We start from the raw sequence: 65,425 nt of genomic DNA on the forward strand, positions 1-65,425 counted from the left end.
TTTGCTTTTGTGCGGGTTTTAGAGTCCTGTGATAGTCCATGCTTCCCTACCACTCTCTCAACCCCATTTTTATAGGTTGAAATTTTTAACATATTCTGCACTTGCTATAGTTTGAGCCTGTCTTAATTTATACAAAAAAATTTGAAGTCTAATGAAAAGCCTCATATGATTAGTGAGCCAACAATTCACAAGGAAAAGGTGAAAATTCACCTTACTCCTGTGAAATGATACTTGCTAACGTTCCTGTATCTTACTGCAAGATGAATTTAAATCGAACCATTTCTCATCAACAAGGCTGGAAAAACTCCAAACCCTGACCACATACTTATTGGTGTTGCTATGATAAAGCAAGAGCCTTGTCCCAGCCTGATAGCAGAAATAAAGAACACATAATTTAGAGAAGTTTTTGCAAAACTTAGAGAAATTGTATAAGCAGTTACCATCTGACCCAGAAATCACAGCAGATATTTGTTGTTAAGGGACCTCGATTCAAAGACATACCTGCAAACATAGGGACAAGACACTGCACAGTGTACTACTATGACGTCATGTGTGACAGCAAAGAACTAACAATGTCTGAGTCAACAGAACCTGACTTTCAAAAGCAGTAGCCCCAAAGAGTCAATTCCACTACCCAAATGACGAATTATTTTAGCAATGCACTGATCTCGAGAGTACACTGGTAGAATTCAGAAAACTGCCTCCTGGTTACAGTTTACACAATGGACGCCAAGTCAGCAGTGGAGAATGACAAGACAGAGACCAGGATCCAGGGGCAAGATCCAGGCATCCTCTCCAGCCACAGGCGCTGAACTTCCCAGACAATGATGGGTGGTGACCCGCATGAAGAATGGCTAACCACGTAAGATTGGATCAGTTTCTGTTTTTGTTTATTTTATTTCTTTTATTGGTCACACATACATGACCTTCTATAGGTCAGCTGACACTGTGGGGCCTAGACTCCTGCCATAGACCATAAACCCAGCATGGTCCAAGATCCCAGATAAAAGACTTTCTTACTGGCAAGGACATCCTAAAGACTTAGCAGTCTCTTCTTAGAATCAGCCAAGGGTCCGAATTTTCTCTGAAATGTGCAGGGTTTGAAACCTAGGTCATCTGAAGTATTCCTTTACTAGGAACTGACCCAGAAGCAATGTGGTTTGCAAGTATATTTAAAAGCATATTTATGATCATATAAAAATAACTATAGCAATTCATTGGTCTCTTTTGAAAAGATGCTACAGCAGCCCACATGATTAACTTAAAAATAAGTAAATTAAAGACTTGTATTTTTCCTAAATGACTAGAGAAATGAGACGATGATATAGTGTGGAGGCAGAGGGATTCCCCTTTGTAAAAATTCCTTAGCTTTGAAAAAGAAAGAAAAATGAAAGAAGGATCCCCATTCTTTAGCAAGAGAAGCAACAGAACATTCCTCTCTTTACAAATGCCACATGAAAAAACAGGAATATGATCCAGCATCTGGGTATAACTATCAGTTTATGGGCATTACAGGGAATAATTATGTTAAATGATCCAGGAAGGCAGTCAGCAAAATCAGTATTATGCTGAATTACAGAGTGTGATTTCCAACTAAAACCTTAGTTTAGATGGCAAATTGGCAACCTATAAGATTAAAAGAGTCATCAAGAAATTAGTCTCTGACACTTAGTTATATCCAAATTTGGAGTACCAAATTATAAAACAAAAAGCAAGACCCAAACATTTCCAAGACGACTAAGTATAAAGTACCTTATATTGGTGGTGTGTCATGTGCTGCTTAAGCTTATGAAAGGTAAGCTCTGGATTGAAGTCCTCCCTTGTCTCTTCCGAAACCCTCTGACCTAGGGTGGCCTGTTGTCAATTACAATAAAGTAGTCCCCCACTAGCTCAGAATGGCATATATTAAAGGTCTCTTTATTTAGGGGTAGACGCACAGATCAGCATGAGTGGGGAACAGGAACCGGATCCAGCAGCCAAGGGCTGTGCACGTTTTTTTACATCTGTACATGTGGCCACACCTAGAGCAGGCCAGTATCTTAAAGGCTATTGGCTGAAGGAGTTCCCACAGCACCTCCCTCTTTTGTCTAAATAAAGGGGTTTTAAGCCTAATACAAAACTATATACAGCCCTTTGTTTGCAAGCTAACCAAGCAGCACGGAGTTTCGATCTGGGCACCAAGTGAAACAGCATTGTGGTGAGTGAGTGCTGCGGCACCCGGAACAGCCCGCCTACACTTCCTGGTCATCCTACAGGGGCTATACTGCCCAATACCCCCTCTCTCTTCCTATCCCATCCAGCTTACATCCAGATCCCCCCAACCCCCGTCTCCCTCCCTCCCTCCCTTCTTTTTTTTTAAGTTTTTTTTAATTTATTTATTTATTAAGGATTTCTGCCTCCTCCCCGCAACCGCTTCCCATTTCCCTCCCCCTCCCCCGATCAAGTCCACCTCCCTCATCTGCTCGAAGAGCAATCAGGGTTCCCTGACCTGTGGGAAGCCCAAGGACTGTCCACCTCTATCCAGGTCTCCTAAGGTGAGCATCCAAACTGCCTAGGCTCCCACAAAGCCAGTACGTGCAGTAGGATCAAAAACCCACTGCAATTGTTCTTGAGATCTCAGTATTCCTCATTGTCCGCTATGTTCAGCTAGTCCGGGCGCGGCAGAGCGCCTCCCAGCTCAGCCTGCTTGGGCTCTGGGACCGAACCCGAAGCATAGGGAAAAGGGGAGGGCGGTAGCTCCTTTGTCCCCATAGCCTGCCTGCAGCAAGCAGGGTGGGCCCTTTGTTTGCGAGCTAACCAAGCAGCACAGAGTTTCGATCTGGGCACCAAGTGAAACAGCATTGTGGTGAGTGAGTGCTGCGGCACCGGGGAACAGCCCGCCTACCCTTCCTGGTCATCCTACAGGGGCTATACTGCCCGATACCTCCTCTCTCTTCCTATCCCATCCAGCTTACATCCAGATCCCCCTAACCCCCGTCTCCCTCCCTCCCTCCCTTCTTTGGCGGCATAGCACCTCCCAGCTCAGCCTGCTTGGGCGCTGGGACCGAACACGAAGCGTAGGGAAAAGGGGAAGGCGGTAGCTACTTTGTCTCCATACCCTGCCTGCAGCAAGCAGGGTGGGCCCTTTGTTTGCAAGCTAACCAAGCAGCAAGGAGATCCGATCTGGACACCAGGAGAAACATCACTGGGGAGTGACATCACTGGGAAGGTACATCAGTGAGCAAGAAGACCTGATCCTGTAAAAGAAGATCCATAGGAGAGTATTGGGAGGAAGAGATGGGGAGATGCCAATGCAAGAATTCACCCAACAATCTGAAAAACAACACGAAACCACCAGAAGCCAGCGACCTCACAACAGGAGGACATGATCACCTTAATCAAGAAGAAGTAGAAAAAACTGACTTCATGAAAGTGATTGACACCCTTAAACAGCATATAAAAAACGCCCTTATAGAAATGGATGAGAAGTATAACAGAAAGTTCGAGGAATTGAGTAAATCAGTGAATGATACCCTAGGAAAGCAAGGAAAAACAATCAAGCAGATAATGGAAACAGTTCATGACTTGAAAACTGAAATGGAGGCAAAGAAGAAAACACAAACAGAGGGCCGGCTGGACATGGAAAATCTAGGTAAACGAATAGAGACTACAGAAACAAGCATAACCAGCAGAATACAAGAGATAGAAGAAAGAATCTCAGATTCTGAGGATAACATAGAGAAAATAAACGCACTGGTCAAAGAAAACAGCAAGTCCAACAAACTCTCATCACAAAACATTCAGGAAATATGGGACACAATAAAAAGACCAAACCTAAGAATAATTGGAGTAGAAGAAGGAGAAGAAGTGCAGCTCAACGGTCCAGAAAATATACTTAATAAAATTATAGAAGAAAACTTTCCCAACCTGAAGAAGGATGTACCTATGAAGGTTCAAGAAGCATACAGAACACCAAATAGGCTGGATAAAAAAAAAAAAACATCCCCTCCGCCATATAATAATCAAAACACAAAATATACAGAATAAAGAAAGAATATTAAGAGCCGCAAAGGAAAAAGGCCAAGTTACTTATAAAGAACCTTCATCTGGTGATGGATGGAGATAGAGACAGAGACCCACACTGGAGCAATGGAATGAGATCCCAAGGTCCCAATGAGGAGCAGAAGGAGGGAGAACATGAGCAAAGAAGTCGGGACCACGAGGGGTGCACCCACCCACTGAGACAGTGGAGCTGATCTACTGGGAGCTTGCCAAGGCCAGCTGGACTGTTGCCGAGATAGCATGGGATGGGGCTGGACTCTCTGGGCGTGGTAAATGGTGAGGGCTGGTGAGGCGCCGGGGACTATGGCACGAGGTTTTGATCCTGCTTGGTGTGCTGGCTTGGTGGGAGCCTAGCCAGTTTGGATGTTCACCTTCCTTGATGTGGACGGAGGGGGGAGAGCCTGGGACTTGCCGCTGGGCGGGGAGCCCTGACTGCTCTTTGGACTGGAGAGGGAGGGGGAGGGGAGTGGAGGGAGGGGGAGAGGGGTGGGAGGATGGGGAGAGGAGTGAGAAGGGGGAGGTGGGAGGCTCGGAGGAGGTGGAAATTTTTTTTTGTTCTCCTTTTATCAATAAAAAAAGAAAAAAGATTATTAAAAAAACTATATACAATAAGAACAAATATCAAGTATGAAAATTAGAATTACAACAAGCATAAACAATATCAAGCAAGAAACATACACTAAATGTTTTAATAGTCATTTTATCCTAAGGAGTTTAAGTCTTGTATTAGAAATGACTTGGCTAAGTCATGAGAGGAAAGTAAGGACTGTCCAGTCTTTAATCCCACTAAAGACCTCAGAAGGGAAACAATATCACTTGAGTAAACAGGAAGCACACCCAAGCAACTTTCAAAGGGTACAATAAATGACAACTGGCTACCTGGGCAGTCACCCAAAGTCTCATTTGTAACGTTGAAACAACCAACTTTGGCTAAGGCCTAGAGTAATTGACAGACCATTTTTAGAGATACAAAATTTTTAAAACTGCCTTATCCTGTCTTGGCAGCAGCCTGTTCCTAAACTCTATTTTTTGTTTCAAAAGAATTCCATCATCTTTCCTAGTGCTCCTTGAGAGAGAAGAGTAAGTTCACTGTTATAATTCTTGTGTCGCCAACAGTGCTTGGACATCGTATACACACAGAAATTATTACATGAATGAAATATGAATGAAATGAACCTGAAAACCTAGGATATATAACCTCTGTTGTTACTGTCTTGAGATAGGGTCTCACTGTGTACCCCAAGCTGGCCTTGAACTTTTGAGAACAATGATGTTATCTGAGTTATGTGAGTTCAAGGCTAGCCTCATCCACAAAGCTAGTTCCAGAATAGCCAGGGCTCTGTTAAACAGAGAAACACACTGTGGGCTTGAAAAAAACTAGAAGGGAATATATTTACAACTGAAGTTATTGTTTATCAAATAAGAAAAAAGTGTTTGCAGAGAAACTGAGAAGCCACACTTACCCATGGCAACGGCAGAGACGATACTCTGCCTGGGACTGTCAGCAGAGACCACTCATTCATTTCCTGACTTTCCAGACCTGAATAATCACAAAAGACTATATTAATTACAAAACTGTTTGGCCAATGACTCAGGTATATTCCTAGCTAGCTCTTACATCTTAAATTAATCCATTTCTATCTATCTGTGGATCACCACGAGGTTGTGGCCTACTGGTAAGGTTCCTGTGTCCTTCTCCTTCAGCAGCTACATGGCGGCTCCCTGACTCTGCCTACTCTCTCTCTATATATATCTCTGTTTGGATTTCCCACTTGACTGTACTCTGCTAAGCCATTGGCCAAAACAGTTTATTCATCAACAAATAAACAACACATATACAGAATGACACCCACATCACGGGACTCTCATTTGGGAACTCCAGCTGAATGTCTCAGCTTCCCCAGCATTAAGTTTAGCAAAACTTTGTGTTGTGCCAAGCAATTAAAGAAATAAAAGGATGGGTAAGTGGAAGGAATGTATGCAAGGGAGTGATTGTATGGCTCCAACTTGAACTTTGAACACAATAAGAAACGCAGTGGGTACACAGAAATAAGTGATGAAATCAGCAGCTTGGATCCCACGTGCAATAAGAGTTTTTGAACTTGGGATGTTAAAAGAAGTCAGCTCAAAAATAATGGTTGAGGCCTCACATGGTAATGCATGCCATCTTATCATTCAGGAGTCAGAGGCAGGAGGATCTCTTTGAGTTTAAGGCCAGCCTGGTCTATCTAGTGGGCTATAGGCCAGCCAAGGCCATATAGTGAGACCCTGTCTCAAAAATACAAAACAAACAAACAACAACAACAAAAAACCAGAGTTTCTTAGCAGAGTGTATCCTGCTTGCAATGGCGTGCACGGAAAGATGTGCTGTGGGCAATGAGGACAAGTGTGTAGATAAGATGTGGACAGTGGAAGTGGGGTCAATCTCAAGTTCACCAAGGAGAGGAGTCATCAAGTTTTGAAAAGATCATCTCCATGGAAACCGAGACGACCATAATAGAAGAAGCATTAGAGAGAGTGAGCAGAGCCACAATCAGTGAACCAGTGGGAAAGATGTGCAGTTGTTTTAAGGGCAAAATTTAATGTAGGGGAGGATTATTCATGAGTTCAGGAGAGGAGCCCTTGGAATGAATTGAGATTTTCTTTGGGAAGAGCATCTTTTTTATTTCTATGCGAGGTTTTCAAATGTGACAATATACCAGATGCCTGAGAGGAGCAGGCAATTTCCCAAGGCCAGTAGTGTGGAGATGACATTTTAATGAGGCAAAAGACACTTAGTAGTAGCCTGGGTTGGCCATGTTGGTCCCAGCCAGCTTCAGGTAGCCTTATTGTGATACAGCCTGGGATGGCATCCGTCTCTAGCTATTAAACAACATCCCCACACCTATCCAGTCCCCTTCACAGATTCATTAAAAAACAAGAGTAGGGGCTGGAGAGATGGCTCAGTGGTTAAGAGCATTGCCTGCTCTTCCAAAGGTCCTGAGTTCAATTCCCGGCAACCACAAGGTGGCTCACAACCATCTGTAAAGAGGTCTGGCGCCCTCTTCTGGCCTTCAGGCATACTGACAGAATATTGTATACATAATAAATAAATAAATATTAAAAAAAAACAAGAGTATGCCTGATATGGAATGGGGTCCCAGGTACGTCAGGCAAAGCAGCCAGGTTAGGCTCAGAGTACTGCATCCATGGTGTGGGCAGAGAGGGGGCTGAGGACACACTTTTGCACACTGGCTAGGCTAAGCCGAGGCTGAGGACACACTTCCACACACTGGCTAGGCTAAGCCGAGGCTGAGGACACACTTCCGCACACTGGCTAGGCTAAGCCGAGGCTGAGGACACACTTCCGCACACTGGCTAGGCTAAGCTGAGGGAGAGGACACACTTCCGCACACTGGCTAGGCTTAGCCGAGGGAGAGGACACACTTCCGCACACTGGCTAGGCTAAGCCGAGGCTGAGGACACACTTCCGCACACTGGCTAGGCTAAGTCGAGGGCTGAGGACACACTTCCACACACTGGCTAGGCTTAGCCGAGGGAGAGGACACACTTCCGCACACTGGCTAGGCTAAGCCGAGGCTGAGGACACACTTCCGCACACTGGCTAGGCTTAGCCGAGGGAGAGGACACACTTCCGCACACTGGCTAGGCTAAGCCGAGGCTGAGGACACACTTCCGCACACTGGCTAGGCTAAGCCGAGGGAGAGGACACACTTCCGCACACTGGCTAGGCTAAGCCGAGGCTGAGGACACACTTCCGCACACTGGCTAGGCTAAGCCGAGGCTGAGGACACACTTCCGCACACTGGCTAGGCTAAGCCGAGGGAGAGGACACACTTCCGCACACTGGCTAGGCTAAGCCGAGGGAGAGGACACACTTCCGCACACTGGCTAGGCTAAGCCGAGGGAGAGGACACACTTCCGCACACTGGCTAGGCTAAGCCGAGGCTGAGGACACACTTCCGCACACTGGCTAGGCTAAGCCGAGGGAGAGGACACACTTCCGCACACTGGCTAGGCTAAGCCGAGGGAGAGGACACACTTCCGCACACTGGCTAGGCTAAGCCGAGGGAGAGGACACACTTCCGCACACTGGCTAGGCTAAGCTGAGGGAGAGGACACACTTCCGCACACTGGCTAGGCTAAGCCGAGGGAGAGGACACACTTCCGCACACTGGCTAGGCTAAGCCGAGGGAGAGGACACACTTCCGCACACTGGCTAGGCTAAGCCGAGGGAGATGCAGAGAGCAGCAGGAATAGGAAGGCTTCTCTGATCTCCCGTGAAGGAGGTCATATTTTCTGACCGACTTTGAAGCAGGCCATGAGACGATCCAGAGAGAACTGAATTCTTGCTTCCCAGAGGAAAGAAACATCCTTGTCTCCAAAGCCCGAAAGACTGGGAGGCATCTGAATAGAAGTTCTTGCTAAGTTTTCCCTGGGCTGTCACCACTTGGTCACACCCTGTTTGACCCGTCATAGTCCCCTGACTGTCCATTCCTCAAGAGGCTAAAATAACATATCATTGTTGCCAAATTATGGAGGATTTACCATTTTCAGGCTCTTCACTTGTTAATCTGTTTACTGTCACAGGACTTTGGCTCTGAACTCAAGAGCCCTAGGAAATTCTTTTTTGGTTTTTGAAAGGGACAGCAAAATGTATGACTATGCATAACAGATATACACAAGAAGCTGACCACACCGATTGCCCGGGGTGGAAGGACAACAGTGTCACACCTAGGGACTGTGCATCTTTTGAATCTGAACTACGCTACACATAGTATATATTCCGAACAGTGGGGACAGGGAACCAAGAGTCCTTTGGAGCCTTCTGCTTCGCAGTCTGGCAACACGTGAGACCCGTGAGTATGTCAGTTTCTTCTGAGACAAGTGGCCGGTGCCATCAGTGGTCAGAACCACCCTGCAAATTCACTCGGTAAGCTGAGGTAAGATCACAAGCTCATAGAAGCCACAAAGTGAGATCTATTAAAAATCTGAACTAAATCTAACCAGGCTTGTTGGGGACTAACCATTTAAAAAAAAGGTATATTTCAAATGTATAACAAAAGCTATAAGCTGCTTGTGGCTCATTTTTCAAGTGCTGGCCTTCCACGGGTCAATAAACAATAAGCCAGCGCTGGTCTTTCAGTGGTGAAGCCCCAGAAAGTGCTTGTCACTAGCAGCAAGGCTCAAGATGAACCAGTGCCAGGGGCTTTACATTGATCCCGACGCTAAAGGGTAAACCGATGACAGCAAGCACACCTAGCTATTCCTTCATGGCCCAAAGCTAACAGACTAAAAGGTAAACCCATGGCAATAAATACAGCTGTTATTCCTATCTTAAGCACTTCCTGAAGTTTAGGTCACACAAAGTAACTCTTAGCTGCCCACAAGCTTAAACCAAGTAATATCAAGATAAAATACTTCCGTTCTGTTTGGGTCTGAAAGGGTGGAGCACTGCTTTCAGGGTTGAGGCAGGTGCATATCACCCAGGGGCATGTGACGTCATCAATAGGCGACAAGGACAAAGGCCTAGGTCCCGGGCTGGTGCTTTCCTTCCCATCATGCCCCACTTGTCCTCCTAGGTGTCACCATTTACCTCAACTCTCTTCAGACTGTGGTTTTCTATTTTTTCTTCTTCTGGGTTCTCTCCCTGACACCCAAGGCACTATCCCTCTCTCCCTAATGCTAATGGATGGTGTTGACAGAGGTTTCTGTCCCACCAGGTCCCACAGCCGTTTAATCCCAAATAAACACACAGAGGTCTACATTAATCATAAACTGATGGGCCTAGTATATCAGGCTTTTCTTATTAATTAATTCTTACATATTAAACTAACCCACTATTCTTGTCTATGCTAACCACGTGGCTTGGTACCTTTTTCAGTGAGGCAGTCACATCTTGCTTTCTCTGCCAATGGGTCATGACTGGGGACTGCGTCCTCTTCCCAGAATTCTCCTGTTCTCATTGTCCCACCTATACTTCCTGCCTGGCTACTGGCCAATCAGCATTTTATTAAAAAATACTACAAGTGACAGGGTACAGACCATTGTCCCACAGCAGGATGGTCCTCCAGTTCCCTTCTGAGTCTGCATTTAAACTCTATCGACGAGACCAGGGATCTGCAAAGGGGACTCGACCTCGGGTGACAGTAGTTGTGATACTAAATTTAAAAAGTGTTTGTCGCTGGGCAGTGGTGGCGCACGCCTTTAATCCCAGCACTTGGGAGGCAGAGGCAGGCGGATCTCTGTGAGTTCGAGGCCAGCCTGGTCTACAAGAGCTAGTTCAGGACAAGCTCCAAAGCTACAGAGAAACCCTGTCTCGAAAAACCAAAAAAAAAAAAAAAGTGTTTGTCCTCAAATTGGGAGACAAAATAAACTAGTTTACTACAGGGTGAGAAGTGTCCCAGGACACTGGCAAGGCAGAGACGACTGTGTTCTGGATGCGACAAGCCAGGGCTGCCTAGAAGCTAGGCTGGAGGGTGGGCGCGGAGATGCTATTTCAGGGGACCAGGAGCAGCCCTCTCAGGCAGGCATGCACAGCAGCACTTCGGTTTCCGACAAGGTATTTGGTTAAAAGCAGTACTCAGAAAATTTGAAGACTTCAGAAAGGGAATTGATTGCACCTGGTAAAAGTCAAGGGTCTAACGTTACTAGTTAAGGCTTTTAAGTGCTCATTGCTCTCCTTTATGACCTGCTCCATCATTAAAGCAGCTGTGGCTAACACGTGTGCTGGCAGGAGACAGAAAATGCGTATTATTTTTAGCAAGTTCTAGAACAAGCGGTAGATTCTCCCTGGACTCCGCTGGCAGATTTGCTTTCCGGCTCCCAGGAAGCCCAATTTATTTAAATTGTCATCCCTGTCAATTTCAATGGGGAAATGGACATTTTGGCATCCTCTAACGGTGATGTGGTGGGTGAACAAAATCCCAAGGTGGCACACAACTTGGGCCAAACTCAAAGTTCCAGGACTTTTTTTTTCTTTCAAAAATTATCAGGCGAGGACAAAATTCCAGCTCAGCAACTGAGGACACCTCACTTCCCGGGAAGGCACTTCTGCTTTTCGAGCCCCTAGTAGCTCATTACCTGTGGCCCTTAGCGTGTCCAGTGGGAGAGAATGTATTTAGGATAGCATAGTTCCCACTGCTTGTGGTGAACACGCATGTAATTATAATTTTCACATTCTCTCCAGTTCGAGAGATTTTTAACTGAATGTAATTTTTAAATCTCACGTCGCTGCAGATAGCAATAGTTTCTTTGGAAGGGAACTCTTACAGCATTATGTATTTTAAAATCCTTATGGCCTGAGGATTAGCAGGTGCCATTTTCTTTTAAATACACATACAAAGCCCTAAAGCAAAATGGGACTGTCCTTAAACAGAGTGGAGAAGGGTAAACCAGGCTTTCCCTTCCCGCCCTCATTCATGGCTCCTGGACAAGCACCTGAATGGCATTGTTCTGGAGGGCACTTCTGTCACACACTGCTGTTCCACAAGCGGGTGGGACTTTAGATTCTGTTCCTGTGGTTAATTTGTCTATCTTTACTTCAGGAATTCGGAATCTTAATGCCATCATAATTTTATAACACATTAATGAAGACATGGTGAACCACGTCCCGCCCATCACCATACGACTTCTCTATGGGGTTCTTCTAGCTTTTCTTCACCTTTTTTCTTCATGGAATTGACGGGTCTCATGAAAATAAAACTGGCATTTTGACTGGAATTGCACTAAATTAATCAGCTAAGGAAAACTAAAATCTTTATAATAGTGTGTCCATCTATAAATATGAGAATCTTTATAAAATCTTTACAATAGTGTGTCTATAAATATGAGAATTTCCAATTATGTTCTTACAGTTTTCCACTAAAATTTTATTATTTTCAGCATGTAGTCCTTATATTTTGACAAGATTTAGTCTTTGACAGATTTTCTATTACAAATGCTGTGTATTTTTTGGTGAGTTTTAAAAAAGATGTTTATAAGAACGTACAGAAATATGAATTTTGGTGCTGATCTTACAGCCGAGTGCATTTTATTTTACAGATGCATAAATTCTTTTGACTGTTTATGTAGACAACTATACATGCACAATTGAACTTTACTTAATACTTCCTAAATATGGTGGGATTGTTTTTATTCATTTTATGTGTCTGTGTGTGTGCTTGAGTGTCTATATGTGCACCACAAGCATGCAGTGCTCAGGGAGGTCAGAAGAGGGTGTTGGATGCCCTAGAGCTAGAGTTACAGGTTGTTGTGAACTATTGATGTCTCGAAGAGATGCATGTTCTTTTAACTGCAGAATCATCTCTCCAACCTAAATACTATTTTTATTTTTTTGTCATATTTTACTCAGTCCAAACTTCAGTACAATGTTGAGAGGCAATAATAAAAGGTTTTGTAATCTTATTCTTGATTTTAAAGGAAATACTTTGTCTTCCTATTAAAAATAACATTTGTCAGGGCTGATCAAATAATTCAGAGGATAAAGCATATACTATGTAAGCATGAAGATCCATTGCTGTAGGAGCTCCTTCCACTCCTTCAGCCAATAGCCTTTAATACACCAGCCCACTTGGGCATGGTCTCTTTTTTTCTTTAAAAAGCAGCGTAGCCATGCTCTTGCTCTCTTGCTTCCAGCTCTGCTTCTGGCTACTAGACTCCTTTCCTGGTTGTGCAGAGGGCTGTTGTCTAGGATGGTGATCTCTAAGTTTTTCCCTTTAAATAAATAACCCTTTTTTAATCATAATTCCAAACTGGTGTGGGATTGTTTTGTGCCTTATGCCTTCAGTTCATGTTTGGAACCCTAGTGATCACCTAGAAGTTGGGTGTAACCACACAGCTGGGAGTAGGGGATGTTGTACCAGGCTTCTTACTTTTCTTACTTCTGCTTCTCTACGGCTGGCTAGCAGCTGCCTGACTTCTGGCCCCAGGCATGTCCCTTGGTCTCTCCTCTCTTCTTCTTCTGTTCTCTTTTTGAGCCTAGCTTTCTCCTACTTACTCTCTGCCAGTCTAACCTATCCTTTCTCTGCCTAGCTATTGGCTGTTTAGCTCTTTATTAGACCAATCAGGTGCCTTAGGCAGGCAAGAGGAAACAAAAGCAACACACCTTTACACAGTTAAAGTAATATTATGGAGCATAAACAAATGTAACACACATTTTACATAGTAAAATTAATATTTGACAACAGGATGAGGTCGGAGGATCCCAGGTTCTTGCTGCCAGGCGACCAGCCAGCCTAGCTGAACTGGTGAGTGACATGTCTGTGATGTGTGCCGTGACACCCTTTACAGCTCCCATTTTACTAATCCGTGGTTCGCTCTCCTTTTCTCCTTTGTTGGTTTGGATAGGAGTTTGTCAGTATCTTTTAAAATACCCTTTTGTTGGATTCCATTTATGACTTACTCTCTATTTCTTAAGTTTCTGCTCTGATCTTTCACCAGCTTCTGTTTTGGGGCTTGGATTGCTCTTATTTTTCTAAGACCTTCAGGTGCATTATTAGGTTATCAGAGATCTGAAATTTTTAAAGTCAACAGTTACAGCAATAAACTTTCCACTTAGAACTGCCTAGCTACATCCCAAAGGTTCTGATAAATTATACTATCATTTTCATTTGATTATATGACCCTTTAAATTTTCTGTGTTGCCACCAATGACTGCCAATTCAAGGTACCCCTGTCTCCCAAATATTTGTAGACTCTATGATCTGTATTGGCAATTTCTCATTTATTTTTAGTTTATCCCATCAAGGTATGGTAAGATAAAAATCATTATTTTGTTTCTTTTGTGCTAATTATAGCCTTGTTGAAAACAAATCTCAGCATAATAAAGGTCAGATATGACAAACCACAGCTAACATTATCTTTTTTTCTTTTATTACTTTATAAATAATACCAATCAAAATCCTCACTTCCTCCCCTCCTCCCTCTTCCCTCCCACTCCCCCACATATCCTCTCCCCACCCCCTCCAGTTCTAAGAGAGGGCAGGGTACCCTGCCCTGTGGAAAGTCCAAGGCCCTTCCCCCTACATCCAGGCTTAGGAAGGTGTGCATCCAAATAGACTAGGATCCCAAAAAGCCAGTACATGCAGTAGAAACAAATCCCAGTGCCATTATCATTGGCCCCTCAGTCTTCCCCAATTGTCAATCACATTCAGAGGGTTCAGTTTGATTCCATGCTCATTCAGTCCCAGTCCAACTGAATTTGGTGAGCTCCCATTAGCTCAGGCACACTGTCTCATGGTCCTGACTTCCTTGTTCATATTCTCCCTCCTTCTGCTCTTCATGTGGACCTTGGGAGCTCAGTCCAGTGCTCCAGTATGGGTCCTGCTAACATTATACTAAATGGAAAGAAAAACTCAAAGCAATCCCATCAATATCAGAAATGAGACAGGGGTATCCACTAACCCCACTCCTTTTCAATATCGTGCTTAAAACACTAGCTAGAACAATAAAGGCAAGAAAAAAATAAAGAGCTACAAGTAAGAAAAAAAGAAGGGAGCCCTCTTTCAGATGTATGGTATTACACATAAGAGACTTTAAACATTCCACCAGAGGACTTCGGGAAACAACTACTTCAGCAAAGTGGCAGGACACAAAATCAACTTACAAAAGCCAGCCGACTCTCTGTATACTGACAACCAACACTGCCATCTACAACAGCTTCTAGGAAAATAAAACGTCTAGAAACAAACCTAACTCAGGAGGTGGAAAACCTCTATAATCTGAAGAAAGAGAAGCACACTAGTAAATCTAAAGACCTGGATTAGTAGAATTAATATGAAAATGATTTTACAGAAAGCAAATACAGATTCACTGCAATACAAATCAAAATCCCTGCAACAAAAATAAGCTGGAAACTCACATAAAACCACAAAAGACCTGATGGCCAAAGCAATCCTGAGCAAAAATAACAGTGGGATTACCATTCCAGACCTCAAGATGTAGTACCATGCCGGAATAATACAAACAGTATTGTGTCCATACAAAATTACATGTAGACCAATGGAACAAAATAGAAGACCCACACATGTGAGTATGAGTAACTACAGCCATTGAATATTAGAAAAGATTCCAAAAATATAGAGAGACAGCATCTTCACCATATGGTACTGGGAAAACTGGAGTTAGATCAGCATCTATAACCCTGCATAAAAAGTAACTTCAAGTGTATTAAAGACCTAAATATGAAAACGTATCCTGCTGGAAGAAAACAGACAGTGCCCTACAGTGTAAGAAGGGATTTTCTGAATAGGACTCCATTTGCTCAGGAATCAAAACCATAATTTGAAATTGGCTGTGGATTTGAATAGAGGGTTTTCAAAAGAAATAAATATGGCTAAGAAACATCTTTAAAAATGTTCATCATCCTTAGCATTAGAGAAATGCAACTTAAAATAACTTTGAAACCTCATCTCACCCCAGTCAGAATGACTTAGATCAAGAAAGCCAACAACAAATGGGGATGGGGATGAGAGTGGCCCTGCAAACAGCTGTGGTCACCCTGGAATCACTGTGGAGGCTTCTCGGAAAACAAAACTCAATGACCGTGTGACACAGCTGTTGTCCTCCTCGGCAGATGCCCAACGGACTCAGTAGCCCCACTCACAAATACCTGCTCAGCCACGCCCATGACCAGCATCACGGTGAGGTATCTGTAAAGGTGCAGAAGCAACACACACATCTTTGCAGGAACCAAGAGCTATGTCATTGGACAGAAGACTTCCTTAGCAGGAGGGAAGTCATGTCTGTGCTGTAAAAAAATCCTATCTATCTGCCCTTGTCTAGAGTCTTAGAGGAGACTCAATTACTGCCACTTTACTGGACCAGTATACTAAGTACATTCTAAATACTTCCTTATACTCACAGAAAAATATAGGTGTCATTTCTCATCAAAGCAGCTACTTTTTGAAGCAGGAGACCATTGTGAAGGTCACAGCAAGTCAAAATAGAGGACAACTGACCAAGAGATGCCCAGCCCACTGAGTATATCTGCAATACAGTCCCTGTGCCCAAGGTTCTGGAACATCACGGAAGGGGGTTCAGAAAGATTTAAAGAGTCAGAGGATCAGGAAGTCTCCCAGAGGATTATTCCTTCTATGACTGGGAATCTATACCCATGAAATCTCACCAACATGTCTACCTAAACAAGGCCTGAACAATTCCACAACCAGGTGACAGTCTAACATAGTGGGGTAAATCTCACAGGGCTCCACCCCTGGATGGGGAGCTACACGCAATTAGCGCCTGCTGAGAGAGGGAGAATGTGTCTTGGTGCTGAGTGCCAATTGGTTATCTGATAGAAACATAGATATGCAGGCATCACAGAAAGCCTGCAGCAGGCTGTCTTTATGTTTATTCATTTGTATGCATATGTGATAACAATGGTAAAGAGGCCTTGAATGTAGGGCAGGCTGTGGACATGAGAGGAATGGGGGGCATGTTTTATTTTGATTAAGTGAAAAAGACAAAACAATGCTGGTTTCAATCACACACAAAAAATAACTGCTTTCACTACAGCAGTTCATCTCAAACACCTATGCTTGAACAGATACCGTTCACATTTCTTTCTCGACTTTGTTTCAATTTTTTTTTATACTTTTTATGGCTCGGATCTCTCTTTAAAGTAATTTCAGACTTCCCTTTAGGTTGTTTTTTCCACAAGAGATGAATCATCCTCTTTGCCTACAGCACCTTTTTCTGGAAAAAAGTCCACACACTATAAAATGTGCCTTTTAGTAGTGTGTACACCAAGTGCACCATTTAGTGGTTACTTAAAAATCATCACTACTAACTGAAGAATGTTTCTATAATTATCAAAAAAAAAAAGGCTTACATCTAGTGACCCATTACACCTATGGTCCCAGGTAACAACTAATCTACTCTTTATGGATTTTTTTTCTGGAAATTCTCTGTGTAAGTTGAACCATACAACATATGGCTTCTATGTTGCAGTGTGCACCAGCATTATATAATATTAATATATATTATAAATATAAAACATTGCATTGTATGATTATGCATTTTATTTATGAGTTGATGAACATCTGCTATTTTGGTGGGTACTATAAGCACATATTCAAATATCTATGGGGAATTATGGTTGATCCTATTAGCCAAAAGAATGGACTTGTTAACTATATGGTAGCTGTTTAAGTTGTTTTTGTTTTGTTTTTTTGGTTTTTTGAGACAGGCTTTGGAGCCTGTCTTGGAACTTGCTCTGTAGACCAGGCTGGCTTTGAACTCACAGAGATCCACCTGCCTCTGCCTCCCAAGTGCTGGGATTAAAGTGTGCCACCACCGCCTGGGTTGTATACATTTTTAAGAAACCATCAAATAGGTTTCCATGGCAACTGCACCACTTCAAATTCTACCAACAATATACGAGTCCTGATTTCTCTCATACTCTCGGTTTCTCCCCTTTTGGGTAACAAGCACCTTCTAAGTATTTTGTACATTTTTGCAGTTTTCACTTGCATTTGCTAATAGTTAATGGTGTTGTCTTTTCATGCACTTTGACCATCTGTAATTCTTTTCTGAAGAAATATCCATCCTTGGCTTCCTTTAAATTTGTTTATTGCTGAGTTTTGAGAGTTCTGCACATACTCTGAATGCTACTCTTATCAGATAAATGATTTGTGACTATTTCCTCACATTCTATGGGTTTTCAGTCTTTTAATATACAATGATGATTTTCTTTGCATTTAACTGGGAATTTACCAAGTTTTTCCTTTGTTGTGTTTTTGGTGTCAATTAAGATTGTTGCCTTATCGCAAGGCATGGATATTTACTTTTTTCTTTTTGGTTTCCACTTTTATTTTTTAAAAATAATCTTTTCTCATTTTATATACCAATCCCAGTTCCCTCTCTCTCCTCTCCTTGTTCAAATTGTTTTGAGCAAGGTGCTGGTCATCCCTCACTACGGAAGGCAGAGCCCTGTTGACTGGAACGGCCTTCCCTAACCCAGTAACTCAATGTAACTACTAAAATTAAGTTTCAGCATGAATTTGAAGGAGACACCAAGAGTTTTCTTTATGTCCATGTCTGGCTGTCCTAGGACTGCTTGTGGAAGATTCTTTTGCCTACTCAGGGATTTGGACATTCTTGTGGAAAGCCACTCTAAGGATGCATTTCTGGATTCCCTCTGGTGCGTGTCCATCTCCCCTCATGCTGAAGAGAATTTTTACTAATTCATGAAGCGGTTTATCACCTCCACAGTGAACTACTCAACATCAGGAGCTGTCTTCATTTTAGTATATTCGAAACCCAACATCAGGCAGATGCTTAAGACCATGCTCACTGCACATATGAGATTATCCAGGATAAGGATGGTGATTGGTCCTTTCATCTACACTTCTGAGGAGGCTCTGAGACTCTGTCTCTCTACTGGCAACAGTAACTATTGATGCTGACACCTACTAAGCATAGGAAGTGGAACCTTACAGTAGAGTGGGTAAGTCATGAACCCAAACAGTTACAACCAAAAGCAGTAAGTATATGTGGGCACATGTACCTTTACGGGTACATGCTTCAAAATCCCAGTGCTCGGGAGAGTAAGGAGAGTAATTCTAAAATGGAGAGGCTTGTGTTAAGGCCTTAGACATGAACTGTAGATGACCCCTCTTCTCTGTTTTGAGAACCTTGCCAGTTCTCAGGATCTAGAACGGGGAGTATTTTTGTTTTAATTAAGATAGAGACCTGTTGATGAGCTTCGCATCCTTGACATCTGGCCAATGTCTGGGAGTGGACGCGCATACTGGACCAGGTGTTTGGATGATTGCCGATGACTGGGCAATGAGCCCCCCTTGTTCATGAGGCTTAAAAATCTTGCCTCAGAACGCCTCTTGCTGCTGCTGTTTCAACCCGGGAGAGACAGGCAGTCAGACGTGATGTTTATTGGGATGCATATGTCCGTGTTTTCCGGGCTGTATACAGAAAGCCTAGTGGTAAATTCCCAGGTAAAGCCCCCTGTCTTGGGGTCTTCCCACTCTATTCCTTTGTTTCAATTAAGCCTCCTTGTAGAATAAATCTCTCTATTAACTAATTTCATGGCTCATGAAAGTTCCTTCTCATAGATCGAATCAAAAATAAAAGTCTGTGCAAAGCAAAGTGGCTAAAATCATTTGCCCTTACAAGGAGGCAAAGAAAGGATGAGAGTTTCAGGCTGACATGGGCCACCTGTCTTACAACAGCAGTAACTGATGTGTGACTTTAAAGCGGTCACTGGCCTTGGTTACGGCCACTGCAGGAGTCAGAGGAGATCCCTGTTAAGCAGATGCCCAATGACAGTGTCAGTTAATGTTTAGTTTTTAAAAGGATATTAACAATTTTTAGTTCAGTACCCAAAAATTCTTTTTGAAGGGGAAAAATGGCTTGAATTACATTAATAATATGGTTTGATTTTTTATTTGCTCTGGGACTCGGAGCAAATGGCAGTTCTCTCATCTTTCGTTCTATACTTTCATCCTGTAACTGGTTTCTTTTGCCAAAGACAAATTACGTCAAAGACTATTTAAAATAACAAATTATTATTTGTGCTAAAGGCTAATTTTCTTAGTTATGTGCAATGCAAATAGCCTTTGGTCTCTAAGGTTAAAATTTTATAATGGGAAGAATTAAATTATCTTAGAGTGTTTTGTAACGGATAACTTAATACCTTTACTTCATGGGAAAGAAGTGTATAACATTTTCAAATACTCTGAAATTGCCAGTTTTGTTCTGGAATTCAGAACCTTAGGGACACACCCATCATACCACAAGTATTAAGTCTTAGAAGAAAATAAAGGAAACACAGACACACAGACAAGCAAGAATGCCAAAATTCTTCTCCAACCACAATTGTTTTTAATCTATGAAATAGTTTCCTTACAAATTAAGTCGTTTTTATAGGAGTGACATTTACTATTGATGTGATCTGTTTGTTTAATATGACTGTAGTCAGAAAGGAAGTTAGGCTTGTTATTTTTTCAGAAATTGCAAAAAGTACCATCATTAAGAAAAGGAAGAGAAAGATTTGTACCCATCTTTTTGGGGCATGTAAGTAGAGAGTGAAGTTTCACAGTTGGAGAATCTGTGGATGTTGGAGGAGCTGGAGATGCTCCCTAGCAGGCGGGTGATCCCTCTTCCTCGAACACTGCTGTTGGGGCCAGAAATTTTCACCCCAGATGGGTAACAACCTAGAGTGTTGCAAAGATAATTAAACAGGCACAGAAACTTTACGTTTAATTTAAAGAGGCATTTCAGGTCACTTCATCCCACAGTAGGACTCTCAGTAAGTTATAATTTAAAAAATCATGAGTAGAAGTCAAGTAGGTCAAGAAAAAGGTTTCCTTTTGTTTTAGGGCAAGAGACCCCAACTGAAGTTCTTTAGGTATCAAATGAAATTCCATGTAACTAGCTTTTGGAATTTCTCATCTCCTAAAACACATCATGTATCTATGACATCAAAACTATGAAACTGTAGTTGCTATAAGAAAAACAGGGTTTCACAGAAATGTCCTGCACAAAAGTCTGAGGAATATTACATTCCACTAGGGACAAAAAACAAATTCATATCATTTTAACAACTAATTCCAAACAAAATGCTCCTCGTGCCCACCCAGGGACACCCAGGGATCTTTGTATGGTGTAACCCCAATCTTATAAAGCTGAAAGTACTCACCAGTGGATGTGTTTGACCTTTGTTCCTGTTTGTAAGAGTTGAAATGACAGATTCCTGGACTCTCAACTCTTAGCTTCTGTAAAGGAACAGGAAAATGACAGGAAATATGTTTATTATTAATTATTAAATGGCCTACTTTAACTCCACATTAAAAAAGGCAAACTACCATATGTATTTTCCCAGTGTTTAGTTTGGTGTTCAGTAAAGGAGGAGACAGGTGACTGCAGAGACCTTAGGGCCACAGGCTTAAGAATTTGCTTGTTTGTTGTTTTACAACACATTAGATTGTGGTATGTTTATTTTGGTAAGAGTGATAACAGGGCTGGCAAAACGGGAAAAGGTGCTTGTTCCAATCTTGATGACCCGAGTTTGATCCCTGGAACCCAAAGGTAGGAGATAAACAACTCCTGTAAGTTCTCTGACAACCACGTGTCCACTATGTCACAGTAGACAGACATGTCTACACACAGACACACAGAAATGCAAAAGATGACTCAGAATAGAGGGAGCCCTAAAGAGTCAAAAAACTAGAATCACTGCAGCTGTGTCTTTAGTTAGTGAAAGAACAGATCTATACATAAGTTTTAGATAGGAACAGAGAATACTTACTAATATCAGAGAAAAGGCAGAGACTAGCGTATAAGCAGATAGCTGAAGTGGTAGGAGTGTGTAAAAATCTGTGATTGATTCTGCTTTCCTGGAGAAGCAGCAGCATCAGTATTGGCTACGGCAAAGGTGGGAGAAAAGGAGAAAGAAATTGAAAAGATAATACATGAGAAATTAATTAGATGAGAGAAATGATGACTGCAGACAAGACAATGAATTGATGAAGCTGATCATAAAAGGTATTTAGTTAAGATTAGTCATTATGGTGCTATAGAAGTTTCCTGCATGTAGGCGTGTGTGTGCGTGTGTTTGTGTTGACTAAACTCGGGGACTTGTATATATCAGGCAAGGACAGCCCTCCATTATTTAAGTTTAAGACCAAATAGTCTCACCTGCCTAAGCTGTCCTCAAACTTGCTATGCAGCCCAAGCTGACCCTGAATTTGTGAAATTCTTTCTCTAGCCTCTAGAAAGGCTGGGATTAGAGCTATTTGCTTCCATACCTGGCAGCATTGTAGTTTCATTCTAGATTCATTTCAATTCACGAATAGAAGGAGTGGAAGTGAAGAGTTACATTTAATTAGGATTAGTCTGTCAACCAAGTATGATGCAGACAAGAGAATTAATGGAGTTTAGATAAAGTAGTAGAAAAGACAGACTAAAATCCGTAGGTTGGAATGGAAGGCAGTAAAGGTGGGGATGGAAGTGGTAAAAAGAAAATATGAACAAGAGGCCACAACTTTATACACACTTCAGTGCAGTAGCTCCTATAAAGGAGCACGAGGCAGCAGAGCTGTAAGTGAATTTCAGGTCACAGCAGAGGTCAAAGAATTGCTGGTGCTGAGTTGCTAGAGGAAGATGGTTGGGAGTCAGCAGAGGCTACCTGGAGTGTAGACTGGAAGCAACAGCATGGATGGGATACAATCACAGGAGTGGGGACTTAGTGGTATGGGGCAGGGGAGGAGAATATGTAAAGAAACAGAGACCTGGGTGCTAGAAGGATTACGTAGTGGGAAAAGTGAAAATAAAAGTATTAGAAAACTAGTCTCTTGGTTAAGTACCACTCTAATGAGGAGCCCCAACTAAAGTGCCCACTGGTTCCCCAGTCAGGTTGCCAGGTACTGTAGCACAGACAGCATGAGCTTCGAAACTTAGGAATTTTAGGAAGAAGGTCTGAAGAAGTCTAAAAGCTAAAAACAATCAAAGACACTATCTTCAAATGACAGAGGAAAATAGATCTTTACTTGAAAATGCCAACAGAGAAACTGTGCTTAGAATCAAACTAGAAACAAGAAAAACAAACAGATTTTTCCCTCAAAGAGGTTACGTATATCCAAGAGTCTGCTAACAACAGAGGTTTCCTTACCTGGTAACGCCCCGCATCCAGTACGACCATTTTGGGCGTCACACTGTTGCTGGCCTCATAGTCTTGGAGTGGCACATGAGCTCCAGTGAGCTGGATTCCAAACAGAGTGGCGAGAGAATTACTGATGCAGTACCTTTAAAAAAGAAGACGGATCTCACTAGAGCAACTCCATCCACTTCACACTAAAAGTATTCAGTTAAGTTTCTGAACAAAGGAAACATCTCAGAGGTATTATTATAACTTTGAGGAAAATCTAAAGATTCAGAGATGGGAACAGACAGCATTCAAACCATGAACGTTACTACTGGGACACAATCTCATGATCAGCAGATAAATTTTCAGGTTTGCTACAAGGGACGGAAGTGAGGGTAAGGATCAGTAGGATTTTCCAATGTTTAAGGAAAGAAGGCAGAAGCAGAAATTAAGCCACAGCCATGAACAGTGACTCCTCAAAACTAAGTAGCATTTGCACGGAAAAGTGCTAGCAGAGCGCTCAGAGACTTGGCGTTTGACTTAGTTGGCTTCAGCTGCCAACTTGACACAGCCTGGAGTCAACCTGAGAAGAAAACCTAGGTTGAGGAATTGTCTAGTTCAGACAGGTCTGTGGGCATTATCTTTGTTGTTAACCAACCCAGAGGGCCAGGCTACCACTGTCAACCAATCCTAGGCTGCATAAGAAACCCAGTTAAACATGAGCCTAGGGTGAGCCAGCAAGTAGCATTCCTCCATGGTTCCTGTTTCCTGCTTGAGTTCTTGCCCTGACATCCCTCAATGATGGGTGCTGTGACCTAGAAGGGTAAGTCAAATAAATCCTTTCCCCCCTTAAGTTGTTTCTGGTCATGGTGCTTGTCACACCACCAGAAAGCAAACTAGAACAGGGCTGTAGGTGCTTCCATTACAAAACAAGAAGAACTGGTTTACAGTTTTAGGGCACCATTCAAGTAAGTGACATTCTTAATGCTAGCAGAAAATTGTCTCACTTTAAGAGGCCCAAGAAGGAAAAACTTCAGCAAATGCTTCTGAAGATTCCCACAAATTGTTTGGTAAGTAGTGAAACAGTACAGTAAAAAGTAACAAAGAAAAATCTCCACATTTATTTTCATTGGGCTTCAGTAAGAAAGGTGAGCCGACACACACACACACACACACACACACACACACACACACACACACACGCCCGCCCCCAGCTGAGGAGCGAGAGCAAGCACAACTGGCAAAGGACTCCCTGCAGAGCACAGCAAAGCATCGAGGGGGACTCCTCCTCAAACTTACGCGATTTTCTTGCAAACAGCTAAAGCACAGAAGAGAATATCATTTTCTTCATGCCACTTGCACCTGTACAAGAAAAAGGAGTTTAATGTACTAACAAATGGTTGAGGTGGAGCTTATGATAAGTGTCTGGTGCCACCCCCAGTATGAGGAAAAACACAGCACTAACTGAAGTAGCTAAACTAAATTAACTGCATTAGGGGTTTTTGAATGCCAGATTTCCAATTCAACTAGCTGAGATTATTTAATAAAAACTGATACCATTATTCAAAATTTCTTACACTTTTTACTCTTATTTATTGTATATTTGTGTGTGTGCTTAAGTGGCAGTAAGAGGAAAACTTGCAGGGTTGGCTCTTTCCTTTGCCATGTGGGTTTCCAGGATCAAACGCTGACGGGCAAGCATCTTTACACACTCAGTGATCTTGCTGGCCCCCAAAGATTAATTTAATATAGATTTTAAAATAGAGTTGTAGGTAAAAATTTCTCCAGTGAAAATTCTTAATATGCAAACCACACATAACCATACAATTAAATTTTAAAGTGAGATAACTGCACTTAAAGTGCAGTAGTAACTAATGTTAACATATACTGAGTCACTAAGCATGAACATTAGTAGTAACTAATGTTAACACATACTCAGTCACTAAGCATGAACATTAGTAGTAACTAATGTTAACACATACTCAGTCACTAAGCATGAACATTAGTAGTAACTAATGTTAACACATACTCAGTCACTAAACATGAACATTAGTAGTACCTAATGTTAACATATACTGAGTCACTAAGCATGAACATTATAGTACCTAATGTTAACACATACTCAGTCACTAAGCATGAACATCAGTAGTAACTAATGTTAACACATACTCAGTCACTAAGCATGAACATTAGTAGTGACTAATGTTAACACATACTCAGTCACTAAACATGAACATTAGTAGTAACTAATGTTAACACATATTCAGTCACTAAGCATGAACATTAGTAGTAACTAATGTTAACACATACTCAGTCACTAAACATGAACATTAGTAGTACCTAATGTTAACATATACTGAGTCACTAAGCATGAACATTATAGTACCTAATGTTAACACATACTCAGTCACTAAGCATGAACATTAGTAGTAACTAATGTTAACACATACTCAGTCACTAAACATGAACATTAGTAGTACCTAATGTTAACATATACTGAGTCACTAAGCATGAACATTATAGTACCTAATGTTAACACATACTCAGTCACTAAGCATGAACATCAGTAGTAACTAATGTTAACACATACTCAGTCACTAAGCATGAACATTAGTAGTGACTAATGTTAACACATACTCAGTCACTAAGCATGAACATTAGTAGTGACTAATGTTAACACATACTCAGTCACTAAACATGAACATTAGTAGTGACTAATGTTAACACATACTCAGTCACTAAGCATGAACATCAGTAGTAACTAATGTTAACACATACTCAGTCACTAAGCATGAACATCAGTAGTGACTAATGTTAACACATACTCAGTCACTAAACATGAACATTAGTAGTAACTAATGTTAACACATACTCAGTCACTAAGCATGAACATTAGTAGTAACTAATGTTAACACATACTCAGTCACTAAGCATGAACATTAGTAGTAACTAATGTTAACACATACTCAGTCACTAAGCATGAACATTAGTAGTAACTAATGTTAACACATACTCAGTCACTAAGCATGAACATTAGTAGTACCTAATGTTAACATATACTCAGTCACTAAACATGAACATTAGTAGTAACTAATGTTAACATATACTCAGTCACTAAGCATGAACATTAGTAGTAACTAATGTTAACACATACTCAGTCACTAAGCATGAACATTAGTAGTAACTAATGTTAACACATACTCAGTCACTAAGCATGAACATTAGTAGTAACTAATGTTAACACATACTCAGTCACTAAGCATGAACATTAGTAGTAACTAATGTTAACACATACTCAGTCACTAAGCATGAACATTAGTAGTACCTAATGTTAACATATACTCAGTCACTAAACATGAACATTAGTAGTAACTAATGTTAACATATACTCAGTCACTAAGCATGAACATTAGTAGTAACTAATGTTAACACATACTCAGTCACTAAGCATGAACATTAGTAGTAACTAATGTTAACACATACTCAGTCACTAAGCATGAACATTAGTAGTAACTAATGTTAACACATACTCAGTCACTAAGCATGAACCTTAGTAGTAACTAATGTTAACACATACTCAGTCACTAAGCATGAACATTAGTAGTAACTAATGTTAACACATACTCAGTCACTAAGCATGAACATTAGTAGTAACTAATGTTAACACATACTCAGTCACTAAGCATGAACCTTAGTAGTAACTAATGTTAACACATACTCAGTCACTAAACATGAACATTAGTAGTAACTAATGTTAACACATACTCAGTCACTAAACATGAACATTAGTAGTAACTAATGTTAACACATACTCAGTCACTAAGCATGAACTGCACACATTTTGCTAGGCACGAAGGACACATTACTGAATGAAATCATCTCACAACACTTACTTTCTAGTGGGGAAGGTGGACTAAAAACACATACAGGCATGCTTAATGACAAACTTTAAACAGCAGTGACAACACTGTGAAGCAGAAGCCAACAGTTCAGATGGAGTGACCAGCAAGGCCCCACTGAGAATGTGGTGTTTGGAGACAAGAGAAAAAGTTGAAAAGGAAATGACCAAAGTTAATGATTTAACCCAGAGTTACAAACACAGGAACACACTTTCATGAGAATCAATACAAACATGCTTTCCCACTAAGTAACATCTACTAAGATCCAGACAGCACTGCTATCAATAAAGCTTACCAAGAATCTTCATTTAAAACCACAAAATGCTATTCATTAACTATAAAAAGTTATTTGTGCCAAGTGACAGTTAACTGATCTAACATCAATCTAAAACTCCCCCTGTATTTTCAAAGATAATATGAATATATGATTCATAAAGCTCGAATTGAGGACTGAAGAACTAAACTACGTTTGTAGATAACCACATGGAAGTAGCAAATTTAGTTTTGGTTATTAGTTTTGTTCCTTGTCTAGAATTCAAGTCAAGAGGACCTACCCAGATACATGCTTTCCACTACAGGTCAGACCTAGAATACACACAGAGTGTAAGAAATGCTTCAGTGGTTAAGAGTGCAAATTGCACTTCCAGAGAACACGCTCTAGTGCCTGTTTTTTTACACAAAATTTGCTCGTTTTTTTTGTTAAGTATAAAAAGCTCATTTAATTGGACAAAGAAAGAACTCTAAAGTGGAATCACAGTATCACCTCACCTCTTAATACTACTATTGCCAAGGTTTTAGTTCAGATGGTGAGTTAAATACATATGTATTTTTATTTCTTGTCCCCAAAGTCTTTTGAAAAAAACCACAGTCAAATAACTAGAGTACACAAGGATAAAATACAAACAGGCTTCTCTATAGAAGATACTTTAATAAAACTGTAGAAAGAAATGAAGAACAGTGACTTAAGAAGTCACTACCTTTGTTCTGGACTCAGACATAGGTGGAAGCATTTACCACATACACTTGACGACCTGAGCTCAATCCCTGGATCCCACTGTCCTCTCATCTCTATACACAGGCACATCCGTACCCACACCATCTATACACATATAAACAGTAAACTGTAGAAGGGCCGATGCAGGTTATGAGGCTGAATTTCTGTTCAAAGAGCTGTCAGTTCTCCAACTCCACAAAAGGGAACAAGCTGACTGCTCTTGAATTTAGGATTCTGCTATGCTCTTTTGTCAGTTTTCCCTGCAGCAAAGCCTGATTAGCTGATAGACAAGATGGACCAGGTATTTGGTTTTGAAGCCTCATTTCTAAATATAACATAACCAAGAAGAATCAAACATTTGAAGAAAACCTACAACATGAAAAAGGCCACAGAGAGACAATTTACATTCCCAAAGAATGAGATAGACAAGGGAACAAGAAGTTCTAACCCAGGAAGTGAGTAGCTCATGGTGGTCTGTGAAGTTATTACACTCAGCATGGCTTTCTTCTCACTTTCCAGTCTTCACCATGAGCACTGGCAATGACTATCATTTGTGTCACATAGAAACTGTAGCTGGAGTGCTGAAATCTGCACAGCCACAGCCTCTGCTCAAGCTTTATGATAATGGCAAAGCCTATTTCTAAGCGTTCTGCATTAGGTCCTCTTCTTGCTCAGCTTCGGTAAGATCTCATCTACACACAAGTTCATCAGACACTTCACCAGTCTCTCAGAATATTCTAAATGTGATTCTTTCACCCCATCTAACCAATCATACATTGTTATTTTGTTTCAATTCTCTCCCCAGTTCTAGTCCTTAAGCAAGGTCCTACTGCTTTTTACCAGTCTTAAACCTATTCCTCTCTGTCTGTCACCACCCTAGTCCCAAATAATTTATTGCCAGCTCATTTAATAATCATAGGCTCCAAACCTCCTTCCTTATCTCCTTTCAATGCATCTGTAAAAAGAACCTCAGAGACCTTTAAGAAACCTAATCTATTTTCTTTCCTAGTTAGTAGAATCCTATTTCTAACAAGGCTCTTCATTTTTTATCTTTCTTCTGCTTCAGTTCTTAGTTTTCATATTATAATTTAAATATTCTCCTGGACCATTCATTTTGTAGTCTCCCCTTCCACACACTTCTTGATTGACTTTTAAAAGCACTTATTATAAGTTACTTTCTTTCTTTCTTTCTTTTTGGATTTCCAAGACAGGGTTTCTCTGTAGCTTTCGGTTCCTGTCCTGGAACTAGCTCTGTAGACCAGGCTGGCCTCGAACTCAGAGATCAGCCTGCCTCTGCCTCCCGAGTGCTGGGATTAAAGGCGCGCGCCACCACCACCTGGCTCACTTATTATAAGTTAAAATGTCAATTTTCTTAATTAGTTGTTGCATGTATCTTCCCTATGTTAGCTGCATAAAGGCAGTGGAACATTATTTTGCTATTTGACTTCAGCATTAAGTGCCTGCAGGGCATAGGAAAATACGTGCAATAAGTTTTGTTTTTGTTTTGGCAGGGTCCTGGCTGGCCTGGTACTACCTATGCAGATCAGGATAGCCTTGTACTTGTAATAATCCTCCTGTCTCTGACTCTGAGTGCTGGGATTAGAGATGTGTACTACTATATCTGGGTCACAATTTCTAATTAGTTTCTATAGTTTCTTAAACTCAAATTCCCTTACATTCTCACTATATATCAAGTGCTCAGTGAAAGGCAGAGGGCATTTTGTCCAAACACTTTACTATGCTGGCTGCAGCACCATGTCCATCAGTCTCTCTCTGAACCAGCTCTGTGGCACAGGCCTCAAAAAATGCCTGGCAGTAAAGCTATCCTAGTCTTGCTGCACTTGTATTTACTGAACTTAATACTATATTTCTTCTGTTTAAAATCCATATTATACAAAGATATTCTACAGTTGCCATTGAAGTGTATGGAAACAATTACATTGTGTGTGTGTGTGTGTGTGTGTGTGTGTGTGTGTGTGTGTGTGTGTGTGTGTTTTGCTACATTTTATTGATCTATTTTAGTAAGGTAAAGAAAAGGCCAAAACAGAAATGTGCACCAAAGGTCAGTTATTTGGAAGAAAATTCCAGACAACACTGGGGATCTTTTTAAAACAAAGTGCTACTTTAACAACATTGCCAATGGCACAGGGGATAATACTAAATATAAATACAGGCACCAAATACTTCTGAACATAAAGTTTTAGAAATTCTTTGGTTAGTAACCAAAGTAATTGTATTGAATCTAAATATCCTAACACATCCCTCACACACTTCACAGATCAACAATAATGATGACAACAAAAAGTAGACAAGATTTTACGAAGGACAGAATATTAAAAACTCTAGAATAAACAGAAAGCTTTATGTTTCAAATGGAGAAAATTTTCAGTCTCTCACTCTTAAGTCTTCATGTCAACTGTGGAGTTTAGAAAACTGTAGGAATGAAAGAAAAAGGAAACAAGAATGCCTAAGACTAAACATAAATCATCCCCACTCCATATAAAAACTGAAGTAGAGACTTGGAGAGCAAAGCTTGTCTATAAGAAAGCACCTTTATGTTGGGGAAGATTATTAGTAGAAGAGCTCTTTAGATACCAGATCGGTGGTTCTCAATCTCCCAATGCTGCAACCCTTTAATACAGTTCTTCATGTTGTGGAGACTCCAACCATAAAATTATTTTAATTGCTGTTTATCTTAGTTAGGGTTTCTATTGCTGCAACTAAATACTATGGCCAAAAGTCAAGTTGGGAAGGAAAGAGTCTATCTGGCTTATAAGTCAGCACTGCTGTTCATCACTGAAGGAAGTCAGGATGGGAACTCAAACTGGGCAGGATCCCACAGGCAGTTGATGAAGAGACTGGAGGAGAACTGCTTACTGGCTTGCTTCCCACGGCTTGCCCAGCCCACCTTCTTATAGAACTGGGACCACCAGCCAAGGGATGGCACCACCCACCATGGGCTAGGTTCTTTCCAGACAGCACTAAAAGAGAAAATGCCTTACAGCCGGATCTCAAGGTGTTTCCTCAGTTGATGACTCAAGTTTGGTCAAATTGACACACAAAATCACCCACTATGCTACTTCATAACTGTAATTATTGCTACTGCCATGAATTGTAACGTAAATATTTGCTGTGCGTGATATCTGGTATGTGACCCCTGTGAAAGGGACGGTCAACCCCCGAAGAGATCTCAACCGCAGGCTGAGAACTGCTGCACTGGATAATGGTGAGGAGGAGCCAAAGAAATAAAGTTAGGATCCCATTGGACCAAACAAAAACAGAAAATCAGTCACCTTCCTTCCACCCAAGTCACTAGCTTTTTCGGTTGCTGCACTGACAGAAGAGGGAGCTCTTGAACTAAACTCACACGTAAGTCAAAAACTGCTGTCCAAGAGACAAGGGAAACAGAGGCCTCATTCACAGAAAGCTATTGGAACATAAACTAAGAAAGCACCCGTGACTTCCAAAAAAATCTTAGGGAATTCTAACATAACATTCCACATGGAATTAAATGTTCTCACACAAGTGTGTAAGAAAATGGAAACATAGTTGGGATAAGAAAAATTCAGAACTAAACAATTTTTAAAATGAGAAAGAGTTGACTAGACTCAGAAATCAAAAACAGTTAAGAATCTAAATAGATTATGAACTGCCCAAAGAAATACAGATTCGTTCTGAAAAAGAAACTAAAAAAGCCAAAAAACTGGCAAATAATTCAAGAGTAAAAAGAGAAAATAAAGTGTAAGATGAGATAGCAGCATATATCATAGATTTCTTTAACAAAATTTAGAGTGGAAGAAAAATTGTAACCTGTGAAAAAGCTCTAGAAACAGAAGTCAATTTCTGCATACTGAAATGGTTTACCAGACACCACAGAAGTGGCCCTTAAACAACAAACTGAGAGGAACTACCAACGTAAAGGATGGCAAAGTAGTAAAATCTCTAGGCTAAAAAACCTACATTGCTAAAGCTAGGCAAATTACAAGCTTTGGAAAAGGATTACACACACGATGGAGTTGAATTCTCCAGAAATTCAGACACAAAGTGACTGTGAAAATTTAACAATGCAAAACCCAAAAAACAAAACAGGAAATACCTTTTAAGTCTCCCTTCAACCTATTATACACCAAGATTCACCAAACTTCTTAATGTACAGACATGAAATAAAAGACTAACCAGCTTCACAGAGTGTATAAGGAGGTATGAAAATACAGTAAAATTCTACTCTCAATAGTCGAGATATCAAGAGGACAAAGAATTAACTGGAAGTCTGCAGACATGGTAAGGTCTCTACTCTCAACACTCACAAGTGTGAGGCAGAATGAGCTCAAGGTGCAGATTGTTCCTGCTTAGTGTTATTGGGAGGTGACAGAAATTTATGTAAGAAACAGGTATAGGGTGTGGTGGTGCACATCTTTTATTCCAGCACTCAGGAGGCAGAGGCAGGCAGATCTCTTAAGTTTGAGGCCAGTCTGATTGACATAGTAGGTTCCAGAACAGTCTGGTTTATGCAGTGAGACCTTATCTTAAAAAGGAGTGGGTGGGAGTGGGAGCCCCTCATGTAGTTGAGGCTAGTGTGTGTCCATGAAGACAACTGCAAAATACCAGTCCCCTCCCTCCTCTTTATTACCTTCTCAGTAATGAGGTGAGGCAATTTGCTTTACCACATACACTCCCCACTGCAAGGCACTGTCTGAACACAGCCACAGGCTCCAAAATCAAAATCATCCTTTTCTCTTTATAGGCTGATTATCTTGGGCATTGACTATAGCAACAGAAAACCAACTAGCTAACAATCAGTGTAGATCTGGACAGAGTCAAATCCTATAATGCAAAACAAAGGGTACAGAAATTCTCATGTGCTCACAGGACAGGTCATAAAATTGGTTATATATTGTTATCAAAAATACCCTATACATAAATAACTTCTATGTAGTTTTTGATAAAGCAATCAACACTGTTTGGTCTTAATGCAAATCTATATTCACTAAAAGAAACATCCATAATTCACTAAATCCAGGAAGGCCTTTCCATCTGCTCATTTAAAAGCATTTTAATTTGTCAGAGAATTAACTAAACAGTACTTGTTCAAAATGACATTTCATAAACTACAGAATATAAAAAAACAATAAAACTTTAGAAACATTTTTTTGAGGCTACCTTCCTTACAGACATCTAAAAACATTTAAAAATCTATTTTACCATGTGTAGTTTTCCCCAAAGAAATGAATCACCAAATTTACTCCATTAGAATTATGAAGCAACCAGTTTTCATAGAACAAAGTTTCCTAAGGAACTTCCCCTCAACAATACACCAATAATAAATCTACAAACCTGTGTGAAAAACAAAAATATCACAAAGACAGTGTTCATCTGAACAACAGAAAAACCACCTTTGTCCTTGGACACAACTTGACATAAAGATTCAGTTCTCTCCAAGCTAATTTTTAAGCTCTTACAGGGTTTCAATGAAGTGAGTGACACTTTTGAATATACACTGCTGAACAATGCTAGTGCTTTATACATCCAAAGGCTAATTACCAACAAAGTGGAGGGGAACCAACATGGAATATAAACAAGCAAACAGACTGAACTAACTCAAGTCACTTTTGAGAAAATGACTGTGACTATCCTCAGATTACAATCAACTAGAAAGGCGTCCTCAACTGTCAAGGTTCCACCAACACTGAAACTTCATTTAGTGCATCCCAAAACTCAGTGAGACACAGACTGAACAGGTTCTCACTCAGCACCCTCTGCCTTTGAAAGGAACAAGGCCTAATTGGAGAAACTGCTAATCCAAGGGTGGAGTAGAGCAATAGAAGATGAACCTAGAATGTACCAGAAAGCAAAGAGCACTTAATTCACTGAATAAAGTTAGAATTCATCGAAATTGTGTAGGAGAAAATCACTTTATTATAGACTTCTAACTAATAAATACTGAAGGAATAATTAAGGAAATTCACTATCTTAACAAGCTTAGAAGCTACTCCAACCAAATCATCACTGCACGCCAGAACTTGCATTTGACATTCAAGGAATTACATTTCTCTGCAAAAATGCATTACTTTTTTGGAGACTGAACCCAGGGCCTTATGTTATTTAGGTAGCACCCTCTAGCGCTGAGCACATGTCAACCCATTATGAGGGAGGTGCACAATTGTAACTGTTCAAAGGTGACTCTAACAGACAAGAGACCAAGTTCTCAATATCAGGAATGGGACAAACTGACATAATATGCTTCCAAGTGTGACATACGAGAAGACGTAGTATTTTTTTATTTTTGGTATTCCTCCTAAAATGTGTAACCTTAGCCTAGCCAACAGGAAATAAAAACCAACTCAAACTGAGAAACATTTTATAAATTAATTGGACTTTACTCTTTAAAGAATAAAGATTGAATAAAGATTGTAAAAGACTATGGACCCCAGGAATGGCGGCACACGCCTGTAATACCAGCACTTGGGAGCCTGAAGCAGAAGGGTCATGAGTTTCAGGTAAGTCCAAGCAACAACACTAATGCATATGCATGACCAACAAAATGTGATCCAGGACTGGACTGTAGATACTGTTTGATCTAGAAAAGGCATCAGGAAAGAACTGGCAGCCTATGAACTTCATTTTAGATAACAGTTCGGTGTGCTAATGGCAATATTCTTACTTTGGTATTGCTGTACCTAGACACAAAGAAGGAAGGTACTTCAATTTACTCTCAAGTGGTTTAGAAAAAGTGTGTATGTATTTAGAAACAAATTATGAAAATGTGTTAATATGTTAACAATTAAGGAAGCCAAAAGAGTATTATGCTTATTTTATTAATCTCTTAATTTTTCAGTAAATCTAGGATTATTTCAAAATGAACAGTTTTGCCAATTTAATTCACTTACATACCACTTTGTATAAATTATATACATATGAAAGCAATTTAATAAAAAGTCTAAATAAATCAAAACATTCCTTTACCAGTAAAGAAATTCTAACTGGTAAAGAACAGTCAGTTTATGTGGCAAAGTTTGTTTTTTGGTTTTTTTTTTTTTTTTTTTTGCTTTTAGTATAAAACAGCAATGATTCTATCAATTACTGTATGCTAAAAATACAAATATTAAAAACAGTATCTAAAAATAAGTTTCCCCAGGCTGGAGCTGGCTCAGTGATGAAGAACACTGCAGAGGTCCTGGGTTTGATTCCTGGCAACAGAGGATCTGAAACCGTCATCTGAACTCCAGGATCACCTGGAGTGGTGTGCACAAAGGTAAACACTCATACATGGGAAACTATTTTTTACCAGGCAGTGGTGGAGCATGCCTTTAATCCCAGCACTCAGAAACAGAGGCAGGCAGATCTCTATGAGTTTGAGGCCAGTCTGGTCTACAAGAGTTATTTCCAGGACACGCTCCAAAGCTACAGAGAAACCTTGTCTTGAAAACCACAAAACAGAACTATTTTTCTAAGTTTACAAGGTTTAACTGAAAAGTGATTCACAAAAGGCAAAACAAAACAACCCAAAAGTCACAAACCCAAAACCTAGTCCAAGCCTACTTTCTCAGAATATAGTTTAAAAAAACAAACAAAACAAAACACCATCAGTGAATTACAAAATCATTATCAATACCTTGTGTTGCTAGAATAGTCCCACATGGCCACATCTAGGAGGCTTCTAACCCAGGTCTTAGAGGGTTCCTTGAGGAATTTTTGCTGGTAGATTCCCACTACAAGGTCCTCTACAGTGAGAAGTTCTAGTTCTTGCCTGATTTCTTCCATTAGTAAACAGAAAAACATAATTAGTGAATTTGGGCACACAGAACACGTACATCAAAACCAAAGTATAGACTATGCTTCCTGCACGATTGAGGTTCTACTCACCTGATGCCCGCTCCATACGCTTCAAACACCAGTTGACTCTGGCTCTATCATCAGACTGCAGAAGGAAAATCATTACTTTTATTTTCTCCTTTTTAGAATTATTTTCATTAACACTGTCCTTTCAAACTTGGGTGTGTGTAGAAAAGACAGACACTAACTGAAAATTATATAAAAATAGCATACATTAGAAAAATTACTGCTATAATTAACTGGCTATACATACATATATATGTGTATGTACACACACAAATATATATATTTTAATACAGTTAATGAAAAGCAAGTGACACTTAGGGTGGACCAATGATGAAGTCAATGTTCAGAACATGTGATCTGTTCATGGTAGTATTTATAATATGCAGTAAGTTTAGGACCCAATTCTTCACTATTATTCTGGAAAATTTAGATAAAAATGTCTCTTCTAAACATCACAAAACAAGGGTTAAGGGAATGAGTATCCATCTGTTAGGCTAAAAAGATATTGTAGGTATTTCAGGAGGAATTTAAAAAAAAATACTATACTCAGCTTTTGTTGCCTCCAAAATTAGTGATTTAAAGGCCATACTAATTACACACAAATAAATTCAGAATGAGCATGTTTTAAAACATGTAACTAACACAAAACTGTAAATGAAGACTGTAATTTGTTTCCTAGCCATCCAGACCAGAATAATCACACAGAAACTATATTAATTACAACACTGTTTGGCCAATGGTTTAGGTGTGTGTATTCCTAGCTAACTCTTACATCTTAAATTAACCCATTTCTATTAATCTGTAATTGCCAGGAGGCTGCAGCTTACTGGCATCTTTCTCTACATGGTGCCTGTTGACTCACCTTCTTTCTTCCTGCATTTAGTTTAGCTTTCCCATCTACCTATACTCTGCCCTGCCATAGGCCAAAGCAGCTTCTTTATTAACCAATGGCCAGGAAACAAAAGCACAGTCTGTTTACACAAAACTGAAATTTTTTTAGTGCCTTTTCAATTCTTCTGGTGTCTAAATGGGTATCTTAAAAACATCTTATTGGATATTACCTTGCAGTAAATAGGTGGCCAATTCCCTGGGTTTGGATGAATAAATTTATAAAGGTTTTGTAACACAGTTGCTTGGTCATGCCCGAATTCAAAGTTTGAAATAGGAATCTTGTGACTAGAATCACCTGAGGGAAATAAAGAGGTAGAAGTTCAGCTACTGAGTAAGACAAGTATTATCAGGGTGGGAATAGGAATTCAGGAGGAGAGAAGTGGGTAGTTTACCCATGAGTGTTTCTATCAAGCCTGGTTCTCATTAGGTACTTTACATACTTGAACCAAGAATCTTATGGAGGTGGGAAACACATACATAAATTAAGAGGAGACTACAGAGACTCCCAGAAATAGTTAATGAACAGTGAAGTCATTATTGAACCCAAGTTTCTTAATGACCAAGTTTATAGTGTTTGTATTGTTCCCATGGTGCCTTTCAAAAATGTTTTGTTAAATAAGGCTGGAGAGCTTCATAGTAGTACTGATTTTTCTTTTTTTCGTGTGTGTGCGTGCGTGCATGTGTGTGTTTGCCTGCCTGCCTGAATGGGGTGTGTGTGAATAAGGAGGCCTGAGAGTGTTATCAGGAATCATCCTTGATCTCTTCGACCTTATTCACTGTGGCAGGGTCATTCAATCAAACTCAGTGCTTGCTAATATGATTAGTCTCTGGGGATCTGCTGTCTCTGCCTAAGGCTGGAATTACAGGCACTAGGCATTTAGGTAGGTTCTGGGTGTCTAAGCTCTTGGCCCCACACTTGTGCAGCAATCACTTTATAACCAGTGATCAAATTGCTCTAGCCCGTTTTCATTAAAAAAAAATTTACATTGTGTGTGTGTGTGTGTGTGTGTGTAAGCATGTGGAGTCCAGAGAGCAACCTACAGGAGTTAATTCCTTACCATGTGGGTTCCAGGATTATACTCAAGTATTCAGGGTTAGCAACAAATACCTGAACAATATTGCTGGTCAATGACTGCTTTTAAAAAAGGAATATGGGCTGAAGAGATGTGATTAGAAGCACTGGTTGCTTTTCCAGAGACCCAGGCTCTAATCTCATCTACACAGTGGCTAACAACCATTTGTAACTCCAGTTCCAGAGGACCCAGTTCCCTACATATGGCCTCAATGGATACCCATACACATTAAAAATAACAATCATTTTTTAAAAGACAAGATGATGAAGAACCCCACACCTCCAAGAAAAAAAAAGGCCAAGTAAATTCAGATGAGCCCTCCCACAAAATAATACAGGTATCCTTAAAGATATGAGCAGTACAAACGTACCGCAGTTAAAACTTACTGATAAAGGAGTAGGGAGTTGGGAAACTGTAAGGCTAGTTTTAGGTCATTGTCAGTTCTAGAAACTGCTAATGGTTTAGCAAAGTGCTTTCAGAATCTATGATCACAATTCCTAAGCCCACTATAAGTGCCTCAAAAAGCAAGTAATTCCTTTCTGATGAAGTTACTCTGAAATTCCTTCTTTTCACACACTGTGTAAAAGCAGGCAAACAGAGGCAAGAAGGAGAACCAAAATGAAGCTCATAGAAAGTGTCTTTGGTGTAGAAGTTACTAGGCACTGATTTTAAACGAAATAAACTATGTTTGAACAAAATTCCTATCAAATTATTCAAATTTGATAGATAAATATAAAATTGCAAAACTATAAAGAAAGATGAAGTTCAGCTTTGCACAACTACAGAGGAAAAGCTCAGCAAGTGGAATGTCTACTTCAAAGTACTACAGAGCAATTGAATGGGGAATTAGGAGCCTGGGATCTTGGAAGGGAATAAACACTGGTGAGTTGAGGAAGGAAAGATTTAAAGACTCAGACACCAGACAGAACTTTTAGCAGATTCAATAAAAATTTAAGATATTTTCTCCCACTAATACATAAATAAAATGTTAAACATGGTGGTGCATATCTACAGTCATAGCACTTGGGAGGCTGGGGCAGAAGACCAGAAACTCAAGGTTATCTCTACATAAAGTCTGAGGCCATACTCGGTTACAAGAGACCCTATATAAAAATATTAATAAAATCTATTATTTTCTGATTTCCACTGCTTATGCTACAAATTCTATGTAAAATTCTTTGGTGGTAATCTGTCTACTCTCTCTCTTTTCATTAAAAAGATGGATTGGTCCTTGTGAAATCTGAAGCATAATTTAAATTACCTCAATTCCTGTTCATGCACTAAGGTAATCTTAGATGCCCCCTTACTCTAGTTTTCTGCCAGATACAACATAAACATTTTGGGATAATAATATGATCACTCACTCACACACAGTGCACAGGATGGGTATATCTGGCAAACATGATAACCAAGAGCTGAAAAAGCATGGGATAAATCCGGACTAGCTGAACATAGAGGACAATGAGGAATACTGAGAACTCAAGAACAATCGCAGTGGGTTTTTGATCCTACTGCACGTACTGGCTTTGGGGGAGCCTAGGCAGTTTGGATGCTCACCTTACTAGACCTGGATAGAGGTGGGCGGTCCTTGGGCTTCCCACAGGTCAGGGAACCCTGATTGCTCTTCGAGCAGATGAGGGAGAGTGACTTGATCGGGGGAGGGGGAGGGAAATGGGAAGCGGTTGCGGGGAGGAGGCAGAAATCCTTAATAAATAAATAAATTTAAAAAATAAATAAATAAATAAATAAATAAATAAAAGAAAACAGACCAACAAAGATAATTGTAATACAAGTCTGTAAAATAACTAGGCCTCTTCTGTTCAAAGAAACTTATTTTATACTTTCCACACACCCAGAAACCAAATTTAAAAGTAATAAAAATATATCCCCCAATCCATTTTCCCTCATCTTCCATTACAGCAAAATAACCTTGACAACCAAATGAGACAATGTCAACAGCAACATAAAATGCACAGACTCTAAGACAATCACGAGCAAGTCAAACTCAACAATTAAGAGGCGTATGGTTACTACGTTGGGTTTGCTCTAGAGGGCAAAACCAGTTTAATTTTGGTAAATCACCATACAAATAAAACATTGGAAATTTTGAAAGAGCATCCTTATTAAAATATTTAATTGTAATCCATAATCAAGTTGGAAACAGAAGGAAGTTTTTCACTCTGATAAAGTACGTACAGCAAAAAAGTAAGGACAGTCAGGAAAGAGGAAACTATAGCAAAGAACCTGTTGGTGAAAACTAGAGATCCTAGCCTTCATACAACACAAAGCCAAGTAAACAACCAGAAGATGCAATTCAAAACACAGCACTAACAAGACAACAAAAAGCCTCATGGTGATGTAGGCACTCAGGAAGCAGAGAAACGAGGACTGCTGCAAATAGGATGATAACCTGTTCGATGTAGGGAATTGTAGGTCAGCCAAGGTGAGACCCCATCTCAAATAAAATAAAATTGTTAAGTAGGGACCTGAAGAAATAAGCTGTTCATGTTCACAGATGGAAAAGCAACATTATGAAGGCTACTTCTTTAAAATGACCTAAATATTTACAGGTGGTCATGAAAAACTGATTCTAAATTGTGGATGAAAAATAGGGGTCAGAAATAGCTATGATATTACAGAACAAGGTCAGGGGAGCTATCTAAAGATTTTCAAACCATTATGCTTAATCAAGAATATGATAGATAAGGCTCCCTCCCCCAATGCTAATAGACCAATAACAGAAAACAAGTAGAGGTATGGTCTGACCTAAAAGACACTACATATTGGGGGAAAGCAGGTTATTCAATAACAATGCCAAGATACTGGTTGTCTGCAGGAGAAAACTGTGAAATTGCCACCTCATAGTATACACAAGTCAATTCCAGGTGGAATAAGCATCATATACAAAAAAAGAAACTTTGCAAATTTTAGAAGAAAATAGGAGACTAAACCTTTAGGTAGTGTATTAAGACACAAAGATTCACAGTTGATAAAAAAAATTGGCTGACTTGCTAAACTAGAACCCAACACGTGTGCTTATTAAAGGGCTAGAGACGTAGCTCAGTGGTAGAGTGCTTACTTAGCATGCACAAGACCTAGGGCTCAGTACCTAGTACTGAGACTTAAGAGAGACCTCATATAGAGTGAACAATGCAAGGCTAAGGCTGAGAAAAGCCACTTTCACACAATGGAGCAATAAACAGATATGTAATATAATAAACACACAATGTAAGAATATCAAGTAGAAAAACGAGTAAAAGATAATGTACTTAAAATATAGGTACATATCTATAAAAACAAAACATATTTAAGTTAATATATATATGTATACACACACACACACACACACATAGTAAAATTATTCAGAAAAGATAATGACTAACAGAATTCAGAACACTTCTCTTGCAAAGGACCAGGGGGAGAGAGGAGAGACTGCCAGTGGTGCTGGGGACTGTGCTGTTGTCAGCCGACTGGTGAGCACACTGCTGCTCATTAATATTCTACACTATAAGTCAGTGGTACATTCTTTGTATTTAATGCATTTGAAAAGCCAAAGGACCTTTCATATAGAAAGCTGCAAATCAGGATTCAAAGCTTTGCTTCTTTTAAAGCAGAACTTCTCTCAAGAAAAACCATGTTCCTCTTTTTGGGTCTGGAACATGGTTTTTCTTGAGAGAAGTTCTGCTTTAAAAGAAGCAAAGCTTTGAATCCTGATTTGCAGCTTTCTACAGGCCAGGGAACCCTGATTGCTTTTCGGGCTGGGGGGAGACTTAATTGGGGGAGGGGGAGGGAAATGGGAGGCGGTGGCGGGGAAGAGACAGAAATCTTTAATAAATAAATAAATAAATAAATTAAAAAAAAATAAAAAAAAAATAAAAAAAAAAAAAAAAGAAAAACCATTAAACAGTGAAATGAACAGAAGTTGAAGTGAGGGAGGAAAGTCAAGACCTCTTAGTCCCAAGCTCACACAGAAGCTGAAGCACCTCTTTGTGAGGAACCTAAGTGGGGAAGGAGCTGTCACTGGACTCCACACTAAAATGTCTTTCAATCCTGAATTCTTTACTGTGAAGCACTTTTACCCACTGAGCCATCTATGAGAGCTCTGAGAAATCTATGTGGATGTATTTATCAACACATAAATCTGGCTTGGTATACTATTCTGTGCTCCACGGTCCTCCCCGAATCAGTGCGCTTGCATTAGCACAGGCATTTTTAGGTACTATGTCAACACAGCTGTCACTCTAACCATCACTTTTATTTAATTGGCAGATTTCCCGGGGTTATTTAATTGGCAACTTAAGACATGCTTAAATTGGCAAGCTCCAAATATTTTAAGTCTGTCTGAATAAGAAATACTATCCTGCTTCAATTAGCTAGAATAATAAATTAAGAAACCATTCCCAGCTGTGGATGCAGCACATCAGGAGGGCCTCTGCCTAGCTGAACAAGGACTGCCTAGATTTGATCCTCAGCATGAGAAAAAAGAAACTATTTCTGGCCATTAGTAAGATATATTAGATAGGCTGGGCGGTGGTGGCACATACCTTTAATCCCAGCACTTGGGAGGCAGAGGCAGGCGGATCTCCATGAGTTCGAGACCAGCCTGGTCTACAAGAGCTAGTTCCAGGACAGGATCCAAAACCACAGAGAAACCCTGTCTCGAAAAACCAAAAAAAAAAAAAAAAAAGAAAAGATATATGAGATAGAAACAGCCTTTAAAAAGGAAAGATGCTTTGTGTTACTTTAATGTGAAAATACTGCAGAAATACGCAAAAGAATATTTAAAGGTTTTATCTGGATTGAGGTGGCAAGGACATGGCAAGCCAGTGACATTCTCAACAATCAGTGACAAACAGCAGGAAAGCAATGTGTTCATTCAGATGACAAACCAAAATTAGGTTTTCAAGTACAAACATGAAAATTAAATTAGAAATTAGGTTTCATAAAATTTGTGCTTGGGATTTTTGTTTGCTGAGTTTTGAGACAGTCTTGCCCTGTGGCACAGGCTGGCAATGGACTCTCTGTAGCCCATGCCATCCTCAAACTGCGGGTGTCTTGAGTCTTCCAAGCTCTAGAATTAGAAGCATGAGCTCCTGTACCTGGTTTCATTTCTGGATTTTAAAGAAAGATTTATCTTATTTTTATTTATGTCTATGTATGTATGCCTGTGAGTGTTGAGTGTAGGCGCCTGTAGAAGCCAGAAGAGGCAAAGGATCACCTGAATTAGACAGCTGTGAGCTGCCTGATGTAGGTGCTTAAAACTCAACTCCTGTCCTTTAGAAGAGCACAGAATGCTCCTAAGTGTGAGCCACCTCTCCAGCTCCTCCATTTGTTTTAACTACCATCTACCATTTACTTAGTAGCACAGTGCCCTTAAATAATGTAACTTGCGATGGAGATCATGAAGTGTTTTCTGTATAAGCTTCTTTTCGTATTTTAAAATATGTAAGGAAGCATAACTAAAAAAAAGAAAAATCTCTTTTCTGTTGTTTCCATGAAAAATAACAAATCTGTACTTTTTTCTTTTCTTTTTTTTAAACCAAGGCACACAAATTCAATAATAAGAAGGGAAAGTACAAAATATATGCAGTAAAAACAGCATTATAGGGCCAAAGACAGCTCAACAGGTAAAAATATTTGTCTTGTAATCCTGAAGCCTGAGTTCAAATCTTAAAATCCACATTAAAAAAACAAACAAATAAACAAAAAAACACCTGGATGTGGTGGTGGGCATACCTACCTTGAGATGGAGACAGAGGCAACAGCATCTGCCAGAAGCTCATGACCCAGCTAGCCTGCTTCACAGTGGCAGAAACAAGAGGGCTGTGCCTCAACCTGGCTCCCCAGAGCTGTCCTCTGACCTGCACAGGTGCATGATGCACCCACACACAGCTAGCATTATAAAAGTTACAATATGCCTGTTACAGCGGGCCTGACAAACACTTCTGTTTCTAATACTTCTAATGGGCTAGTTGACCACATTTTTAAGTTAAACGGTACATGCAGGAATTAAATGGCTCCTTAAACAATATACTGAATTAATATTAATTTAACATAAAACTAACATAATTTAATATAAAACATGTTTTTTTATCAAATGGGAAACTGCTGAAAGCTCTTTCTAGTAAGAACTTAGCTCTAATCTTAGATAAATTTAGTCATAGTCAAGCTTTCTGGTTACAAAACACTTAAAAGCCTGATTTCCTCACACCTGAACTCAAAACTGTTCTACTCTGAACTCTATTCTTTTTGAAGAATGAATTCTAAAAGAAAGTTTTAAAATAGTCATTGTCACAAATGAGTCTAAGTTTAGAGAATCTGAAACTTCCCATGATTTTCCTAAGAGCCTGGCCCCTATACCAACAACTGACCTTGGAACTCCAAGGATATGTAGCAACAGTTTCCTTACTTTCTTAGAATGAAAGGAGTTCATACATACATGTGAGTCAGCAAAGTTTTAAAGTTTGGGCTGGAGATGCAGCTCTATGGCAGAGGGGTTGGCTAGCACGTGTGAGGCCCCAGTTCAGCCCCCGGGGGCAGGAGTGCACACGTGTAGGTTTAAGGTTTAAATACCATTCCACCTACCATTCCCCACATCTTACATTTTCTATGTTAAAAGAAGGAGTTTTAACAAGGCTGCACACCCTCGGTCCCTCTTATCCCAGTTCCTTTATACTTACTTGCAGCCTGGCAATGGAATCGAAATCCTCGTGGAATTTCACCTGCAATACAAAGTGTTTCACTGAGAAGCAGAATTCTGAAAATTTTCTTACCTGTGTTATGGTAATACTTCATGTGATGACCAAGTTTCAATGTGAGAATCTATATTATGTTAAAATACCATTATAACTTCATAGTGTCCTTTTATTTTTATGTTGTTTGCTTCTGTCTTGGTTGTTACTGTTTAAATCAAAGGTATGATAACTAAAATAATCTCTATGTATTTTCTAAACTACTTCGCACAGCAAGCTGTTCCTTCCAGGGAAATTATACTAGAGAAAGAAAATTCATGCAAAATGACTTCTAGCTAGGGGTCCATGAAGGTATTTGAGGATGGTAAAGCCTGTTATACTGCAGGCATACATTTTTCAGAATGAAGAAAAGTCTCAAATTTTTATCTTTTCAGTATTTCATAATCCACACACCAACAAAATGTAAAAGCTATATGACTTGTCCTAAGCAGCAATGTCAACAAGCATAAGATAATCAGCTTTGCTGTCCTCTGAGAAAAAAGGACATCTAAATTAATTTTAAAGCTTTTTGCTATCTTGACACATTTTCCCTTTTGACTTCCAAGATACGGTGGTTCCCTTAACTGCTCTCTGTCCTCTTGGGAATTGAAGAGATCTAGCATCTTTGTAACTATCTGTGTCTCATTTGTTTTTTGAGACAGGGTATCAATGCAGCCTAATCTTCTTGCCCCATCTTTCTTCCTGAATGATTGCTGGGATCACAGGCTTGAATCTCCCCTGGGTTATTCTTTTGTTTTTAGTGGGGGATAGAATAGTGGCAAGGAGATGACTAAGGATGTTTAGAGAGCTAGGCTACCTCCATATTAAAACTATGTTTTAATAGTTTCTACAGACACTTTACAAATGATCTAACTAGCTCAGAAAAAGGTTTTCACAAGGTTACAATGCAGTATCCGCTTCAAACTAAAGACTACTAAGGTGAAGGACGGGATAGTGAAAGAAAAGAACAAGGCATAAAACAGAAGACCCCACGATGTAAGGCCTGGGCAAGTGTAACAGGTGTGCATCTCTGAGACTCTGTCCTCTGAGCTCTGAGTTCAGTCAGCCAGCCGCATCAGCACCTGATCCCTAATAGTCTGACACTTAGGTGTTATGTCTACACACATTTTAAGAACTCCACTGTACTTCAACTTTTAAGAAAACGATTACTAATAAATGAAGCCAGTTTAAAACCATCACACACTTATAGGACCTTACCTGGATGGATAAAGCTGTGGAAGTCTGCTATAATACCTTCCTGGAGGGAGTATTTAACACAGCCAATTTCACAAGGGAGGAAGCGCTGCTCACAGTGAGGTGGTAGTTCACCATGGCTAAAAATGTTCAGAAAATAAAAAATGCCTCCAAGGAGAGCTGAAAAACAAAACCCAAGACTGTTAAAACCACTTTTTGTACAGGTATGTGTTCCTGTATTACTTAGTGAATTATAAAAGAAAACTCAATAATACCAAGTAAAAAATTTACAGTCATCAAGAATTGAAGTAGTAACCATCTTTTCTATAAAGCAACAAAATGATTCAGTCTTGCCTCTACGTAACTCAGCTATAGAGCAACACTGAATTTCAGCAATGGCATAGTAAAAGTTGTAGCATATATGCAACAATTAGAAAGGTTTGGGAAATAAAGTCCAGCAGAACAAGTGAAGTAAAATTAGCTATGGATGATTTAGTTCTCTGCTTTTGTACTCTGCTAATATACAGAAGACCACCTATAATACGAGAGAACTATGAGGGGCCAGTACTGTCCACTGAAGACCAGTGTTAAAAGCTTGTGCTAAACAAAGGCAGAACACGGCAAAAACAGCCAGAAGAAACAGCAAAGGCTCTTTACTGGCTATGTTCTCTTCTAGGGTAGTGCTATAATTCATCCTTGCTTCATGCCTGTCAACCCCATCCCCTGCCCTTTTTGTGAGACAGGGTTTTTCTGTGTAGCCCTGGAACTCTCTCTCTGTGAACCAGGCTGGCTTCCAACTCACAGAGATTCTCCTGTCTCTGTCTTCCCAGTGCTGGGAGTAGAGGTGTGTGCCACCACACCTGGCCAAAAAGTCTTTATCTTTAATTGGCAAATGATACTAGCATATCTTTATGGGTTACCATAGGGTTTCAATAGATTTATGAATTGTGGGGTGATTAAATCAGGTTGGTTAGCATACCCATCAATCCATAAACTTTCATTCTTGTTGTTCAAATAAAATCTCCTCTCTTACCAGGCTGTATAATAGGTCAAAGGCCTTATTCTTCCTGTCTACCTCTATAACCTAAGTGTGGGAGCTACAAATATGTCTAAGAATTATGTTTAATAATGTACGAAGTGGTAGAAACCAACAGAGACTTTGTTACAAAAAACTTTCCAATATTTTTTCAACAAATGCAAATTAGTTCATCCTGTATAACATTAGGGCTATAATATTTAAGGCCTTATAGCTAATTATTTTGATACATAAGATCAAAATTAATATAAATATAAACATTTTTGGGGTGGGATGCCCTGCACAGGTATGTCCTTAAGTAAGACAGTCAATCTCTAGGGTCATCCTTTGGGAGTTGTCCATGTTTGTTTGAGCTGGGACCTGAGGCTTGCCCAGGCTAGCCACTCTACTCTCCCTACTTCTCTAGCACCACCACACCTCACTTTTCATATGGGAGCTGGTCCTCACGTTTACACGGCAAATACTTTATTGACTGAGCCATCTTCCCCCACTACATAGAAGGCCTTTCTGATTGCCCAATATGCCATCCAAATTTAAGCATAATATTTTAGGAATACTCTACCTTGATCATTCTTTATGGACAAATTTGACACGTCAGGAGGAGAAACACTTGGTTTTGGTACAAGCATGCCTGGCCTTCTCAGTGGTGTAGATATGAATTTCTGAAAGAGAATTACCAGTCAAATGCTTTAAACAGAGCTACTGCTGGATACTTACATCACATATTTAAATTTAACAAAGTAACTTCAAAATTGCTGTGGACTACTTCAGCATTCTCTCGTGGTCAATGAAATCAAATATATTTATCAGCAGCAGTCAATGGCAGACAACAGCAAGCCTACAAACATTATAAGAAGGCGAGTGGCCAATAAACAGCTTCAGCTGAGAGCCATTCGTTCACTATTGGCCATCTCTCAGGTCACTCACCACCAAATGCCAGGCCAGTGTCAAAGATTTTTCAAAGAAAACAAAACCCCAAGCCCAGTAACACTGTCTGGTTTTCACTGAAAAGTAAAAAGCAGAACACACTTTGCCTCCAACTGTCACAACACACACACACACACACACACACACACACACACACACACACACACAGTATGCTTTAGTTTTGAGGAGAAACTTTAACATTATTTTTCTTCTTTTTCCCAATTATTTTTATTTATTTATTTATTTAAGATTTCTGTCTCTTTCCCACCACCACCTCCCATTTCCCTCCCCCTCCCGCAATCAAGTCCCCCTCCCTAAGAGCAGCCCAAAGAGCAGTCAGGGTTCCCTGCCCTGTGGGAAGTCCAAGGACCACCCACCTCCATCCAGGTCTAGTAAGGTGAGCATCCAGACTGCCTAGGCTCCCACAAAGCCAGAGTAAAGGGTTGGGAAAAGGTGTTTCAAGCAAATGGTCCTAAAAATATTAACCTTATTTTTCTTTTCTTTTGTTATGTGTACTGATGTTTGCCTGTACGTGTGTCACATGTGTGCAGTACCAGTGGAGGCCAGAGGAGGGCATTAGAATCCCCTGGCGCTGGAGTTACAGATGTTAGCGAGCCACCATATGGGTGCTGGGCCTCGAACCTGTGTCCTCTGTAAGAGTAAGCCAGTGCTCCTAATCACTGAGCCATCTCCAGCCCGTTGAAGAGAAATGTTTTATAAGAAACTATAATGACAAGAAAGATTAAAATTCACAAGCACAGAACATTGTAAATCCACCTGACTTAAGGCACTGACTTAAAACATAAATCTACCTTATTAAAAAAAAAATCACCAAACTTTTGAGTTTCCATCCAATATCAACAGCTCAAGAATGAAATTTCAGCATGTACAATAGAAAAGAACAACAGGAGGGAGAAGCAGGAGAAAATGCCATTAACGACCTTGTACTTTCTGAACAGAAACAAGCTGGAAAAAGATTTCTACTTAGTACTTTACTGCCCCACCACATGGGAATTTGCTTAACTTTTCCCCTAGAGCGTCTACAAATCTTAACCCAGGTCTTCAAGTTATACCAATTATTCAAAGTACAGTTAACGGGAATCATGTAAAAATAAAGTTCAACTACTTCTAAGTACATACAAGTGTTTGAAAAGCTGTCTAACCGTTAAGGATTGAAAGGGACTAGGGGAGGCCTTTTAGTGTAAGCCCAAACACCGATCCCCTATCCCCTGGGCTTTCTGTACCGTCTGGAAACTTCCTGACGGTTCTCGGGTTCCACCTTGACGGGGGAAGCCCATGGGCGGGCAGGAGGGGGCTAGCCTTACCTGCTTCTCTGAAGGCCCAGAATCCTTTCCCTGGGCTGCTCTCCATTCCCGAGCCATTTCTGAGTATTTCTCCTTCTCATCTTCCCTCAGGAGCTTTGGGAGAAGAGGGGGACAGAGAGGGGGGACAGAGAGGGGTGCCGTGAGGCGTCCGTTCCACGCCCCGAATCTGGAAGGTTCTGTCGGTTGGTCCGACCCTGGGGAAGGGGCCCTTCACCCCGTCCCCTCCACAGACGGGGCCCCACAGGCCGGGTCCCCTCTGCACCCACCCCACTGCCCAACTGCCCGCAGCCTCACCGCCCAGTCGGCCGAGCAGTAGGGGATGGCGTCAGCCACGCGGGCCACGGGCAGGCCTCGCCGGCGCAGTTCGGGAATCTTCTCCTGCACGAAGAAATAGTAGGCATTGCGGCTGGCCCTGCGGTTGGGCATGGCGTCGTCGGGCCTCGACGCCCTTCAGAGGCACAGCCAGCAGCCGGCGCCCTCGCCGGGCTCCCGCCCTTAGTAACCGAGCTGGGCGCCTGCGCACGCTCCTGCCCTGCGCTTGACCAATCAGGGCGCAGCGCGCAGCCGCATTGGCTCCCCGTTGGAGGGGGGGCGAAAAACAGCCTCGTGGGGAGGCCGCGGGGGCGGGGAGGAAGGCGGAGCGAGGCGCAGGCAGGGAGCCTGGCGATTGGCTGGCTGGCACGCCTAGTGGATGGGGATTGTCACGTGGAAGGCCTGGTGTTTTTTTTCTGTATATTGTTGCGTAATGTGCCCCGTTAGTGTGGGGCTGAGGGCTCGCAGGTGCTTTCCCTGTCCTGTGTTTTTCAGCTAGACCTAGCAAGGGTGTGCCAAGCACCGAGGGAGAAGGCGGGGACACTGGGGGGTTTTCAAGACAACCGCAAAAAGCCTAACATATCTGAAAACCTCTGTTGCTTGTTAGCTTTGGGGGAGCTGAGGATTGAACCAGCGCCTCCAACATGCTAGGCGAGAACTCTCCCACCAAGCTATGTTTCAACCCTCCCTCCAGTTTCTGAAGTGCAATATACAATTTAGTCATAAGAAGGAAGCACAAGAAGAGGCTGAGATGTCAAAAATTGTCGTCGAATAAGTAAATAAAGTTTTACAGGTTTCCTCGTAAGGGCTGGGTAATTTTGGGGGGTCAGTTTTATTACCAGGCAGTGTTTTGGGAGTTATGAAAGGTTTTTCTCTTTGTGTGTTCCTAGTTACTGTTGACTCAAGGCTGAGCCTGTGACTTTAGAAATAATGAGTTCTTATTCTGGTTCAAATTAGTGCTTGTCGATTCACTTAGGTTTTCTCATATTTCCCAACGAAATTCCTTTGCCTATTCAGTTCACTAAATTTGTATATAAGAAGAGTATGGTTTTTTAAAAGGCAGTTGAAAATTCATTTTAAAAATTCATCTTTTCAGATAACCACATTTTATTTTTACATCCCAGCTGCAGGCAGGTTCCCCTCTCTCTTCTCAGTCCCTCCGTACCCCGCCCCCACCCATAATTCACTGCTTTTCTGTTTCTGTTCAGAAAAGGGCAGGCCTCCCATGGTTATCAGTTAAACGTGGCATATCAAGTTGCAGTAAGACTAAGCACCTCCTCGTGTCTAAGGCCGGACAATGCAACCCAGTATGAGGAATAGGGTCCCAAAGGCCGGCAAAAGCAGCCGAGACAGCCCCTGCTCCCACTGTTAGGAGTCCCACAAGAAGACCAAGCTACACAACTGTAACATACATGCAGAGGGCCTAGGTCAGTCCCGTTCAGGCTCCCTGGTTGTCAGTTCAATCTCTGTGAGCCCCTTCAAGCCCAGGTTAGTTGATTCTGTGGGTTTTCTTGTGGTATCCTTGACTCATCTGGCTCCTACAGTTCTTCCTCCCTCTCTTCAGCACGGCTCCCCAAGTTTCTCCTAATGTTTGATTGTGGGGTCTTTGAATCTGTTTCCATTATCAGCTAGAGTCTGGATAAAACCTCTCTGATGACAATTGGGCCAGGCACCAGTCTATGAGTATATCAGAGTATCATTAAGCATCTTACATTGACTTTTCTTTTCCTTCCTTCCTTCCTTCCTTCCTTCCTTCCTTCCTTCCTTCCTTCCTTCCTTCCTTCTTTCCTTCCTTTCTCCCCTCCCCTTTTTTTGCTAGTTGTGTTTGGTTCTATCCTAGGTCTCTCTGCTATCCAGCCTCTGGTTCCTGGCACTCCATGTAGTGTCAGGGGTGGGCTCAGTCTTGTAGCATGAGACTCCTACGGCTAGGAGTCTCAGCTGACGTCATGCTTGTAGATTTCTGGGAGCTTCCCTTGCACTAGGTTTCTACCTAACCTTGACATGCTTCCCCGCCCCCCTTTCCAGTTGTCTCTTTCAGTACTCTCTCCCCTCATCCTTCCCTTCTGGCCCCTCATGATCCCATCTCCCCCAGCCCCCAGTCCACCCACTAGATCTATTTTCCCAGGGAGATCCATGCATCCCCTCCCCATCTTTGGGCCCCCCTTGTTACTTAACTTCTCTGGATCTGTAGACTATAGCGTGGTTACCCTTTTCTTCTTAGCTAATATCCACTTCTAAGTGAGCATATATCATGTTTGTCTTTCTGGGCCTGGGTTACTTCACCCAGGATCATTTTTTTAATAGTTCCACTTATTTGCCTGAGAATTTCATGATGTCATTGCTTTTTAACATACCTTATTTTCTTTATCCATTCGTCAGTTGAGGAACATCTAGGTTGTTTCCAGGTTCTGGCTATTATAAATAAAGCTGCTATGAACATAGTTGAGCAAGTGTTCTTGTGGTATGATTGAGCATTCTTCGGTTATATGCCCAAGAGCAGTATTGCTAGGTCTTGAGGTAGATCATTTCCCAAGTTTCTGAGAAACTGCATATTGATTTCCAAAGTGGCTGTACAAGTTTGCACTCCCACAGCAGTGGAGGAGCGTTCCCCTTGCTCCACATCCTCTCTAGCATGAGCTGTCAGTTGTGTTTTTGATCTTAGCCATTCTGACTGATTTCAGATGAAATCTTAGAGTTGTTTTGGTTTGCATTTACCTGATGACCAAGAATCAGTGTTGAACATTTCTTTAAGTGTTTCTCACCATTTAAAATTCTTCTGTTGAGAATTCTCTGTTTGGATCTGCACACCATTTTTTAAATTGGATCATTTGGTTTTTGATGTCTAGTTTCTTGATTTCTTTATATATTTTTGTAAATCAGTCCTCTGTCAGATGTGGAGTTGGTGAAGATCTTTTTCCATTCTGTAGACTGCCATTTTGTCCTATTGATGGTGTGTGTCCTTCACCTTACAGAAGCTTTTCAGTTTTATGAGGTCTCATTTATTAACTGCCAATTTTAGTGTCTGCAATATCAGTGTTCTGTTCAGGAAGTTGTTTCTGGTGCCAATGGAGATAACTACATTCTTTATTGTTTGCTAATAATGTTGCTAGATTCCTCTGGTATTGAACCAGCTTAACATTTATAAGCACACACTCCTCTTGACCATGAGGCATTGCTGACACTTAAAAAATGTTTTGCTTTCCTAGTAGACGTGGGATTGCTGTTTGGGTGCTTTCTGTAGGGATGTGAGGAAGAGCTGAGTGAGTGGTGCCCTAAAAGACTGTGCTTTGTTGACATGGGCAAGGTCACATCTCAAGTTGTCCAACGGTGAGAAACCAGCAAAGCTCTTATGCAGGCTCACAGCTTTCCTGGAGAGTATGCGAATGAGTGTAGATGAAAGGCTGGTCAGTGTGTGCAAAGAAGAGCAACTACAGTGGCCTCCACCTCCTCAAGTTTACAGTGGAGACTGTTTACCTACAGAGACTCCTCCCCTCCTCTGATTCTAATAGGCACACTGAGGTTCCAGGTTGCAGCAGGATCCCAGCTCACTGCAAGTGTGTCTGCCCTTCCTTCATTCCCTCTCTGCCCTAGTTAGGGAGGGGTCCATGCGTGACAGGGCAGCTCTCCTTACAGTTTCAGGGTTATTATCGCTTCATAAAATGAACGCCCCTTTTCTCTAATTAGAATTGAGCAAGAAGTGAGGATTACCGATTCTTTGGAAATTTGGTAGATTTCCTTGTTTAAGCTCTATACTGACAACCCTCAGAGGGCAGCAGGGGCTGAACCTTGCAGGTATCTGGCATGGGTTGCCTTCAGTCATTTCTTTTAGAAACCCATGCTACATTTGTGATTGCAAGTATATTGGCATAAAATTTGGTGAGGAGAGGAGGCTACTGAATCTTGTAAATATTGATGAGACAACAGCTTGACCGGATCTTCTCCTGCTTGGCTGAGTGGCTCAGCAAACTCACTCTTTGAGGAAGAGCGGACTTACACAAAGGTTTGTAGATGAGTCTTACAACAGCTCTATTCTTCAAAAGTACCCCGTGCTGAATAACTCAAAAGTCATCAACAGCTGAATTGGTAAATCGTGATATATAATATGGTAGACTCCTGGGGGATAAGAGGAAACGAGCTAGTCTTGACACTCAACATGAATTCTGTAATGTTGCTGAGTAAAAGAAAGCATATGGGAAAATGCACATTTTTTTGTGACACAATGGATACAACCCTTGAGAAAGGTAAGATCACACATAGTTATAGAAATCAGATCAGTAGTAGCCTGAGGCCTAGAGGTAGGGATAAGAATAGAACTAACATGGAAAAGCTTGGAGTTGGCACACTGTTTTGTGCTCTGCAGTGTTAGTGGTGACAGGTAGGGCATGTCAAAATTCATCAAATTGTTTTGGAGGTGTATGCATTTTCAAAAGTTATTATTTGATGTATATGGATATGCTGTGGGACAATGGTTTTTACCCTGTAAAGATCTGTTTCTTGTACTTGTTTTAAAAAAATGCCAATTGGCCAGTAGCCAGGCAGGAAGTAGAGGTGGGGCAATAAGAACAGAAAGATTCTGGGAAGGGGAAAGATTCAGTCTGCAATTGTCACCCAGATGCAGAGGAAACAAGAAGAGAATGCCTCACTGATAAAGGTACCAAGCCACGTGGCTAACACAGACAAGAATTATGGGCTAATTTAAGATGTAAAAATTAATTAATAAGAAGCCTGACTAATAGGCCAATCAGTTTATAATTAATGTAGACCTCTGTGTATTTCTTTGGGACTGAACGGCTGAGGGACCAGGTCGGGACAGAAACCTCAGTCAACATGGGTGTGTTTCCTGCATGTCTGTCTTTGTACCATGTGCATGCCTAGTGCCCTTAGAGGACATTGGATCCCCTGCAACAGTTATAGATGGTTTGTAAACTGCTATGTGGGTGCTGGGAGTTGAACTTACTTCTCTGGAAGAGCAGTAAGAACTCCTAACCTGAGTCATCCCTCCGGCTGCATATTGCGTGCATTTTATTCTGTGTAAACTACAGTTTAATAAAATTGATTTTTAAAGACAAGATTGGCTTAAAAATGAGTGTAATACTTGGGAATAGCTTTTAAAATCACACACTGTCTCCTTCATTTTCTTCCTAATATTATTTAAGCCTTCCAAGCCTTTTTTTAATGTTTGTTAAAGTGTTTTATTGATCATTTAAATAATCTGAATTTTTGTTCTAATGAGAAATTTTAATATTTTTCTTCTCACTCCTCTTATTTAAATGTATCCATCCCTTTGACTTCAGCCTGTTTTGCATTTCTTTTTCTAGCTCTGAAATAAAATATTTTATTCTTTTCACTGTCTATTTTCATAGATTTACTTCTCTCGTTTCTGCTTTAGTTGGATTGATCAGTATTTCTACTCTACTTACTTTTCCTCTGACTTCAAAGTTACCCATTTTGTTTTCCTTCATTCCACAGACAGGGTGTGGGGGCCAGAGGACAACTTTCAGGGTTCACCATGTGGGATCTGAGCTCGATCATCATCAGGTCATCAGGCCTGTAGAAACATCGCTACCCGCTGAGCATCTCTCCAGCTCCCATTTCTGAAAGACAGCCTACAGATCCCTCTCTTTGGGAGAGAACTGTTAATGAAGCAGCCTCACATTTGGTGACCGGATGGACTGCCGTCCTGGTACTCCCACTGCGGAACCCTTCAAAGATGTCTTGAGGAGACTGCCTTCCAGCTGCAACCATGGCTGCTGCCGAAGCCGCCATTTCTCCTTCAGGAGGTCTCGCTCTGGTACAGCTGCACCAGCTTACATCAGTAACAAGAACATCAATCAGCCACGGCAGGGCCTCTCTTCCGGCAGCTGTTCTCACTCAGGATGGGAATGTTATCGGTGACTCAGAAAATAAAAAGTTGTTATTTGGTGCTTATGTAAGGCTTGCAATTGGTACTAAGGTAAAACTCAGGTGAGACTAGAAGCTGTGTATGTGGAAGGCTGTGATTGGTTGAATCACAGTCTGTGCATAGGTGTGCTACACCTGTCGTTAGTAATAGGAGCAGGATGTTTTCCATGCCTTGGAAGTTCATTTAGGAGGATTTTCTCCATGTGTAGTCTTCAGTGCAGCAGCATTGAGCCCAATAAGGGCTTCTCTGAATGGCCTTTGGCTGAGATGTCGTCTTGACCATTTTTCTGGTGTGCTGAACAGGTTTCATGAAGAGCAGCCTCAACAGTAGCAACAACAGAGAAGAGCCAGTTAAGAGGTGCAGACAAGCCACAGGGAGCTGAGAGCCCTGGCATCCAAGCTCAGAGATATGTTATCAAGAGGCAGCTGAGCATTCCAGACAACCACCAAGGGCTGAAGCTACAATAAGCTAATACTAGGAAGAATGTTATTGTAAAGTCTCTGGATGGTGAGACTGTTGCAAGCCATGGCTATTGGGATGGCAAGCCTTGGCCACCAGAAGAGTCCGTAGCATCTGCTGAAGGTTAAAGTCAAACTGTAACTCCAGCCTCTGAATACTGGTCCTCTAGCCCAGAGAAGTGCTCATTTTGAGCACATCCAGCAATAAGCCTTCGTCTTTAAAAGCTTGGAGCTCTGGCTCAAGGCATGGGGCTCTCAGTCTCTCCATTAGCCGTGCATTAGAAACCTCATGGACTCAGGGTCAGCAACATTAATAGAGCGGTTCCCTGCTACCTGAGATTGTATTTGGAGAAAGCAAAAGATCCCTTAGTCAACCACTTGTGACAGTTTCAGGGTTTGTTTGTTTTTTGTTTTTTTAAAAAAACAATGTTGAGAAATAATCATCATACAACAAACAGCACATATCTAAAATATAAAGGTTTGGTGAGTTCTGGCATTTGAACACCTGTAAAACTGTGCCTGCAAACAGATAAAGAACAATCCGCCCCCAATTCCTCGTCACCCCCGCACACTGCAGGCAGTGCCCACAGTTCCCTACTCATTTTTCCTTCAGTCTTTTCCTGTCTCTCGCCGTGCAGACTTTTCTTCCATCGCTCTGTCCTCACGTTCACTCGCATTTTCTTCTATATCCGATGTTAATCCTTCCAGAATATTTTCATACCAGATTATTCCGTTTCTATCAGTAGGAGTTAATTGAAACTCTTAAAAATATCTTCTACTTCTCTACTCAACATAGGCTTTCTTTCTTCCTCCACACAGAACTGAGTTATAAGATATAAAAGTTACAGTAACCACTACTTGTCCTTGGCTACCCGTTTTGTCGTCTGAGTCATTCCTGGTTATGTCTCAACAGGTTGACATTTTTTTTTTTATGGGTTAGCGTCCTATGTCTTTGCTCGGTAATATTTGATTGGTCATTTTACTCTGTGAAATGCTGTATGTTTCTGCATTCTTGTGCTTGGCTTTAGGATATGGTTTGTTACGTGGGCACAGTTAAATGCTTGCTTCTGCTCCCCTTGCTCCTTTCTCTTACGCGTTGCCGTTTGGGAGCAGAGCAACGCTAACAGTGATTTTCTCCACCACTGATGTGGCACCCTTCTGAGCACTCCACCGGATAGCCCATGAATTCGGAGGCTTTTCCATTTTGGCTGACAAGAACACAAACTATTTCTAGCGCTGTGTGAATTCCAGGGATTGTTCCTTCTTTCAATCCTTTCAAGTTGTTCTTTCCCTGGCACCGCGGAGCTTCCTCCCACACGCGCACTGATCAGTATTCAGCTACTCGTCAAGGGAGATCCTCTCCAGAGCTCCAGGGTGCTTTTGGCTTTCTGTTCTTCGTGCTGCTTCCTCTTCCTGGTACTCTGCCTGCAGGCTCTTCTCACTCTAGCCAACCTGGACACTTGGCTCCGTTTGCTCAATCCAAGGAGACTCTAGGGCTTCCAGTGCTTGTCCTTCTTGATGCTGCATTCTCCATCCCCTGCCCTGCAGCCTTTGGTATAGTAACAGAGCTTGCCTTGTTTCTGTTTTTTCAGGGTTAATTAGTTACCTTGGCTCCCTGATGTCCAGTGTATTTGGCCAGGTATTTAGTTGCTTCAGGTTGTTGGATGAATCTAGGTTCCCTGTTACTCCACCTTGATCCAAATGACTTTCTCTTATTTTAACACACACACACACATACACACACACACACACGCGCGCGCGCGCGCGCGCACACACACACACACAAAACACTCACTCAATTTCTAGATGGGTGGTCAGGATAGATCACCGGGAGGAGTAGGTGACTTTTAAAATGTGAAAATAATAGAAAGGAACAGAGAGATAAGAGTTCCAGACAAAGGGAACTCACAAAGGCTCAGATAATGAAGATCTAGGCATGTCCTCAGAACAGATGAAAGCCTGCTTGGTAGTGGTAGCACGATTCTGTTCAGACAGAGAATGGTGTATATTGAAGCTGGAATGATGAAGAAGGACTTGGGCATGGTCATTATGAAGACTTCTAATTGCAATCTCAATAAAATGGCCATTTAAGGGTTTTATGTTATAATATTTTAATGGACAGAATGCATACATTTATTGTATACACGATATTTTTATATATGCACACAACACAAAATGGCTAAATTGAGATAATTGATATATGTATTACCTTTTGTACTTGTTTTTGTGTGTGTGTGTGGGGGGGGTAAGAACTCCTTAAATCTCTTTCTTATGTTTATTTATTTGGGGAGGTGTGCATGTGCTGTGGCAAATAAGGGAAATCAGAGGGCAGCCTGTGGGAATCCATTCTCTCCTTTTACCGCATGGGTTCTGAGACCAGATGCAGGCCTTCAGGTTGGTAGCCAACACCTTTATCTGCTGAGTCATCTCTCTGGACCAGAAACGATTATTATTTAAATGCTTTTAGAAGCATGTCATGATATGATTTATAATTTAATATCAGTGTTTCTTCAGTTCTAGTTAAGGTCAGTACTGTTTGGAGAATGACGCAAGGCGGTAAGAATGGGAGCTGGCGAGATGGCTCCTTAATTAAAGATGTTGAGAAGCCGGACAGCCAGAGTTCAGCTCTCAGAGCCCACGTGGTAGTGGAAGACAGTTGACTCTTGCAGGTTGTCCTCACACCTCCACATGTGCACCATGCCGCCCCCCATAGTTTTTTTAAGTAGTAAGAATTGGCAGGGTAAGACCTGTTAGGAAGTTCCTTCAAGAGTCAAGGTGACAAGAGCTATGGGTGAGTCTGAGTGGTAGAGTGCTTGCCAGCATCCCTGGGGTCACTAGCGTCACAAGATGAGGAAAGAGAGTCCAGGGGAACGCTGCAAGTGAGGGCATCACAAGCTAAAGGCCAACCTATATAATTTATTGAGACCTAGCCTCAACCTGCTAAGATTGAAAATCACTGGGGAATGTAGCTTAATGATTCTTAATTGTAACTTCAAAGTTCTTACCTAGCATGCACGAGGTCTTAGGACATTTAGGATTCAATCCCTAGGACCTCTGGGACTTAGAAAAGTCTAGGTGCAAGTGAACTTAGATGGAGACCTAGAACAGACATGCACAGGCAGACATGGAAAGCAAGGAAGGGCTAGAATTGTAATTCAGGGAAAAGCAGAACTTATAGATCACATGTAAAAATGAGGGACTTGGAGTAACCTAAATGTCTGTGCTTGAGGAACGAAGTGGCAGGTGGTGTTTTTGCTGTGTTGGGAAGGATAGAGGCAGACGGTGTTGGTGCTAAGGAGGTCCAAAGCATCGTGAAAGCTCCATTATCTGCTCATCTCATCCTTTGACACATGTCTTCATTATTAAGTCATAAATAAACAAACAACTTTATTTTTCAACCAGACCAATTGTGCTATTCAGAAATTTTAGGGGATGGCAGACTTTGGTTGGGGTGGTCTGGGGATTAGTGGCTCCATTATGGACAAGTTAATTTCTAGATGCCTATTATGTATTCGAGTGAGGATATAAAGTGGGCAAGAGGCCATATAAGTTTGGAGTTCTGGCCCTGAGATAGAATTTGGAAGTAAGCCACATAAAGATGCTATTTAAATTTGTGGAAATGGATGAGATAACCTAGGGAGAGAGTGGAGAAGCAAAAAGAGAGAAAAAGGGACCCAAGATGCAGTGCCAAGAAACACAAGCACTTAGAAAGAAGATCAAGTAAAGGTGACTAAGAAGAAATATAGGGAGAATTAGAAAGAAAATGAGGCAAACCAAGGGATGAGAGACCCTACCAGGCAGCAGTTCATATACTCGGTACACATTTAATAAGAGCCTCCTGAGCACCTGTTCTGTTATAGTTAAAGGATTAGATTGGATAAAACAAAGGTTATAATAAGGAAAATGAATAGTAAAGAAATAAACAATTATGTGTCTACTTAGATATCAGAACACTGTGTTGCAGAAATCCAATGAAGAAAAATAGAATAAGGGGATAGTAATGGACGAAGCCTGAAAGTTAGGGTGATCAGAAAAGTCCTCACTGCAGCAGCACATATACATATACATCCTAAAAATAAAACGGTCAGAAAAGCCCCTGGGTAAGATAACAAAATGTGGACAGACTGGAAGCAATTGAAAAACCATGAAAGTCCTAGATATCAATCCAGGCAGGAAGGACAGCAAACACGCAGGTGACATGTGAGTGTGTCAGGTGTGTTGAATAGCAGCAAAGCCGCTCCTATAAGCAGAATAAGGGGGAAGGTAAGGGTATCAGATGGTGAGTGAGGGCCAAGCCACACAGGACTCACAAGGCCACCATAAAGGCTTAGATTTTAATCTAAATGAAGAAAGGCACCGGAGATTTGGGTTCTCTCTCTCTCTCTCTCTCCCTCTCCCTCTCCCTTTCCCCCTGTCTCTCCCTCTGTCTCTCTTTCTCTCTCTAATATAAACACAGAATGTGCAATCTTCCTCTATGTGTTCTGGAAAGCACCCAAGAACAACATAGTGGATTCTTGAAAACGTGGCTGAGTTTTCCCCAGCGCTGGTTTGTGTTAATTGCCTGATGTTGTTTGTTGTTTGTGTATCGCCCCTACCCGTTCTGATAAAGTATTGGCAGTTGATGTTCTCTGAAAGCTAGTATATTGGCCTCTGCTAAAACCTCCATGAGAGGTGTTTCACATCCCCTCACAGCTGTAGGAAACAGATTCTTTGATTAGCTCTGTTTGTAGACCAGGAAATTGGAACCTAGAGTAGAAAACTGACTGCCCCAGCTGACACTGCCCATGCCTCCAAGATCCATGGCCCTTTTACACTCTCATACCAACACGGTTATGCTGGATACACTAAGATTTTTATGATCTGAAAATATACCAAAGCCAAACTAGGAACTTCTGAGTTCCTTTTAGACCTTGCCTGAATGTGTTCCCGCATTTTGATTAAATCACCCCCTACCATTTATTTCCTCCTGCCCGCTGAGTCTGTATCCCTACACTCTTTCGTTGGGTTGCATGATCTTCTTTCTTGTATTGTCCTGCAAAGTTTCTCTCAATTCCTGCTCATGGTGTGCTGTGGCCTATTTGGGGTGGTTTGTCTCTTCCTGGTCTCTTGAAATACTCCCCCCCCACACACACACACCATGGAAAATGCCTCTGTCTGTTCTCGCTCTCCTTAACTCATCCTATGTTCTGTGGCCAGAAACGCCATTTGCTGAAACACACGCCTGATGTCTTCTGCTTAGAAGTTCTCATGAGTCCCTTTGAAACCCAGACCTGGTAACCTGATTTGCTGTGTGTGACCATATCATGATCACTCCTCTGCCCACGTGAGCGCGTGCTCTGGGAAGCAAGTCCCGCTCTCACTTCTGCCTGCTGCTTATATCTCTGAACCTCTAGCTTCTCTTCTGCCCTCAGAGATTCTGTCCCAATGATGCTTAAGATTTAGATCAGGGGTTACCTTTCAGCAAAAATATTTCTGAGCAGAGCAAATGACCCATTCCCTCTGTTTTCATTCCCATCGCATACATGATACATTCCCTTACATAGTCCCTGTCACACTTTTGGATTTGCCTCTCTCCCCCCACACAAAGCTTCATGCAGCTGTACGTTCTGTGGTGGGCTATGACTCACCATTCATCTCTGAGTTCCTATTCATCTTGAATTTCTCGATATTGTAGGCACTCGATAAGTGAATGACTTTGCAGGAGAGCGGAGAAGAATGTGGCAAAGGGAAGGTGAATACCCTGGCGTGGGTGGGAATGCATATCACCTCTCTCTGTGTGAAAGGCATCTAAAATTGCGGAAGAGGGGTACCGTGCATATCACTTGTATGAGACACCCCCTCCCAACAATTCCAACATGAACGTCGAGGTGGATGCTCTCTGATGCTGCCCTTGACAGTTCATCTGCCCTTTGCTCCTTTGAGCTGCTTCCTTTCTGGATGCTCAGTGTTCTGCCTTTGTGTTCCGTCTCACCACTCCTGTGTGTGGGGAACTGTTCCTAGTGACCGAGTGCTGTTGACATTGGCATGGCCATGTCAAGAATCATAGCCTCACACCCACTGGGAAATGGCAAAAGATGGCAGAGCCTTCTTCTAGTCCTTGTTAACAGTGTGTATGGATAATGTCCCCAATATCTTTCTTCCTGCGGACATTTATGAACTAAAGACTGCTCCCCTACAGAGACTACTCCTACCAAGTCCAGGCCTTGTAGCTCAATTTCCCTTGTCTACTTCCAGCTTACCTTTGGCACTATTGCTCCACTGCCCATTGAGCTCATGCTCTGGGAAGCAAGCCCCGCTCTCACTTGTTTTGAGCTAAACCTGTCTTCTTGATCCAGCAGTAAACTGCACACCCTGCCTTCTGTTTATCTATAGTTAAGAACCCAGCCTCTGTGTTCAACTGTATATAACACACTGAGCTTCTAGTGTGCTGAGGTTTCTCCATCAGAGAGCCCAGTCCAGCCCATCCAAGTATCTGTCCACACGTCTCTGTGTGTCTGCCTTTGTTTCCATTCCCTCACTGTCCCAGGCAGTCTGACCTTGGAGCTGTGTGGGATGAGGCACCTACCCACATTCTGGGAGTGAGGTCATCAGATGATGTATTTTTTTGTAGCTCACTTCTATCCCTTGGGTTTTTTCTGTCTGTGACTGGGGTCAGGGAAAGCCTCTGAATAAAAGTGCTCAGTTCTCTGACCAAGAACCTTTCAGCTTAACTGTCAAGACCTAGTGTTCAAGACATTTTGGCCTCGTGAAATCCAACTGGCCAGGCCCCCTCTCTTTTTTCTTCTGGGCTTTCAGACACTTCTTGGTCATTGGGATCAGAATTGATCTGTTTACCATTCTGGGACTTGTCAGTGTTACTTGGGTTTCCAAAAGGTGCTAATATTGGAACAGAAACAGAAGCACAAGGCAAAATCAGAATCGGGATTCATAACAGAGAAAATAGCCTTACTTCATCTCTAGCCCTGTAAATTACAAACAATTTACAGATTGAAGTATCAGTCGGTAAGGGTTCCCAGGGCTTCAAGTCCTCATAATTAACTTGATTAGTGGATCACAATTGAGACATAATGAGAGCAGGTGTACATTTGGGAGCCTTGTATCTGGCTAAAAATATAGACTTGACAAACCACCTGCCACTCCTCTCTTTCTCCTTCCTCCTTCCTCCAGGGAAGTCCTAGACACTGAATAAATTTTAGGAGGATCATATCTTTAGTCAGAAAGTTTTCTACATTGTAGAAATAACAGTGTATAGAAAATTATAAAGAGAGTATAAATGAATAAAAATCTTGCCTAGAGTTTTTTTTATTGTTTCCTCTGTCTTTTTAAAGGGTATTTTTTTTTTCGTATTTGAGGTCATGCTGCTCTGTCCTTTTCTTCTGCACATTATCCTTGGGCGGACCCTTTTGGGGAAAGTATTCAGAGAGCTAATTCAAGCAGAGGAGGTTCTGACCCCGGGTAGAGCACAAAAGCATCACTTAGTTCAGCATCATGCATCACCCAAATTTGGAGCCTAAGACAGCAAGCTCTGAGATGAAACACGACACAGATGTATGAACTACAACACATCCTCCCAGTCTTTGCTTATGATATGATTGCCACTGTTCTTGGCAGTTGACATGGAGGGCATCATGAACTTTGTATTTACATTGTTAGTCTTTAAAGCTTTAAAAAAAAATGAAAGAATGTAGCTCTCGTTTACCAGAGAGCTTCCAGATTGAAAATGCTTCCGTTTCCAGTAGAGTCTTCGGTTTGGTTGTTTTGTTTTGTTTTTAACTCAGAATCACTGAGGGCGAATTTGCTGTGTGAGGTTGGGGGGATAACGAACCCAATAGGCAGCACCAAGGAAAGAAGGATGAACCAAACTCAGGTTTTTAAAAATATGTGGTTCTTGCTTTAAAGTCCTACCTCATCTCTTTCTCCTGGTACAAAGAGCAGAAAGAGGCAGAAATCTGATTTTTATCTGTGTTCTTTAAAAAGCCCCACATTAAGCAGGATCATGTGCATGCATGCCTGTGTCTGCAGTGAAATCATGTTTTAAAGAGGACTCAGCTGCATTATATTTATAACTGTGTTGCTCCCAGCTTCCAGCTCCCAGCATGTCTCCTGGTGGTGGCTCATGTCTCTATTCTCTGTGTCCTGATTTCTGTTCTAAAGTATGCTGCTTTGAAGAAAGTAGACGTTTGTCCATTCCCTCTCCTCACCAAACCCCATTCTAGTCGTGACTTTCCCGGACTCCTACTCTGGTCCAACGAAGGATCTTGTTCAGACATGTTGGGCTCATTGCAGGAGAGAGTGTGACCTGCTGGGGACCAACCCCTGCCTTTGTATGGATCAACCAGTCTCTACCTAGAGTCCTGTTCTGCTTGGCTGGTATAAATGGACAATGAAAACTTAGTCACATCACGGGTTCATCTGTAAATACTAACTGGACAGCTTCCTTAGAAAAGAAAAAGTGTTACTTTATAAAGTTTATTGAAAGTACTTGAGGAAGGTAGTTAAAATGCAGATTTCCAGGCTCTATATTTATTTTGATTTCATTATTTTTAATTAAGATTCCAGGTGTCCCGTATTTTACTGTCCACCACCAATATGATAAAAAATAATGCCATTGTTGCAGCATCCGTCCAGCCCTATCCTTTAGGTTGTGTGTGTTGGATCAGTAGGGGTAGCCTAGTGTTTTCATATTGACCATTTATCACCTTGATAACTATGTGCATTGGGGAGGGACACATAGTTCAGTTTATGGTGTAGCTTAGGGTCCCACCCCCTTGGGTACATTTGGGATAGACCACTGTATCTCTCTAGTTGTGAAGTTAACATGCAGTATGAGACACTGCAAATAGTTCCAAGGATGAAAGACAGGGTACCTGCAGTCTATGGTTCACTATGACATAGCTCTTCTGCAAGACTCCTGATTCCTGTTGACATACACATAGGGATGGACTCCGAGCACACATTCAAAGTTCACGTCCGTGAGCGTTCACTTTTCAATTCAGCCCACCTCCCATACTTCCCCCTCTGTATAAACTTGCTCATATGTCTAAGTATTGCACAAAATGCTCATCCAGATATTGTCTATACATACATAGACTTGCAGAAAATAGCAGAGCATACAAAACACAAATACATTGCTAGTACAACCCTTTGATGTAGACATGCTTTTTGTAGTGGGAAGCATACATGTTGGAGTCAGAAAGACGAGGTCAAATTCTGGCTCTACCATTTTCTGGCTACTTGACCATAAAGGTGTTAGTTACAATCTTTATGTCCAAGTCTCCTAATCAGGATTAAATGAGGAATCTTGGAAAACATCCATAACCATGGTTGGCTCTAATAAGAAGCCTACAGATGTTAAGGTCCTCCTTTATTTTTAATTTTCTGGGCGCTAAAGGGAATAGCTCTTGAATTTCTCTCAGAGGGCTGCTTATTCAGGGTTCTTAATGGCACACATTAGAAATAATCCAGGCCAAACGAAGTAAAAAGACCATTTATGAAAATGTAGTGAGTGTAAGAAAGTGTAGTGAGTCCCATTCTTCCCAGAATGCTGAGGATCCAGATGCAGAAGACAGGTTGGAACCTGGAGAGGCCACCCCAGGACCACAGCTCAGATCACACCCCAGAGCAGTGTAGCCCCCTGACTTCACCCAGCACTGGCCCTGGTCCCCCAGATGCCTTTGCTACCTCATGGCAAAATCACCGTCCCAGTGTCCCTGCTGGCACTATTTGATCCACTTTGAGAAAACTGAGTTTGAGGTTGCCCTAATGTGCTGGAGGCAGGGCCTAGACTTCCAACTTTGGCGGCTAGGGGGTGACTAGACTTTCTGACTTCTGTATTTGGAATCGTTCAGATATGTGGGCAGAACTCAGAAGGCTCGTTGTGGCAGAAGACCGCCATCCAGGACCTCCTCCTTCTTCCACACGCGTCCTGGCGTACATCACTGCGGCCTCGCTTACATCCGTTCTTAGGGAGAGGATTTTTCTGTTGCAGGAATTCAAGGGCTGTTTTAGGTTCTTGAACACTCTTTCTCCCTTCCTCTAGATAGAATATGGTTGCCTGCTTCTTGACCACCACCAACCCTGAACAGCCCACATCTTGCCCCATCTTTCAAGTGTTAACACAAATGTCTCTTATATGGTGGTCCTCAGCCCCAACCCATGACTAACTTGTCCACCAGACCCTTTCCCTAAGTCTCCCAAGATGA

General features: G+C 41.3%; 1 protein-coding gene across 1 annotated transcript; it reads right to left on the bottom strand.

Moving 5' to 3' along the window:
- Window positions 1-19,934: 19,934 nt before the first annotated feature.
- On the bottom strand, window positions 19,935-48,638 carry Mael (maelstrom spermatogenic transposon silencer). The gene is made up of 11 exons (XM_075987475.1): window positions 48,552-48,638; window positions 46,862-46,961; window positions 45,288-45,443; window positions 44,019-44,060; window positions 36,436-36,560; window positions 35,399-35,453; window positions 35,148-35,289; window positions 23,942-24,004; window positions 22,670-22,802; window positions 20,699-20,774; window positions 19,935-20,213 (listed from the first exon to the last, which is right to left on the bottom strand). Exons 1-11 carry the CDS (start codon window positions 48,606-48,608, stop codon window positions 20,029-20,031), a joined length of 1,134 nt encoding a protein of 377 aa, XP_075843590.1. The 5' UTR covers window positions 48,609-48,638; the 3' UTR covers window positions 19,935-20,028.
- Between the last annotated feature and the right edge of the window lie 16,787 nt (window positions 48,639-65,425).

Source organism: Microtus pennsylvanicus, chromosome 10 (genome assembly GCF_037038515.1).
Source record: "Microtus pennsylvanicus isolate mMicPen1 chromosome 10, mMicPen1.hap1, whole genome shotgun sequence".
NCBI classification, from domain to species: domain Eukaryota; kingdom Metazoa; phylum Chordata; class Mammalia; order Rodentia; family Cricetidae; genus Microtus; species Microtus pennsylvanicus.

What these genes read in the sequence shown, in the direction of transcription:
- Mael (XM_075987475.1), bottom strand. Translation starts at nt 48,608, where the DNA reads ATGGCTCGGGAATGGAGAGCAGCCCAGGGAAAGGATTCTGGGCCTTCA. An exon ending in TGGATGCGGGGCGTTACCAG is followed by an intron (nt 20,775 to 22,669) that starts GTAAGGAAACCT and finishes GTTCCTTTACAG; the next exon opens with AAGCTAAGAGTTGAGAGTCC. An exon ending in AAGGTCAAACACATCCACTG is followed by an intron (nt 20,214 to 20,698) that starts GTGAGTACTTTC and finishes GCAACACTCTAG; the next exon opens with GTTGTTACCCATCTGGGGTG.